Genomic DNA, 72,089 nt, shown 5'->3' on the forward strand with positions numbered 1-72,089 from the left:
GTCTGGCTCCAAATCACTCATTTGGATTTATTTCACTTTATTTCCCCTTTTGGCCTTCTTGCTAATCCTAGAACTCAGTATTGTATCTTTTGCCTAGACTGCCCCCCAACATGACTAGCATGTATGTATATCTCCCTTGCCTCCACTCCTGAGAAGATTCATCTTCCCTTAAGGTTCAACCTGCTATCCTAAATGGGAATCCTCCCCTTATCTCCCACTAGTTTTTAGTATTTTTTTCTTCCTCAAATTATCTTGTATTTAGTTGTCATTTATATGTTACATCTCCCCATCCAGTAGATATAAGCTAAATGAAGCCAGGAACGTTTTTTATTCTTGATATCTCCCAGGCCTCACTGCTTCTTGAGTTAAAAAATTTTTTTAACTAACTTTTGTAAAATGCTCTATAAATGTTTAGGAATTACTGTTCTATGCAGGGAAAATCCTGGCCAGTCATACTATAAAATAAAGAGAAAGAACTTTGAACTGTCAAGCCTTTTAATCTAATGAGAGAATGAAAGTTGGAGCTGAGCTCTTACTTGCCAGCAGTTTGATCTGTCTGTATGGTGTAATGGAACATTTTTAGGAGGGGAAAAAAGAAGAAGACAACTCAGTTCTTTAGTTTTAAAAGTCAATTGAAAGTAATGTTTTATATTTTGACAGATTTTTGGAGCATATGCAACTCATCCGTTCAAGTTCAGTGACCATTACTACGGCACAGGAGAAACTTTCCTCTACACTTTCAGCCCAAATTTTAAGGTGACTACTTGAGAGAAAAATGTAATGTGAGGCTCCTATTTTTCCCAGGGGACACTGAAACAAACAGGTGTACTATAGATCAACTTGTGTAATCCTAGTTAACAACAGTATTAGTCAATGGGGCACAACTGCCAGACACATCAGTGGTACAACAATAACAAAGCCTGTGTTCCTGGAACCTGTAGTTGCCCATTGGTGGTCAGTGTTTCCCTGGAAGACATTCTCCATGCACATGATCTAGCCAAAGGAGTCAAGAGCATCTTCAAGCAAATGAGTTGTTTTTAACCTCCATCCTTACCTCCAAAAAACATGTTGACAACTGAGAAACAGTACTTGTTTCCCAAAAGATCCCTAAAATTACAAATATCTTCTTTTTTCTGTTCATTCTCCAAATTCTAGGTTTTCAAGTGGAGTGGAGAAAACTCTTATTTCATCAATGGAGATATAAGCTCTTTAGAACTTGGTGGTGGAGGGTAAGTTTTTTTAATATTTCATTTGTCATAAACAACCTTATTTTGATTCAAGTAACCAAAGTTTGGATGTCAAAAAGTTTTAGTCTTTATGTCAGATTAACTGAAAATTCTAGCTTTTCATATCGGCAAGAATCAAAGCTAAAATTACTTGTTGCTACAAGATTTTATTTTCATCATCCTTATAAATTAGGAACTTTGTAGGCTCCATTACAAACTTAATTAAAAAAGGGAGTTCCTTTTCCATTTGTTTTCAAACTTGATTATGGATTATTTTCCCTCCCTTTTTGAGGAGGGATCAAAGTTGTATTTTCATTAGTATATTGCCCAAACCACTAAAAGACTGTGACTTGTCTAAGGTCACACAGTCAGTATATGTAGTAGGTAGGAACCTGGATGTTTCTGACTCTACAAATGTTCTATCCCTTATGCCATCCTGCCTTTCTGTTAAATAAACAGCAGAAAAAAAATCAAGTGAGATAATTGGAGATTTATATTGTTATATAAAACTTAATGGTAAATAGAGACGTGATTTTTAAGCTATCCTTTATTGTTAATCATCAAGCTTTTTTAAAATGCCTACTATGTGCCAGCTACAATGCTAAAAAGGCAAAAATGAAACCCTCTAATTTTAGGAAGCTTGTATTCAATCAGGCAAAACAAAAATGACACATATAATTAAATGCAAAATATACGCAAAATAAGTTACTGGAAACTAGGGAGGGGGGGAGGCATTAGTTGCTAGAGGGAACTAGAAAGGTTTCAGGTAGGATGTGGCCCTTTGAACTGCCCTCTGAAGGAGGCTAAGGATTCTAAGATGCAGAGATAAGGAGTGTGTCTTAGAGATGGGAAAGATTCCATTCAAAGGCAGAGGTGGGTAATGGAATTTTTTTTTTCAGCTTGTGTTTTTTATTGTTTCAAACTTTCCTTCCAGGGGACGATTTGGTCTGTGGTTAGACGCTGACTTATATCATGGACGAAGCAACTCCTGCAGCACTTTCAATAATGATATCCTTTCGAAAAAGGAAGACTTCATAGTTCGAGATATAGAAGTGTGGACATTTGAATGAAATTCAGACTGCCTTAAAAATAAAAATTAAAAGACTGGATTCAATCAGCCTTCTTAAAACGAACTGGCTGGAAGATGAAATCCCAGCACAAGCTGCCTGGTAACATCCCATAATGCTTTCTTTTGGAAACCATCCCAGAGCATGACTCCATAATGGGAAGATTCTGAAAGCTACCTGGGAGAGGCAAAAAGTGAAGCTTGCAAAAGGAAAACTAGATTGTTGCTAGACTTTTTACTCCCACCTCCCTCAAACTCCTACTATAAAGAATCAGAGTGTTTATAGATGTATGGGTTGAAGGCTGTTTTTATTTTTGGTAACTGTGAACAAAGATACTGTGGAATTATATGTATAGTATATGCCTTGTGTATTTATATTGATTTGCATTACCCAAACCTAAAGCATCATATTGTTTGCCATGGAAAAAGTTTAACTTGTTTGGAAGAAATTCAAAATTCGCAGCACTTCAAGGGAAAGTGGGATTTTTTTTTTTAAAAAACAGTTTATTTATTGTTTTTCATACGTTGTCTGAAATTTATTTGCAATTTTTTCTTTTAATGTTTTAAATCTTGGTTTTAAAAGAATGCATAGATTTGTGTGCTATTTTGGCAACAAATTCATTTGTCTATATAGTTTTATATTGACTTTTTTCATTTTGCAGAGAAAATGTGTTTGTTTTTAATTTTGCCCTAATTATTCTAGGGATATTTTTTTCCAGCAGCATCTGACATAATACGTACATTCCTATTAGATAGAGTCATTGACTGACTAATTTTGAATTCTTTTTTAACTTCACTGTTGCCAACTTAACTATCTTAGGCCAACTTGTCATTTTTTCAGTGGAAGCAATAAATGCCTTCTAGCAAGGGACCAAGACATGTGCTCCTTCATTTGGAGAGGATGACAGAAACTGACTTGTTTATGAGACAAGGCCAGCTTTAGAAATTACAAGATAAAACAAAATTTTTGGCAGGGAAAATCCCTGCTTATCAGGAGAAGAAGAAAGTTCTTTAGCACTTAAAAACCACATATTTTTCATAGCAAAAGTTCCATTTTCTAGTCTGATCTACTGTCCCTCCCTTCCCCACCCCCATCTTTTTCATTAAGGAACAAGATTTCGCCTCTTAAAGAGAGAATTGGCTGACTTCTGGTTTCCTCTCATTTTTTCCTCCTTACATGAAAAGTTTAAAATTAGCCCAATGATCTTTGTTTTGAGACTTATTTCAGTTGCCAGAGGCAGTGCCAGGAGAAACCTCAGTGATTACATAAGAAACTAGATTTTTTTTTTAAAGGAAGAGTACGCTTTTTGGCACTGACCCCTTTTCTCATCATGAAAATACTTTCTTCATTTTGTCCTGACAAAAATCAAAGACTGTATTGTTGATCGATAAACTCTGATAAGTACCAAGGAATGAACTGACAAAAATAATTTCAAAATAACTCAAATTTAAGAATGGTTGATCATAAATTGAATATACTTAATTTTTTAAGTTAAAAAATTTTTGGTATATCTATGTGATATAAAAATACAATTTGGAATAGTAGTTTTAAGCTGGCAGCAAGTCTCCTTTAGGTGTCCTCTCATTTATAGACACTTGAAAGGGAACAAACCAAATGCCAAGTAGCCTCCTAGCAGACTGGTGAATCATTTGCTCCACATACATTCCATGCAATTTACAGCAGCTGCTATGAAATATGAAATCTGTAACTTGTGTGTACTTTTTTTTTTCTACTCAGATCCTATGCCTTCCACTTGAAAACCAGTAAAAACCAAATTCTGGCATATCTACTATAAACTAGGTCAGTAGCTACTCCTAGCATCATGTATGTTGGTGGAAGATATCAGAAATGCCTCATGATAATCACATGTGGTATTTTTGCCATTTGCAAACCACCCACTGGTAAGCAAAACATTAACATATTGCACATGTTTTACTCTTGTTACCTACAGTTTATCCCATGATACTGTATTTGCCAGTGCATACTCAAACACTGTGTTCTCTATATAAAACAGTATTGTTCAATCAAAACTTTGTGACCCTTCATCTATGAATATTGAATATATGTAATGCAGTGCTATCCCAATATTTTCAATAAAGGACTTTATGCATTCAGCGTGGCATTCACTATACTTGAAAATCTTTCCAAAGTCTATTTCCTCCAGAAGAAGTTACCATTAGTTTATTTTTTTTATTTTCATTTTTATTAGGCAAAACATACTTCCATATTGGTCAGTATTGTAATAGCACCCTCATATAAAACCAAAACCCCAAAATAAAAGCTTAAATACACTGATGTGAAAGATAGTAAGCTTTGATCTGCATCCATCCCTCTCCAATAATTCTTTCTCTGGAGGTGGATAGCATTCCCTGTCATGAGTCTTTCAGGATTGTTCCTGATCATTGCATTGCTGAGAGTAGCCAAGTTTTCACAGTTCATCATCCTACAATATTGTTGTTACTATGTACAGTATTCTCCTTGTTCTGCTTATTTTGCTCTGCCTCAGTTCATGCAGATCTTTCAAGCTTTTTTATGAAATTATCTTACTTATTATTTCTTATAGCACAAAAGTAATCCATCACCAACATATACCACAATTTCTTCAGTCATTCCCCAATTGATGAACATCCCGTCAATTTCCAATTCTTTGCCACTATAAAAAGAACCACTATAAATTTTTTGTACAAGTAGATATTCTCCCCTTTTTTGTTATCTCTTTGGGATATAAACTCAGTAGTAATCATTGATTTAAATGAAAGCCATTACATAACCTGACCTAAGCAAGATACAGTGAAGCAAAGTTAACACCCAAGTCTATGTTTTTATTCTGGAATTCCCCCATTACTTTTGATCTCTAGGATTACTACCTCCATTCTAATCAATATTTTCTAGTTTTTATTTAGGACCGTGATATTCTTCCCCCTTTCTTTTGCCCTTTTTTTTTGCTATTTCTTCTCTATCTCCTTCACAAACTTTCCATATATTATCCCATGCACTGGTGGTGAATGGTCCCTAGCACTCCATCTCTTTTTTCTTTCTTTCTTTAAATTCAGTATTGATTCATTCTAAACATTGTGTGAAGGGACACCCCCACCCCCTGCTTCCAGGATCATGTCCTGGGGTCATCCCAGTACTACTAGAGCTACATCATATCAGTGTGCTCCAGCGTGGGTCATAGGACAGTGACCTAGGCACATTGACCTGGAAAGGACCAGGTTAGGATCCTGGAGTAAAGGAGAAGATATAAAAGAGGGGGTTCCAGGAAGTGGTCTCTCTATTTACTTGGGCGCGCGTTGAAAGGGAGGTAGCTGAGAGAGCCATGTGGAAAAGCACTCAAATGGCTAATTAGAAATAGGCTTTTCTCTATATCTGTCTGCATTCTCTTATTCAAATAAAGAATAATAAACTTTATGGAAATTAAAGACTGGAGTTTAATTTAGTCTTAACATTAAGTACCTACCATATGTCAGGCACTGTGCTAAGTGCCAAGAACATAAAAAAAGACAATCTAAAGGAGACAAGCAGCAAACAGATATGTACAAGCTATAAATATTAAATAATTTAAAAGAGAAGAGGCATTTGAATTGATTTAAGAAAGCTTTCCACTATAAGATAGGATTTCAGGTAAGACTTAGAGAAATCAAAGAAATCAAAGAGCCATTAGGTGGAAATGAAGAAATAAAGAATTCCAGGTTTGAGAGGGCAGAGAGAGGGGAAAAGCCGGAAAAAAATCCCAAAGCTGAGAGAGAGTGTCTTGTTCATGAAACAGCCAGGAGGTCAGGATCAAGGTGTATATGGTGAAAAGTAAAGTATACAAAGATTGGAAAGGTAGGATGGGGCTAGGTTAGGCAGGGCTTTGAATACTAAACGAAGATTTTGTTTCTAATGCTGATACCTTTTGAATCTGCATTAAGTTTCTGGAGTTAATTGAATAAGGGAGTTGACATGGTTGGACCTGTACTTTAGGAAAATCACTTCATGGCTGAAAAGAGGATGAATTGGAGTGGGGAGAGACTTGAGGCAGGCAGATCCACTAGCAAGCTATTGAAATTAGTCTGAGCATGAGGTGATGAGGGCCTGCACCAGAGAGATAGCACTGTCAAGAGGAAAGAAAGAATTATATTTAAGAAATGTTGTGAAGGTGAAATTGAAAGACATTGGCAATAGATTGCATATGACTAGTGGAGATAGTGAGGTCAGGATGGCACCTAGGCAATAAATCTGAGGGACTAAGAGGATGGTACTGCTGTTATAGAAATAAAGGGTACAAGGGAGATATAGATGTATAATAATGGTGATGATGTGTGTCTGTCTAATCTCAGCTGCAGTTGGTGAGAGGAACACCTACTTCTATTACCCTGGCTGCTGCTGTAAGTTATCTCCTTCTCTCTAATAGGTTTGGTCAATAACCTGTTAGGGATTCTTTAACAGCTATCCAAGTAGGGGCCCCTGAGAGGTTAGATAGATGAGTAACCTCTCCAGGCCCAACCTGGGGTTAGATAAATTGGTATTGGGCTATTGATCTGCCTTGGGTAATGTTCAGGATCTGACTGCATTTGACTCTCTTCCCAAGAGCCATTACAGAAAGACCACTCAGGAAGGTACTTGTTGAACACTTTTATCTATAAGTAGGGAAAGGATAACAAGGTCAAGGATTGGGAATTAGAAACCCTATTGATCTATCATCTATTAGACTAATTAACAATCAAGACTGGAGGCTATTGATCAGGTGGAGGCTTGAGATTTCACCCTCACCCTTTATCTCAGGCTGGATCTGGCCACAGCCAAGCCAGAGAATAGGGAAGGCTATTGATGGTCTTTATTCTCTCAGCTCTCTCACTACTAATGTTGATGATTCACTAGCTCTCACAGTCTATCAGGAAATACATTCAGGCTTATTCCTACACTCTTCTTCTTAAACCACCTTTTCCACCCTTCAAAACCACCCACTCCCAGATTGAACCACAGAGGTTGGCAGAGATCTGTGATCTCCAGTTCTCAGTCTCTGAGTCCAGAGATGTCTCAGTCCAGAGACTTCCCCCCTAAAGTGGCTGTGAGGGGTATATATATATATATATATATATATATATATATATATATATATATATATATATATATGGTAAGGCCAACCAATGTTTGCCCCTGGCTCACGGCACCTGGGAACATTCTGAGTCTCTCAACTGCCATCCCTGTCAGTCAAGATGGTATCCATCTCTTCCCAAATTATTGACTATAACACTGCCCACAATAGTAACAGGGAAGTTAAGAGGCAATTGGAGGGAGGGAGGAGAAGGTTATGGGTGAAAGATAATGAGTTCAGTTTGGAACATGCTTTAAGATATCTACTGGATATCCAATTCGAGATGTCTGAAAGGCAGTTGAAGATTAGAGATTAGAGGTCAGCAGAGAGATTAGGACAAGATAAATAGATTTGAGAACCATCAGCATAAAGATGATAATTAAGGCCATGGGAGTTTGTGAGGTGAGTGCAAGAACATAAAAAGAAAAGAGAAGAGGACCCAGGACAGAACCCTCTAACCTACAGTTAGAGATGGAATCTGGACAATGATCCAACAAAGTAGACTGAGAAAGAGCAGTCTGATAGGTAAGAAGAAAACCAGGAAAAAAGTAGTGTCCTGAAAACCTAAAGAGAAAAGACTATCAAGAAGAGAATGATCAACAGTGCCAAAGGCTGCAGAGGGCTAAGGAGAAAGAGGATTGAGAAAAGGCCATTAAGAATTCAATGGTAATTTTGGAGAAAAGTTTCAGTGGAATGATGAAGTCAGAAGATTGATTGTAAGGAGTTAAGGAGAGAAAATAAAGGTATCTATCGTAGACAACTTTTTTCAAGGATTTTAGCTACAAAAAGCAAAAGAGATGTAGGAAAATTGTTAGCAAGGATGGAAGGACCAAGTGAGGGATTTTTACAGAATGGGGGATACATAGACATGTTTGTAGACAGTGGGGAATGAGTCGGTAGAGAGGGAGAGATTGCAAATAAGTGATAGAGGGGATAGCTAGGTGACTTACTGGATTGAAAGCCAGGCCTAGAGACAGGAGGTCCTGGGTTCAAGTTTGGCCTCAGACACTTCCTAACTGTGGAACCCTGGACAAATCAGTTAACTCCCATTGCCTAGCCATTACTGCTTTTCTGCCTTGGAATCAATATCGTGTATTGATTCCAAGATGGAAAGTAAGGGTTTAAGAAAAGAAGTGATAGAGAGGCGATGACAGAGGGGACAAACTATTGAAGGAAATGAGATTAAATGGAATCACTTGCATACATAATGGGGTTAGCCTTGGTAAGTAAGACCACTTTTTCACATGAAACAGGTAAGAAGGAAGAGACTGGCAGAAGGCATAGTCCTCAGCTAAGAAAGTAAGAGGACGAGAAGCAGCCATGGGAGGTTGGAGGAGGGACAAAAAGGGTTTGTAAGAGCTGCTGTGGAGAATGGGATAGTGTTGATAAAGGAAGTAGAAGTTTGCCTAGTAGCAGTGAGGACCCAGTTAAGATTGTATATTTAATATAAATTTATATTGGACCCAATCAAAATGGTCACATGATTTCCTCTACCTTCATCCCATAGCACATAGGAGCAAAGTCAGAGGATGGAGGGAGGGAATCACTCAGGGTTAAAGTTTGGCCAATTATAATTGGTGACATGATCGGGGTAGGGAAACCTTTCTTCTCCTGTTGGTATGCTATTATCTTTTATGGTATTTCATGTCCAGAATCATATTTTCTGGGACAGCAAGGTCAAGACTCTGTTTTTCTATGTGTTCCTCTGGACAGATGTAGGAAAATACAAGCTGGAACTTAGTAGGACAGTTTGGGAGGGGAAGACATCAGAATGAGCAAATATACTTTGTTTCAGAGTGAACCTTGGGGATGTTTCTATGCATTTTCCAGTTTATAGTGTATCCAACCATGTGACTTGGTCCTCTATCAGACTGACACCGAGAGCACTAAGGTTGATTGAGGGTAGCCTGTAAAATTGCTTGCCACCATTTGAAGTTTGCTTAGTAGTAACTGATTTTAATAACTGAGAGGGAAAAGCTTAGTTTGGGGAAAGGTCCTCACTACAACTGGAGAGGCTATGCAGCTAAGGTAGAGATAGGGGATACCTCACTACCTCAAGTCTACCCTAATCACAGGAAAACTTAGAAAACTGTTTTTTGGACTGCTTCCCTATGATCAAGGTCATTGATCTGATGCTATGCCAATACAGTTCACCAACACCCTCAAAATTCTCCACATAGTTTTTGTTCCTTCTCTTGTCAACCCCTACAACTCCCAACTATATTCTACTTCACCATGCAAATGCAGTCATGCTGTATGCTGAAGCAAGGAATAGAAGAGTCAGAGGGTTCAAAACGCAAATATAAATGGTCCAAAGTAACATGGGAAACATAATGGTTAAAGACCAAAAGGATAAACTAAGAGTCAGTCTTTCATTTTCAGTATTCTATTGAGCCCGAGTCTCACTGAATCTAAGGGAGGGCACATGGTGGAGGAAGAGGAGTATACAAGGTGGATGATGTCAGAGGTTCTTAACCTGAAGTCTGTCTGATTTTAAAAAAGCAAACGTTTTATAACAACGTAATTGGTTTTGTTTGTAATCCTCTGTAATTTTTTTGCACTTAAAAATATTATTCTGAGAAGGGATCCAGGCTTCATCATGGAACCCAGGATACTGATAACCTCTACCCTAGAGATCTTCCTACTGCACTTTGTGTACCTGCAGGACATCTCTTCACTTCCAGACTCAATGGTTGGAGAAAAGGCTTTGAAGACACTTTCCCTTACAAAGACCCTTATTTTGCCAGTTAAGTGGGGGTCATTTAAGTCTGGGTCAGCTTTTGCAAGCCGGTGGTATACTTGTAAGCAAATACCCCACCAGACTGTTAAAAACTAGACTTTTTCTTTATCAATATGGAACCATTCAAATGCTATGCAACTCTAAAGGAGGAAAAATATTTGGAGGATCATTTTCTTTTCTGTGATTTGCACCATATGCCTCTCATAGGTTACCTTCTGGCCCAAAAGTCTGTAGCTTCTTTTCTCCAAAGACTGCAACATCAATTTCTCTGTATATGCTATCCTCTCTAAGCTGGAGGAAGGATGTCCTTTCCCCCAATACACACATGATTTCGGGGAGAGAAACTGGAGGGAGAAAGGATCTTTTCTTCTGAGGAACCCTTTCAACTCTGAGGAATTCCTTAAACTGACTAATTCTTCTTTGTTCTGTCCTCTAGAGTAATGGTCTATATTTTGATGTCACACTCATATAAGTAATAAAATTTTGAGCACATACACACACAGCTTTATTATTTTATACTATTATACTATATAATAATTATACATTATTATTGGATATTAGATATTAGTATTATATTGATTGTATCAATACTGTATACTAGATACTAATAAATATACCTATATACTGGATTTCTCATATCAAGAAAAAATAAACACATACACACAAAAAAACATGTCCAGGATGAAGTTTGACCAGAAAAGCCATGTACGTTAGATGCCATGTATTTCCTGAGGCCAGCATGAGGGAGTAGACAGGTTAAAACAGTCTGATTTGGGTCACTAGAGCATACAGATAAACTGCTCCATTTTGTACATCCATTGAGTTATCAGCAACTTCAGCTCTACAGCCCCTCAGCAAAGTCACACTGGACAGCACAGTAGCCACCCTCCCCCCAAAAAGCTTCCACAAAGAACCAGAGTCAGAAATGATGGCTTTGAACATGCTTTATGGGTAAGTTGGCTAATGCTATAGGATGTAAGGTACCTGATGGTAGGCACCTGTTTTAATTTTGTCTTTGTATACACTGTGCCTGGCACATAGTAAATGAGCAATAAATGTTTGTTAAACTGAGTTGATATATGTGTATACATATATGTATATGTATGTCATGTCATATATATATGATATATATATAACACATTTTACACATATAAATATTTATATTCATAATATACATTTTATATGTTTACATCATCAGTATAACATATATTATGTACTCATATGTTATATGGTTTATATTATATATATATATATATTTTTTTTTTATATATATAGAAAATGTGTGTGTGTGTCCTTTTCACCACTATACATACTCCTTACCTGTATTCATCTATTGGGAAACAAGTGACTATGAATGCCAAGGAATAATGAGTGTATATCCTGTTCCTAATGGACAGCCTTATGAGAAATAACATTAGCAGGGACAAATAAAAACATACCCTTAGTCTGAATAGGCTCTATATGGTTTCTATTTTTTTTTTTTAACGTTATGCCTTTCGGCCATCTGTGTTGGTGACTATTCCACCACCATTCCCTGCCCCCTGATCACATGCTTTCAATTCCCAAGAATTATTATTTTGAAGCCACTCTGGGATTTCTGCCTTGTCATAAAAACTATTGAGTCCAACTTTCCAAGAAGGTGATTTTCATTAGAATACGAAGAATAACAGAAGGGGGGAGAAGGAACCTTTGGTGACTAAGGGGAGAGCAGGATCAGGAAAAACAAGGCTATCGCCCCAGGTCACATCTTTACCTTTCACAAGTCCTTCTTCCTTCTCACAGATGAGACATAACTAGATCTCTTCTGCTGCTGCCTATCAAGCTGGTGTCTACATTTCCTGGCCAAAAAAAGTTGGTGCATCAAAACTTAATCTTACAGAACTGCCCATGGGGTCGGTCACTTCTCATCTGCCAATGATACCCTACAAATTCAGGTGCTTTTCTGAGAAGATGAAGGGTGAAAATGAAATGTCTGCCAAAATTCCTGACATAAATCAGAAGGAACTGAGATATACATATGCCCCCCTGCCCTGAAGCCCTCTCTTACTTTTAAAAATGAGTGTAAGTATTCCCTATATCCCCACTTCTGGCACTTGAAATTCCCATAGGGAATAAATTTGGTTTAGCCAGACTAAGTTGGTTTAGCTAGACTTTCCTTCCTCTTCATGACCAACCTCATGATGATAGACTGGATAACAGATAAAAATTACATGTAATAAAGCTTTCAGATCTCCAGGTACTCACTTCTTATTCAACCTACACTCCACACTCCCATACAACATCACCCAAGAAAATACTAAGAGCTTGGGCCTTATGCCAGGTCCTATCCATCATGATTTCAGCTTGTCCTCCTACTATCCTTTCTTCTCTAAAGATGAAACACTGTTTTGGGCACTCAATTCAGAGAATTTCTGACTTGAGGGAAATAAAGATGCTGACTTTTCAAAGCTAGACTTTTTTAAGGCATTAGGCCTTATTAAAATGGACACAGATCACTCTCGTTCAGAAATGGCTAGGGCTATGGCCTCAAATGTCCACTATAATACCTTATGAACCCACTCATGACTTTTTTCCCCTTCCACCAAGGTTCCTTGAATATGGCTTACTGCTATTCCCCACTGACTTCTAATTTCCCCAGTTTATTCCATCTGAGATAGGGACCAAAACCACAAGATCAGCAGTAAGAGAGAATGCAAATTGCTCTTTTTTTTTTTTGGTCCCCCAGGTCCTTGAAAACAATATCACATAGCACCCTTCAAAGTATTTCTAAAGCTGGTGGCTGCAAAGTCCTCCAGGAAACAAAAGGGAAACAATGGCTTAGGTCAGTGATTCCCAAAGTGGGTGCCACCACCCCCTGGTGGGTGCTGCAGCCATCCAGGGGAGAGGTGATGGCCACAGGTGCATTTATCTTTCCTATTAATTGCTAATAAAATTAAAAAAAATTAATTTCCAGGAGGCTAAGTAATATTTTTCTAGAAAGGGGGTGGTAGACCAAAAAAGTTTTGGAACCACTGGCTTAGGTCTTTCTGTTTAGTACATCAATCTTCTATTTATATATACCAAAAAATATACATAACTTTTTCTTGGCTCTTTCCTTTGATGTCTAATTCAGTCTCTTCTTCCTGTCCACTTTCTCAGGTCAGATACCCCAATGTCTTATTTCAGTTATTGGTATTTAGCCAACAGTTTTGGCAAAGCTGTAGATATTTCAGTCCTGCTACAATTTATTTCCTCAACCCTTAACTCTGGATCTATAAGCTTCTGGATTCAAAGAAACATCATTTTGTGATTCTGTGACATTGCAAGTCCCAAGAAATTCCTTGGAATATCCCATTTTCCTTCCTCTAAAAGCTAGCATCAATGTTTCACATAATTTCATTATCTTCTCTGTACTGACTAGCTTCAGTTTATCCTGTACCTTGTTTGTACATAGTTGTTCACATGTTGCTTCCCTCATTAAAATGGGAGCTCTTGAGAGCAACAACTATTTTGTGTTTTTTTTTTCACTTTCTTTGTATCTTTACCACTTAGCACAGGGCCTAGCAGAATAGGAGGTGTTTAATAAATTCTTAACTAATGAGTTAATTTAAATATTAATTAATATAAACTTATACGTACTTGTTGATATGACTTGGCTTATGTTTTGATGGGTGAGCTAGGATCATCTTCCTGAGTTTAAATCTGATCTCAGATACTAACTGAGTGACCCTGGGCAAGTCACTTACCTCTATTTACTTCACTTTCCTCATCTGTAAAATGAACCAGAGAAGGAAATACCAAACTACTCAAGTATCTTTGTTAAGAAAACCCCAAGGGAGACTTCCTGGTTAAGATGGCAGCAGAGCAAAAAGCAGCTGCTTAACCTCTCCTAACTGAAACATATAGGACTCCTCAAGAACACATAAAAACAAATCCAGAGGAATGAAGGGACCCCACAACAGGGCACAGCATTGGACGTACATGGAATTGGGGCATTTCCATGCTATAAAGGGGTGAAACAGCTCTCACTAAAATGCGAGCTGGGCAACCCCCACCCCCACCCCACACCACCTACAGTGCCAAAGCCAGCGCACAAGAGTTAGAGCAAGTTTGGGGCACCCATTAAGTCCTTGGCAGCTACCTGGGGTCACCAGGGCCTGCTCCTGAGAGCAGCAAGACTTAAGACCCCAAGAGGCTAAAGAACGCACGGACTTTGAACATAGACCCTGAGTGCAGGCACAAGTGCGGGCATGGATGCAAGCACAGACACGGATCCTGAGCACAGGTGCGGACCTTGAGTAGGGACCCAGTGTAGAGGGGTTCATGACTGTTGAAGCAGCGTCCTGAGACTGTTAAAGGAGCCTCAGGCAGAGGAACAAGCAAGGGGACCACCAGGAGGCTTGACCCTGAGAACAACTAGACCTGAGACCTCAGGAGCCTAAAGAGCACAGACAGACCCTGGGTGTGAGGATAAACCTGAGAGGGTGCAGGGCTAACAATGGCAAGCCAGAGACAAGAACCCCAAAAGAGAAAGATCATCAAGAAGAAATCAGTAACACTCAACAACTTTTACACAGATAAAATACAGACAACGGAGCAAACAGCAGAGAGAACAAACAAGTAATCATATCCAAACCTTCCCAAAATAATGAAAACTGGCCACAAGCTATTGAAGAGTTCAAATCCGAGATGATGAGAAAGATGGAAGAGATTTGGCGAGAGAAGTAGGAAATAGCTCAAAAGGAAATTAACGGGCTAGAAGACAGAAACTCCCAATTGGAGAAAGATGCCCCAAAATCAAACGAAATGGTAAGCAAATTGGAAACCAAAATCTGGCAAGAAAATAACAGTTTAAAAGGCAGAATTTCACAATTGGAAAGCGAGGCAAGTCAATTGAAGACCAGAAATGACCAGATTAGAAAGGAAAACCAAAAAATTATAGCTGAAAACCAGTCCCTAAAGGCTAGATTGAACAATTAGAAGCTAATGATCTCTCAAGACACCAAGAACAAATAAAACAAAGTCAAAAGACTGATAAAATAGAAGGAAACATGAAATATCTCAATGAGAAAGTGACAGACCAAGAAAACAGGTCTAGAAGAGACAATATGAGAATCATTGGTCTTCCTGAAAAAGCAGAAATTAACAGAAATTTGGTCTCCATACTAAAAGAAATTATTCAGCAAAATTGCCCTGAAGTTCTACAATAAGAGGGCAATATAGACATTGAAAGGATCCATAGATCACCCTCTACAGTAGACCCAGAAAAGACAACCCCCAGGAATATAATAGCCAAATTCAAGAGCTTCCAAGTAAAAGAAAAAAAATTTTACAAGAAGCCAGAAAGACAATTCAGATATCAAGGTGCAACAATCAGGATCACACAGGATCTGGCAGCCTCCATACTAAAAGACCGCAAGGCTTGGAATATGATATTCAGAAAGGCAAGAGAACTGGGTCTACATCCAAGGATCACCTACCCATCAAAACTGACTACATACTGCCAGGGGAAAGTTTGGGCATTCAACAAGATAGATTTCCAAGTATTTGCACAGAAAAGACCAGGACTAAATGGAAAGTTTGATATTGAACTATAAAAAATCAAGAGAAACATGAAAAGGTAAATAAGAAACAGAGGAGAAAGAAAGAAAACTCGAATTTTTAAAATTTGCCTCTTTAAGGACTTCAATATGATCTAATTATTTGTATTCCTATGTGGAGAAATGTTATGTATAATTCTCTGTAAGGAACTCTATTCACTATTATAATATTCACTATTATAGTAATTAGAATTATTCATAGGGAGAGGTTGGAATACTAAATGGTCTAAGATGATATGGGGGTGGAAAAGAGGGGGGTGAATAGTAGAGGACACCAAGAGAAACTTGAATGAATAAGAAAAATAGGATATTCTGTTATACACAAAGAGGGCATGGGAAGGGGAAGGGATGAATACTATTATAAGAAGGAGGGGAAGCGAGCATTAAGAGGTAATATTTAAACCTTATTCTCAGTATAATTAACCCTGAGAGGGAAGAGTAGCTATATCCATTGGGATATAAAACTCTATCTAACCCAACTGAGAAAGTCAGAAGGCATAAACCAAGGGGAACAGAGGAGTGGGGAGCTCAAAAAAGGGAGGGGAATTCATTAGGCCTTAAAAATAAAAAGAGGGGAATAATAAGGGAGGGGTAGAAGGGGAAATAAATCAAGGGAGGGGACAAGGGTTACTGGCATAAAGCAAACCACTGGTTTAAAAGGAAATAGTGTAAGAAGAAGGAGTAGAACTAGGAGAGGATACCAAAATGTTGGGGAATACACAACTGATAATTATAACTCTGAATGCGAATGGGATGAACTCGCCCATAAAAAGGAAGCAAATAGCAGAGTGGATTAGAAAAAAAAATAAAACCCCAAAGGGTCATGACAGAACTGAAAACAACTGACCAACAACAAAACCAAATTTCTTTGGTAAAGATTTTATTTATACAATATATAAGGAACTTACTTAAATGTTTGAGAATGACAGGCATTCTTCAAGTGATGAATGGTCTAAGGATATGAATAGGCAGTTCTCAAGGAAAGAAAAACAGGTTATCTATAACCATATGAGAAAAAAAAAGTTTCAGGTCACTGCTAATTAGAGAAATTCAAATTAAAGCAATTTGGAGATGTAATTTCCCACCAATCAAATGGGTAAGGATGACAAAGAAAGGAAAATGATCCTTTGTATTGTGTTGGAAACTCTGAATAAGTACAATCATTCTGGTGGGGGGGATTATAATTATAAAAAAATTACTAAGCAATACATATTCTTTGACCTACCTATATTACCCTTAGGCTCATATTCTACACCACCCCCACCCCAGAAAAAGATCAGAGAAATAGGAAAAGGCCTAACTTATGCACAAGATTATTTATAGCAGTTCTTTTTTGTGGTGACAGAAAAAACTGGAAACTAAAGGATACTTATCAGTTAAAAATGGCAGAATAAGTTGATTTATATGAATGTGTTAGAATACATTTATGTTCTAAGAAATGAAGAGATGATTTCAAAAGAGACAAAGAAACATTTATATGAACTAATATTATAGCATCAATTATACAAAATCAAACAATTTTGAAGACTTTTGTGAGCTGATGAAAAATTAAATAAGCAGAAGTAGGAGAAGGGAATAAGGGAAGGAAATGAGCATTTATATAGAGTCTTCTATGTGCCAAGCACTTTGATCTCACAACCATGTGAGGTAGGGGCAATTGTTATCTCAGTTTTACAGATGAGGAAACTGAGGCAACCAGAGGTTCAGTTATTTGCCCAGAGTCACATAGCTATGAAGTGAGGTAAACTAAGTCATTGTCCAGAAAACCTGTTTTTCCCTGGGGAAAAGTAGAAATCAAAAAAGGGCCCTTCTGTGAAGGCCAGAAAACTAAAAAATAACATTTACATGAGAAAATAACTCCCTACAGCTGTCTCACAGTCCAGGATAAGAGTTACAGTGGAAAACCCCACGCTACTAACTTCCAGACGATAAAAAGTTTGCTTCAAGGCTATGTAATGAACATTATTTTCTTTGTATATTCAACCCTATAAAAACTCCTTTTTAATTTCAGTTCCGGGCAGCCTTCACTAGGAAAGTTGCCCTGGCCAGCTAGGTACGTTTATTAATCAGCAGATTAATAAATAAATATTAGTTCCACTAATTTGAACTTCTGGGTGTCTGGACTCGTTTTCTGAGGTACACCACTTTAGCTATTAGATATCTGAGGCCAGATTTAAACTCAGGTCTTTTTGGCTCCAAGGCCCAGCATTTAATTTACTGTACCACCTGACTAACCTTAAAGACTAGATTAATTAAACAACAACAACATTGTAAAGACAAACAACTTTGTAAGCTGTAAAAACTATGATCAAAACAATGATTATCCATGATTCCAAAGTGAGGCAGTGGATTATGGGATCATGGAATCCACAATTCCACACCGATGCAGCATATTTATCTCCTGACAGATGATAGATTTAGGTAGAGAATGAGACATATGTTTTCATATACAACCAATGAGGCAATTTGTTTGGCTTGCCTAGGCATATTTGTTAAAAGAAATTTGTTTTTCTCTCCTCCATTATTTTTCCAGGGGAGTAGAAGATGAGAGAGAGAGAAAATAAATGTCTGTTAATTATTTTTTTTTCAAATTGAACAGTGGAAGGGTACTCCTTTGCAGAATGCTGCCTATACTGTCGGATGAGTTTGTTATATTATTAGTTTGTTTGATTGCTTTACTTTGTTACAAAATCTCACAAGAAGTGGGTATAATCCATGAATGCCTATAATATAAAAATAAAACATAGCAACACATTTTTTAAAAAATAGCTAATATAGAGCAACAGAGGCTCTTAAATACCAAATGTGCCACTGAAGCACAGCTATTGATAAATATGTATTATAAAGTCAGGAATTAAACTGTAAATTCCTGGAGGGCAAGGATTTCTTTCTTTCTTTTTTCTTTTTGGCCATTCTTTGGATCCCCAGTACTTAACAGGGTGCCTGGCACATAGTAGGTGCTTAATAAATACTTCTGACTGGACTCAAATGTGGGCTTGGTAGGACTCAGACTTAGTCTTTCTGGATTATCTCTTATTTATCTCAAATTCATTTGTAGATAAGCCAGGGAAGTTCTTGAAGATCTAAAGGAGGCAGTAAATTTAAATAAGGGAGTTATTAGTAACTAAAGGCTTTGATCTCCAGACTAGACTAGGGATCAAAAGGCGGTAATAGTTTTTAATTGCTTCTCAAATAAAATCAGAGCTCTTAAACCAACTTTCAAGACTTCCCAGCCGTTAATCTACTCTCACCTAACTCCTGATTTCCTCTTACATGAAACTCCAGCAACCTCACCCTGTTTTCCATGTTCCTGTGTGTGACACACCCTCCTCCTTGGCATACCAAATTTCCTCTGATCTTAGCAAAGATAGATTATATCCATAGCCAATATTCGAAGTTCTGCTATATAATCACCTCCTCTTGGATGCATTCCCAAGTCAACCCAGAGAGGAGGAAGTTAATTAGAGTGGCTTCCAGGATTGAGCCATTAGAATTTGCTCCTTTGTATAAGTAATTTTGCTTCTCCCAAGGCCCATCAAAATTAAGTACTAATGACCATATGCTTTAGTTGTTTAAGAAAAATTGATTATCTAAGTCAGATAGAAATTGATTTCGCTTAAGTCTAAACCCCTCATTTCAAAGGATGAAAGAAGTAAGATTCAGAGATAGTGTGATTTATCCATCTTTATAAAGGGATTTTAGCCTCAGTTCCCCTAACATAGAATCTGCCTCTCTTTCCATTATATTGCTGGGTCCCAGTTGTTTCTTTCTTCCCATTTCAGAACAGAAAAACTCAAATCAACTATTTAACTGGAACAGGATCCAAGAACTCCACTAAAGATTCTGAAATCTACTTAACTAACTGCTTTGTTAACTTCCAGTCTTGTACTTCCAGCTGTCTACTAGATATCTAGAACTGGATGTTCTGTAGAGATCTTAAACTCAGCATGTCCAAAACTGAACTCCTTATATTTCCCTTCAACTCTCCCCTCTTCCTAACTTTCCTATACTATTAAAGGTACCATCATTCTCCCAATGCAACTTAGGTATTATCCTCGATTCCTCGTTCTCTTTCACCCCATCCCCATTTCCAATCTGTTGCCAAGAGCTGTCAATTTTACCTTTTTACAAATGCCCTCCTCCTCTCCACTGACACCTTGGTGCAGGTCCTTATCACCTTGCCTCCTTGCCTAAACTACTGTAATAGCCTATTAATTAGTCCATCTACTACAAGACTATGCATTCTCCAATCTACTCAACTGTCAAAGTGATATTCCAAAAGATAGGTCTAACCATGATACCCCTTCAACTCAATAAACCCCACTTATTCCCCATCACTATCAGAATCAAATATAAAATCTTGCGTTTGGCACCCAAATCCCTTCATAATTGGCACCCCTCCACCTCTCCAGTCTTCTTAAACCTTGAGAAGACATAAAAAGGTATATATCATATACTTTAAATCCTCCCAACCCTACATACTCCAAAATCCAATGACACTGAACTCCTTGCTGTTACTCACAGAAAACAGTCCATCTCCTGACATTTTCACTGACAATCCTCTGCCTGCAGTATGCTCTTCTTCACCTCCTCACTTCCCTGGTTTCATTTAAATCCCAGCTAAAAGCTCACCTTCCTGATATCCTTTCATTCTAATGCCTCCTCACTATTGATTATCTCCAATCCATCCTGCCTCCATGTGATTTGAACAGAGTTGTCTGCATGTTGTCTCCCCTATTAAAATAGGAGGTCCTTGAAGGCAGATACTGTCTTATATTTCTTTGTATCTCCAGTGTAGTAGTATGTGGCACAGAGCAGATATTTAATAAATGCTTATTGATTTATCTACCCTTTGTAGGTCAAAGGACAGCTGTGAATGATCTACCTGTTTGCATGTTAGACTTCTACAGCAGTAGGCTGTCCCTTCTGGTAGTAGCCAAACTATACAGAACAGAGGAAAAGAGTTCAAAGTTTGTGGCCTCAGCTCACAGGTATGATACTCTGAGATCACTGGCTTTTCCATCAAGAGACTTGGATTTGAGTTCCAGTCTTCCATAGATAATTATATCTTGACATTGATATAATTCTATAAAGTTTCCAAAGCACTTTATATCTGTCATCTCATTTGAGCCTCACGACAATCCTTGATGTAGTTGCTATAGGGATTACTATCCCCATTTTATAGAAAAAAAAAACTGAGGCTCAGAAAGGTCAAGTGATTTATTCAGGATCACACAGAGCTGGTGTCAGAGGACACCAGGGTTTAAAGCCAAGTCTTTTTTTTAATTTTAGTTTCTATTTTGAATATTTTCCCATAGTTACATGTTTCATGTTCTTTCCCTCTGCCCCAAACCTCCCCCCACTCCCCCATAGCCAATGCACAATTCCACTGGGTTTTACATGTATCATTGATTAAGACCTAATTCCATGTTATCGATAGTTGGACTAGAATTATTGTTTAGTGTCTACATCCCCAATAATATTCCCATCAGCCCATTTAATCAAGCAGTTGTTTTTCTTCTGTGTTTCTCCTCCCATAGTTCTTCCTCTGAGTGTTAACGTCAAGCTTTTTTGACTGCAAGTTCAATGCATTGTCTCCTTTCTAAAGGTATTTATTTCATAACTGTTTAACTGCTACAAATTATGGAATAGGGAAACATACATCCTTCAAAGAACCTATGTACACTAGGATCTTTGAAGAAGTCTCATACAACATCCAAATGAAAGAGGGGATTCTCTATAGATGGTGAGGGTCTTCGGGTGTACCTTTTATGTATGTGACATGCTAAGTGCATTGAACCACAGTCTTCATCTCCTGAAATCCACTCAAAACAATCCAAAAGTTTGAATACCGCTAGCCCAGAGGTATAGCATGCAGTTAAATTAAGTCTATCAGTGCTTATATCTTAGAAAGACATTGCAGCCAGAAAATGAGCTAGACCTAGACATCTAATAGGATGAATAGAGTGAGCTGGAATACATCTGGTAAGACGAACAGCATTTTAAATCATCCTGCCCTGATCCTTGCTACAAAATCCCATCTTTTTAACACTAAGATGCCACATGGTTATAAAACCATGGAACAAAAATTTCATGAGATTTCATAATTGCAATTACTTAAATGAAAACAGTATTGAAAATACTGAAAAATAACAGAATTCTAATCAATGAAGTCACCAATCTTGACATTCCTTTTATAGAATCAAGTACAAAGAATTAGCATTGCAAACTGCTTCCCTCCTCTTAACTAAGAGGTGGTAGCTATAAGGGCAGAATATGACATACATTGTTAGATGTGGTCAGTGCATTGGCCTGTTTTACTTAACTATATTAACTAGTTTCAGAGCATCTGGGTGACTCAGTGGATAGAGAGTCAAGCCTGGAGGTGGAGGGTCCTGGTTTCAAATATGGTCTTAGATACTTCCTAACTATGTGACCCTGGGCAAATCCCTTAACCTCAGTTGCCTAGTCCTTCCCTCTCTTCTGCCTTAGAATCAATATTTAGTATCAATTCTAAGGCAGAAGGTAAGAGTTTAGAAAAAACAACAACACTTTATTAACTAGTTTGGAAAAGGTATCTATCAGCATGATGGTGGGGTTTACTGGGTTGTGACGGTTATGCAAAATAAAATATCAATAAAATATGTATTATATATGCCTATATAATATATATTTATAAGTTTTACTTGACTGAGGGGTCAATAGGATACTCATGGTGTGTGTAAACAGGTTGTTGTAAAATCTCAACAATAACTTACATGAGAAAAGTGGCTAGAATGGAAGACAAGCTGGAGACTAGTTCCATAATATGGTATTCTATCAAAAGAATCAGAAAACCAAGAAATGTATAAGTATGCCTTTATTATTTTGTTGTTGTTCAGTTATTTTCATCATGTTGAACTCTCTGTTACCTTATTTGAGGTAATTTGATGCTGGAACAGTTTGCCGTTTTCTTCTCCAGTTCATTTGACAGATGAAGAAACTGAGGTCAATACAGTTAAGTGACTTGCCCAGAGTCACATAGCTAGCAAGTGTCTAAGGCCAAATTTGAATTCAGAAAGGTGAGTTCTCCTGATTCCAGGCCCAGAATTCTTTCTACCATACCACATAGCTGTCTATACCTTTATTAGACTGAGTTTTAATTCACATATAGGAAATCAAAGACCTAAAATGAAATCTCTGGGGCTAAGGGAATGACAAAACAATAAGCAAAGAAAAAAAAATTTAAGGGCTCAATTATAGGAAGAGGTAATGACAACCAGCTAGATACAACCAGACCCAATAACCAGAAGAAACTGTTACAACAAAGTATCAGTCACTGGAAAGGTCAGTTCTTGGAATATGAAGTGTGCTAGTTTTCTGGCCGCAGCAAGATTTTAAAAAAGGATAAGCCATAGTCCACTCCCTTGGACTTGACTCAACTATTTTCTGAAACTCTCTGCTATTCCTCCTAGTCAACCTGTATGCTCTTTTTTCATCTCCCAAATAGTCTAAATATCATGGGTTCTACGGAGAGAAAAATGGATTTTTTTCTCAGGTCAATCCTGTTTCCCATATCCAATGTCATATAGTTATCCTCTAAGAAATGATCTGGGAGTCAAATAGGGTGAGCAAGTATAAGTTATGGAAGTTTCCAGAAAAATCCAGGAAGAAAAAGTATATCCAAAGTGAGGGTCCTGGTCTCAAAGAAGGCCCCAAATGAGAAAAATATTAGGACTATCCCATTCCTCAATCATTAGGCTATGGCTCAAGACAACTAGCAGCAATTAGAGAATAAGCTCTTGGTCTAGATCAGCGGTTCCTAAACTTTTTTGTCCTACCGCCCCCTTTCCAGAAAAAATATTACTTAGCGCCCCCATCACATACTATCACTGCCCCCTTACAGTAATTCACCACCCCCAAATGCACCTGTGGACATTACCACCTCCCTGGATCGCTGCAGCACCCACCAGGGGGCGGTGGCGCCCACTTTGGGAATCACTGGTCTAGATTCTAGGTGGATAGCTGGTGATGGAGTGAAGTCAAGTTGATAACTAATGGTCAGCCCATATGCTGCCCTAGTGAGCACGAAACATTATAGGGTGGTACACATTTCCTGGACAAGCAATAATTTTGTTTGGTTTTATTTTATGACAATAGTAATCATGCAGATTGAGCCATTCATGACTCAGAACATCTGAACTTACTCCTATGTCCAATACTGAACCCATTATATTTCCTCCTAAAATCCCTTGCTAACTTCCCAAACCACTCCAGTATGTTTGCCAGGGAAATTCCAAATGGGGTCACGAAGAGTTAGACATGACTACAACAACTAAACAAAACCTTCCCTACTTCTGTGAAAGGGACCATCATTCTCCCAGCCACTTGGACTAGAAACCTAGATGTCACCTTCGACTCCTCACTCTCTCTCTCTCACTTTCTTCTTATCCAATCAGTTGCCAAATCCTTTCATTTCTACCTTGACATCATCTTTTATATAAACTCCTTTCTCTTTTCTGATGCTTCCATAACCTTGATGAAATTCCTCATGACTTCATGCTTAGGCTATCTTAACAATCCACCATCTTGTTTTCCTGTCACAAGTCTGTCCTCACTCCAGTACATCTTCCATTCAATTGTCAAAGCAATCTAACGAAAAAGGTCTATGTCACACCTTCCTGCCACTCCACTCAGTAAACTTCAGTGAGTCCTTACAGGCTCCAGAATCAAATATAAAAATCCCCTTTTTCATCTTTTATAGCCTTCTATGATCTTGCCCTTCCTACCTTTCCAATCTTTTTACTCTTTATACCCCTATCCCCACATATTCTTAGATCCAGTGACACTGAATAGACATTCTATTTCCAGAATCATGGCATTTTCACTTAATGTCCCTACAATCTGGACTGTCTTGTTTGGTCCCTCTTCATCTCCACATTTGAGTTTACATGGCTTTCTACAAGTCTCAGCTAAAATTGTATCTTCTACAAGAAACCTTTCTTGTTCCTCCTTAATTCTAACGCCTTTCCTCTGCTGATCACATCCAATTTATATTGCTCATATTGTATTTGTATTTAGTAGTTTGCATTTTGTCTACCTCATTAGATGATGAGCTCCTTGAGAGTCAGAGATATCTTTTCCCATTCTTTGTAGTCACAGTTTACAGCACAGTACCTGGTACATAGTGATTGTTGACTGAAATATGAACCACAATTGAGCTAGTTTCCCCACCTTAAGTTCTGCATCAGCTGAGTGGTAGATTACATGTAATATGTATTTCATTGTTCTCTTTTATTGTTGTGATAAGACTAATATCTAGTAGTGTTTCTCCACAACATGAATTAGTTACATATCTACTTTTTCCCTTCTTCAACAGGAATTAGTTTTTCTGGGACCTAATTGGCCCCTGTTTCCCTGATGCCATTTTCTGGTCACCCAAGAGAATAAAAAGTTCTACCCACATGTAATAGGGCATGAATCTCTGATTTGGTGAATTTATAACTATGGAAGTCACTGGCAGCTGGATGGTACAGTACCACTGGGCCTGGAGCCAGTAAAGTCTGAGTTCAAATTCAGCCTTAGAAACATACTCGCTGTGTGATCTTGGGCAAGTCACTGTCAAATGAGCTAGAGAAGGAATTTGGTGAACCACACCAGTATCTTTGCCAAGAAAACCCCACATGGAATGATGAAAGAGTCATGTATTACTTAAATGGCTGAACAACATATAAGCCACTGACCTGCTCTAGTACCTTGCCCTATTGACCCAATTTTCCCATGGAGAATCAAGGGGAATAACACATCCAAAGAAGAGAAATGCCCTTGCTGTGTTTGGTGAAAGTAAACCTCCTTTTGTTAACAAGACTTTCCAGTGCCTTATTTTGTCCCAACTTTGAACCTGAGCTAAAAGAGTACTGGGTCTTAGGGCTGTGTGAAGAGCACACTTTCATGACTGTTCAAGACACTGCTGTAGCTATAGCTAAGGAAGTTTAGCATATTTATTCAAAGGTACATTCAAGCCCACAATGAATAAACTTCTGTCACCCTGGAATATTCCACTGCCTTTATATACCCCTTCTTCTATTTGCAGACTCCTTTTGGAATTTCCATTTGAAGAAATACCTAGTTTTCTTCCTGATTCTTCAGACTTCTTTTCCCAACCCTTTCTCTTTTTTGGCTCCCTTTTATGTTAAGGTGTGACACATGCAACTGCTTAACTACTTGTGGTTTGAGATTTGTTCCTACAATAACACAGATTTCTCCACACCCTTTTAAAGTAAAAAAGTAAAAAGAAATAGCTTTATTATTATTATGCAAAGATCTAGCAATCTAGCTTACAATAGAAAACACAAATGGATAGATAGATAGATAGATAGATAGATAGATAGATAGATAAGATGACAGATAGATAGATAGATAGATAGATAGATAGATAGATAGATAGATAGATAGATAGATAAGAACACAGATAGATAGATAGATAGATAGATAGATAGATAGATAGATAGATAGATAGATAAGAACATTAGCAATAATTAGAGAGAGACAGAAAAGAAAATACATCATGGAATGGGGGATACTCCAACACTTGGATATTCTTAGCTGGAAAGTCCTTTTGTTCAACATTTCAGGGTCCCATTCAGGAAAGTCCCAGGCAAAGCATCCTTTCCATGGGTGACACTTCAAAGTCCACTTTCCAGAAATAGTTTTTTACTGACCTCAAAACAAAGAAGGCATTTTGCCAACTATAGTTTACAACACTGCTTCCAAGATCACAGTGACCTGGCCAAGATCCTGAACCCCAAGAAGCAGCCAGGCAAAACATGTCTCAAAATTTAATCAAGAACTATGAAGAATATACATTCTGTGAGACAAGTGTTAATCTCATAGAAGTATGTTTATTTTCCAGAAAGTTAAGAGACCTTGGGAAGCTGCTGAGAACTCTGGCCAAAGTTCTAAGCAGCCCCAATCCCTGCTGGTAAATGTGAGGCCTATGATATACAATCGGGAAGATTTACTAAAATTTTACTTTAATCCTTCAGTTGTCTTCCCTCATTAGAATGTTATCTCCTTGAAAGAAGGCATTCTTTTTCTTTTTCTTTTTCTTTTTTTGGTATTCCTAGGACTTAGCTTAGTGTCTGCAATAGCAAGCACTTAATAAACATTTAATGACATCAAAGCACATAGAAAAGCATGATTAAAAACAACACCAAGAACTGACAAATTATTGTTGCAAAATAGCCTAATTAATCATCAGAAAACAAGCAAAAAGCTTGAGGTCCCTGGCAGCTGGAAGAGTTGGTAATGATTCTCCTACAATGAAGTGAGTTTCTTGAAGTTGGAAGGACAGCAAGAAAATATGTAACAAAATAACTGCTGACTTAAAATGAAGAAAAGATGTTTATCTTAGAAAAAACAATCCAAAGATTGGGAACAGGTCATTTTTTACTGAAGAAACTTGCTCTTTCACTCAAAGATATAGCAAAACTATTGTTAGAAGTCTAGGTGAGGGAGGAAGCTAAGTAACTCAGTGGACTGAGAGCCAAGCCCAGAGATGGGATGATCTGGGTTCCAGTCTGGTTCCAATCTCAGACACTTCATACTTGTATAATCCTGGGTAAGTTATTTTATCCCCATTGCCTAGCCTTTATGGTTCTTCTACCTTAGAACCAATAGTTAGAATTTATTCTAAAGTGTTTTTTTTTAAAGTCCAGATGATACTGCAAAGATCTAGTCATCTTCCATCTTCAGATTATAATGCACATACCATACACACATATCAATTTATAGATGATTTTTAAAGCAATGTTCACATTCAAAAAATAATGAACCTATCAATATATTGATATACAGAGAAGCAAAATTGTTCTGGAATTATAGAAATTGCCAACTAGAGATGGTGAAGTGAGGTAAACTAAGTCATTGTCCAGAAAACCTGTTTTACCCTGGGGAAAAGTAGAAATCAAGAAAGAACCTTCCTCTGAAGGCCAGACAGCTCAAAAATAACATTCACATGAGAAAATAACTCCCTACAGCTGTCTCACAGTCCAGGATAAGAGATACAGTGGAAAACCCCACACTACTAACTTCTTGATGATAAAAAGTTTGTTTCAAGGCTATGTAATGAACATTATTCTCTTTGTATCTTGAACCCTGTAAAAACTGCATTTTAATTTCAGTTCCAGGTAGCCTTCACTAGGAAAGTTGCCCTGGCCAGCTAGGTATGTTTATTAATCTATAGATTAATAAATAAATATTAGTTCCACTAATTTGAACTTCTGGGTGTTTGGACTCATTTTCTGAGGTACTCCATTTCAATGGAACACTGTGATACAACTTTGTAAAATGATGCATGTCACATAAAGTTAAAAAACTTTACCCAACAGTTGGAGATAAACATGCTTTAGTAGCCTTGGAATTTGCCTGATAGTAAAATCTCATTGAAAACAAATGGGCCAGGGGTAGTTAGTTGGTTTAGTGGATAGAGAGCCAGGTCTAGAAATGGGTAGTCCTGAGTTCAAATTTGCCTTCATATACTTCCTAGCTGTGTGTCCCTGGGCAAGTCACTTTACCCCAATTGCCTAGCCCTTACCACTCTTCTGCCTTGAAATCAATACTTAGTATTGATTCTAAGATGGAATGTAAGGGTTTAAAAAAAAAAGAAAACATATTGGCCATAATCAAGGCTACACTTGGGAAAATGTACTGTTCCTCAAAAGTATGGTTACTATTTACTTCAATCTGTTTTCATGATGAAGACTTAAAGAAATTCTGTTAAAAACCTAGTGAACTTGGTGCCAAAATGTTTAAAACAAGTGATTGTGTCAGATCGTTACACATTAAAAAAAAGGTTTTTTTAAAGTGTATGAATCCCAAAATTTAGTGTATAAACCAATATCATTGTTCTACTTTGTTCCAAGTAATTCACACATCATATTAAGTCCAATCATGTCAACAAACGTTTAATAATTGCTGGCTAAGTGTGTAGTATATAGGGTCTTTGGGCCTAGAGTGAGCAAGACCTGAATTAAAATCCAGCCTTAGGACATTTACCAACTTTGTAACCCTTGTCAGGTCACTTAACCCTGTTTGACTCAGTTTCCTTATCTGTAAAGTGATCTGGAGAAAGAAATGGAAAATCTCTCCAATATCTTTGCCAAGAAAATCCCAAATGGGGTCATGAAGAATTTGATATGCCTGAAAATTTACTAAACAACAAAAATGCAGGAGGTTCTGTGCTAAGGGATGGGGTGCAAAAACAGGCAAAAAAAAAAAGTCATTGCCCTTGAGAAGTTCATGCTTTAATGAGGGAGACAAAGGACAAAGAACTACATACATACAAGATATATACAGGGTAAATGAGAAGTAATCTTTGAGGGAAGAAGCAACCCCCCTGGAATGATGAACAAGAACATCCATGTAACACACAGAGTCGGGAACTTAAGCCAGATTGCAAGGAAGTAAATAGGAAAGGAAATGAGAAAATAAAGGCATTGTGTATAATTTGTTCTTTCAAGCACTGACCTAAAGATATAAGATGATAGCTTGAGAGGATAACAGTGTCAAGATAAAATGTTTAAGCAGAGCCTTGGTAAGAAGAGACATTTAGAATTAATTTTATTGGTATAACTCTGTTAGCCAGAGTTTTGTAATATTCTCTTGTTATACTTGATAACAAGCTTACTGAATACTCTTTGTTGCAAAAAAAAAAAAAAAGACAATGAAAATGGCAAGAATTCTGGATTTTCCTCTTTTCTTTCTCCTCTGCTCTTATCCTTTCTATTCTCGCCTTTCATAGGCAAGGTACCCTCTCCCACCCTACCTAGAGATTCTGAGGAGAAAGTAGAAGAGAGTTAAAGTGACTTTATTCTCCTGTAAGTAGGTGACAAAAAGGAACATTTTAAGGATTGGCCCCAAGCCTTAGATAAAGGGTATTTATTGAATCATACTCTTTTTTTCTATGTTCCTTCTTAAAGAGAAAAAAAAACCTGCCTAGGAAATTAATTCTGCTGCTTTCTGAGCCCACCACACCTTCCATTTGGTTTCCTGGGTTGGGCACTAACAAAAAAAAGGCACTGACCTAGCTTGAGAAGTGGCATTTGGTTTCTTACCCCAGAGGGCTAGTTTCTGTTCAGGGGCATGACAAGTTTCACTTTCATTTGGCTACATTTTGAGTTCTGCTCCTAAGGGTACTGAACTATGCTTGAAAAGCCAGGGCTCCTCAGAGATAGTCTAAGACTCTGCCTCTGGGTAATTAATTCAGAATTATAGAATGTTATAGCTGGAAAAGAGCCTGGGGGTCACTGGTCCAACCCCTTCTTTTTACAGAGGAGAGAACTGGATACTCTACGTCTACAATGGGAAAATTTAGAAAATTGTCTAAGGGCTCATTAAGAGGAAAACAAACCATGTCACTCAGAGCATCAATCAAAACTAATTCAAGTGAGATCACAACTGATGATAACAGAAAAAAGGATGAATCCTTAGTTGGACTGATCTTTGGTACTTGTTCTCTCTCGTGCAGTGAGATGGGAGGAGAGGAGGAAGTATAGAGGAAAGTAAATAAATATAAATAGGCCGCAGCACTAGATTTTCATGCCCCGTTTTGCAGTTATTTGTTTATAGTCCTAGAAAAAGGACTTGTTATGAACATGTGTCAACAATGATATGAGGAATAGCATTCCTGAAATATGAGTAAAATGTAATCTTCTCTACTTTTTTTTTCTCATAAAATACTTTCCCTTTTATTCAATCAAGCACAGTGGGGGTGGGGGGTGGGGGAGGGATACTTGAATTTGGAGATAAAGTACCTAGGTTCAGATTTTGCCTGTCTTTACTTCCCAGGCAAGTCACTTAACTGTTCTGGACCCTAGTTCCTCATTTGTAAAATGAGGGAACTGGACTAAATGACCTCTTAGGTCCCTTCTGGCCAGAAGTATATAATATTACATCAACAAATGTTTGTTGAATGTCAAATCTATACAAGCACTGTGCTATATATTCTAATAGGGCAGCTAGATGGCACAGTGGATAGATTGCCAGGTCTAGAGTCAGGAAGATTCATTCTCCTGAGTTCAAACATGGCCTCAGACATTTATTGGCCATGTGACTCACTGACCTTGAGAAAGATACTCAATCCTTTTTGCCTCAGTTTCCTCATATGTTAAATGAGCTGGAGAAGGAAATGACAGAGGACTTCAGTATCTCTTCTGATAAAACCACAAATGGGGCCATGAAGAGTATGACACAACTGAAAACAACTGAACAACAAAAGTATGTTCTAGGAAATATAGTCTGAGTGTTTTTTATGGGTAAATAATTAAAACCCTGGGTTTAGAGAAAGGAGAAAAAAAGGACTGATTGGACAAGAGATAACTGACGGTAAACACAGGAAAACCAACTAAGGATGTGAGGTTTGGGAAATTACAATTAGTCAGTTAAACTGACATTCTCTCAGCCAGGGATACTTTATTTAATATGGGAAAGAAACAACATGAAGTAAAAAAACACTTTTAATTGCTAGTTTAGGGGTAAAAGATGTGGGAGAGGTCACACTACTTTAAAATACTATGGGATCAATTCAAGGTTAAAGGTTAAAGAGATTTCCCTCCACTAACACTATGCAGGCAGCCTGGACACAAAGGGCTAATGGGATCTCACATAGATGGTTTGATGGTCTTGATCAGTAGCTCAACTGTATCAGTCCAAGTATAGTCCAAGAGCACAGGTTCCAGCCAAATAACTCTTCAGAGAAGTCAGGGAGACTAATCTAGCTTGTCCACCAAACAAGCCAGTATTCTCAATCTGCTCTCCTTGATCTTGCTAGTTGAGATATTCCAGATGTTGCTCAGAGATACCCAAAATCCACAGGCTCTCATGTCAGTGGTTCCCCAACTCCTTCAAAACCCCAACTGCCCTTAGAAAGAGTCCTCTGTGTTCAGTCCCTTGCTGTGTTCCAGGTTGGAATTTTAGCTACTGCCAGCCTGCCTGGCTAAATTTCTAAATCTGCTTTTAAAGCCCATTTCCCTTTTACAGTATGATGATCAGCTATGAATGACTCAATTATTATCAACAATGCAAGGATCCAGGACAATTCCAAGGGACTCATGATGAAAAAGACTAGTCAATATCATAAGAGGAACTGATGGAATTTGAATACACACTGAAGCATACCATTCTTTATTTCTTCCATGAATTTTTCTCTAGTGTAAGTGATATATATCTTCTTTCAAAATATGACAAACATGGAAATATGTTTCATATGATAACACTTGTACAACCTATAACATATTGCTTCCCATCAGGGGAGAGAGGAGAAGTTGAAGGGAGGGAGAGAATACAGATGGCAAAATGTCAAAAAAGGATTATTAAAAATTGTATCAACATGTTATCTGGGAAAATATTTAATTTTTTTAAAAAAGTAAAAAATCTTTCAAACAGCTGTCATAAAACTATACTTTTAGCTATGACATGGTAGAGAAAGTCCAAAGGAGATGAATCAGCACTGTAGAGTGATGAAGAAAGTAAAATGATCAAGCAAGCTAAATTAACAATATAGTGACCTCATCTGGAAGTACATGGAAAGTTCCACATCCATAGTACTTCCCTTGCTCCCTGTTCTACTTTTTAATTTTTTTTCAGTGAATGGAAATCTATTTTCTCTCTTTTCTATCTTCCTACCCCTATTGCAGAAAAAAAGAGAAAATAAAAACAAATTCTTGGTTTAAAAAATATATCCAGAGTTAAGCAAAACAAATTCTAACACTGTTATTGTTTGGTCATTTTAGTTGTGTCTGACTCTTTGTAACCCCATTTAGGGTTTTCTTGCCAAAGATACTGGTGTGGTTTGCCATTTCCTTCTCCAGCTCATTTTACAGATGAGGAAACTGAGGCAAACATGGTTAAGTGACTTGCCCATCATCACACTGCTAGTGTTTGAGGTCAAATTTGAACACAGATTTTTCTGATTCCAGGACTGGCACCTTAGCTGCCTCAATTCCATCATTGGCTATATACAAAAGTGTTTCCTTCTGCACCCTAAGTCTGGTATCTTTCTGAGAGGTGGATTGCACATTTCACCATTAGTCCTCTGGAATCATAGAATGTGATTGTATTGATCATGGCTTTCACTTTCAAAATTGTTTGTCCTTACAGTGCTGTTACAGTGTAAAAAAGAAAGAATATTCATGTTTTAAAAACAAATTCTTAGTCCTTCAATTGGGGAATGGCTGAACAAATTGTGGTTTCTGTTGGTGATGGAATACTATTGTGCTCAAAGGAATAAAGAACTTGTAGGAATTCCATGTGAATTGGAATGACCTCCAGGAATTGATGCAGAGTGAAAGGAGCAGAACCAGGAGAACATTGTACAAAGAAACTGATATACTGTGGCCCAATCGAACATTACCGACTTCTCTACTAGCAGCAATACAAGGATCCAGGACAATTCTGAGGGACTTACGAGAAAGAAAACTAGCCACTTTCAGAGGAAGAACTGTGGGAGAAGAAACACAGAAGAAAAACAACTACTTGAACACATGGGCTGATGGGGATATTATTGGGATGTAGACACTAAATGATAACTCTAGTGCAACTATCAATCATATGGAATTAGGTCTTAATCAATGATACATGAAAAACCAGTGGAATTGTATGTCAGCTAAGGGGGCTAGGGCTGTTTGGGGGAGAGGGAAGGAACACAAAACATGTAACTATAGGAAAATATTCAAAATAAAAATAAAAAAACAAAGTCTTAATGATGGGGGCTGGCAATGGGCAGTGAGGGGTAGTAATAGGAATAGGACCCTCATACTCTGAAATCTTGTAGCTCTCACTAGTTAGCACTAGTTAAACATCAACTGAAAATCTGTAGTTTCTGCATTAGTCAGGCATGAATTACAGAATCTGTATTGCTGATCAGTTCATTAGTCTTCTGTACCAGACCTATAATGTTCTATACTGTTTATCAGTTTTGGGCCTAATCTGTTTTATTAATTATTCATATTGTTCTTTATTTACTTTAGTTTTGAACTGTTAGACATAATTAATTACCTATAGTGATCATCTACTAGGCTTCATCCGCATCCCCTTCCCTGTATTCACATTCCAAAACAGTAGCAAGACCTCTCCCACAATGACAAATGATGACAAGGTAAACAATGGGGGTACAGGGGACATGTGCACCAAGGACTCTGGGATTCCAGAAGGATCCCCCAAATATGTATATGCTCCTTATTCCCTATGACCTACATGTCAAACCCCCAAAACACACCTCCACTTGAATTTGGCCATGCCCATTTTCTAGGGTTTTGGGGAAAGGTGAAGATTTCTCTGGAAGCTCCCAGACCCTCAATAAATATGCAAACGCTGATCCATACCTGGGGTTGTACTCTATACCTGGGGTTGCTATTCCACAAATGGGGTTGCAACTCTCCACCTGGGGCTACTATTCCATTACTTATTGAGTTACCCCAAGAGCTACTCCATTATCCTGAGAGCTGTTACTCTATCAGTCCAGGGCTATTCCATCAGCACAGATTCTATTCCACACTTGGAGAGATGCTACTCTATCAGCTCTAGAGAGGCTTCTCTACCAGCCCCTATACCCATAGTGGTGAACATATGTGCCAAAAGGGCATGCAGAGTCCTCTTTGTGGGTATGTGAGCCATAGCTCACCAGCATTCATTATTAGAAAGGCAGAGGGTCTTGAGGGAGCTGCTTTCCTCCCTCTCTCCACCTTGCCTGAGGACATTTTTTTCACTTCCTCCACCCCTCTGCTCAGCAGCCCAATGGGAGTGCTTCCTCCCTTGTCTGGGATAAGATAGTGAGGTGGAAGTGGGGTGTTGCCATGGCACACAGTCTGTGGGAGGCATTGCACTTGGTCTCTAAAAAATCTGCTGTCACTGCCCTGGCTAATCATAAGCCCCAAGGCTATCCAATTAGTCCCCAAACCATTCTAGGAGCTATTAGGCTATTTTACCACCTTAAACCTCTTCTTCTTTAAATAAAATTCTTTTCTTCTGATTTGAAGAGAGTTTGAGTTTCCCATTTGTTAAGTGAGATCCTGCTACAAACTTGGGTGTGTTTTTACCACAACAGAAATAGTTATGATTTACTTGTAGTTTTATTCTTACTCAGGAATGCAATGTTTCTGTAGGAAAATGAGTTCGACTTTACAATGAGCTACTTTATGATATCATTTCCAGGATCAATTAATCAATCAATCAATATCTATTAATCACGTAGGCACAGAGAGCAAAGCGAAATATTTCTTAGTCTCTGGGAGCTTTCACTCTACCAGCTCAAGTTATGATGTTGTTCATCCTTCATTTCAAAAAGGACCAATGACATTTTAGGATGATACCTGGACTTGCCAGTGAATTAGATAATGAAATTAGTCTTTGTAATTCAACATGTATTGTTGGTAGACTTTTGTTGGAAATTTTTTATATTGGTTGGAGCTGGTTTATAATATCTGAGGGAAAAAATGTTCTCACACTTACATCTTCTCTTATCCCTAGAGTAGCCTGATAATGCCTTTTTATATGCTTCATCAAAAGGATTCTAGGCAATTTTACTGAGATGTGGCCACTATACATACTATGGCTTCTTAAAGTTACAGGTGAGAGTTGGGAAAAGTGGACATCAAAAGAGACTGAGCATTCCTGAAAAGGACTCAGCAGCCTCATGCTAGAGGTGCTGGTCCTCTCTATAAAGCAACCAATATCCAGAAATAGAATCAAAAGGTCCTTCATGGGAGATATCAGCATGAACTCATATGACAAATGATGACAAAGAAACTTCAAATACTGTCATAATTGTTTGTGGAAATTGAAGAGTTTATAATGGAAGTTTAAGACCAATTCATTGCCACCAAAAACTTTAGGCAGATTATCTAATAGAGGCCTTAAAATAGAGTAATGGGGTAGCCTGTTGTTAAGGCAGAACTGATTGACTGATTGATTGGAGACCATCTCAACCACCTTGCAAAGTCAGAGGGAAAAAGGCTTCAAGATGTTGACAAAGAGAACTTTGTCCTATGTCTAGTGTAAAAGAAGCCTGCTTCAACCTCTAAGGGTCAGATTGATGGTTTATTCTTAGAGGGCATTGCTTGTGTGTTTTGACTTATAAAGTCTGATTTCATACCTAGAGGAATATGTCTAATTAGTGTTTTTTGTCACAGTTGCTCTCATTGAAAACTGTAAACTGATCTTAACAGAAAAATTTAGCAAAACTGATCAATGCATCAAAAAAACACCCTGCCATATACAAAATTTCACATCTTAAAGGAGTAGAGTTTTCGAATTTAGTTTTTAACAAAAATCTATAAAATAAATTTTATTTAATAATTGTTAATTTTTAAATAATTTTCATTACTTTTTTACTAATAAAGATATAAGCCTAAAAATGCATCCCTGCTGAAACCGAAACTGGGTTCTTGTATTTAGATCTTCCTGATTCCAGTTACATAAATCAACAAGCAGGTTAAGAATTTGCTCATACCTTCTCCTTGACCCCCAGTTTTTTGGAATTTGAAATTGCTAGAACTGGGAAGTTTATGGTTCCAGATGCTTTTGATTTCTTTAAATTAAAAAACAATCAATAAATTTAATACACTATCGGTAGAACTGTGTTGATCCAACTATTTTGGATAGCAATTTGGAATTATGCTCAGAATTACAAATTTGTATATGCCTTTTGTCTCAGCAATACCACTATTCTGTTTATTTCCTGTGGTGATCAGGAAAAGAACTCATATGTTCTAAAATATTCAAAGCAGTATTTTTTGTAGTGGCAAAGAACTGGAAACTTGAGGGAAGCCCATCAATTGGAGATTGGCTAAACAAGTTGTGGCATGTAATTGTGATGGAATACTACTGGGCCTTAAGATATGATGGGCAGACTAATTTTGGAAAAACATGGTAAGACCAGCATGAAGTTATGAAGAATGAAATGAGCAGAACCAAGAGAACATTATGCATACGACAGAAATTTTGTTTGAAGAACGTTGTGTGTATGTCTATCTCCAGGGAAAAATCTGATAGACATAGTTTTAAATACACATCTTTTTTGTTAAACAATGCCTTCTCTAATGGAGAGAGAAAGCTAACTAGGTATTTTGATGTAGCAAAATAAAAATTTTTAATTGATAGGACAAGGATACAACCTCCATTTGGTTCATTACTGCCAGGACAAGCCAAAATGGCAGCACTAAGTTTCCCTGAGATTCCAACCTGAAACTGATAGGTAACATAACTGAGAAGTCTGTTGTCCTACAAGCCTGTGACGTTAAAAAAACAAACGATGGTACTGAGACGAAGCACCACTCCCATCTGGTGATTATGGCCAGGAAGAGGGAAAATGGCAGGACTGTTTCCTTGGGGCTCCATTCTCTATGGTGACCTCATTTCTAGGCTTTTCAACGTTCTCAAGCTAAAAGAACTGTGGGTAACAAGCTCTGGAAGTTCCGAGAACCCAGTCCTCTTCTCCCTTTCCCACCTTCCCACCTCCCTACCCCTACCCCACCCTACCCTACCCCACCCCCACCCCCACCCCCTGCAGAGAGCACTAGCTCAGCTCCCCACAAAACAATCAGAACTCGGTGTGCTCAGCATGGAGGGGATGGCTCAGGCTAAACCAGGGGGCGGAGCCCAGGAGGCGGAGTGGATCCTCAAGGGCGGAGCCGTGCAGGGGCGGGGCCCCGTTTGCGCCTCTTTCTTCCAGTTGGATGATCTCGACAGGCCGTCTTGGGCCGCAGACATGGCTGGAGAGCAGAATTCCCTCAGCAGCGACCCGCCACCTTCTTCTACCGCGGAAGGCGCCGTTGCAGGACCATCTGGCGAGGGCTACGACCCCAAATGCGTGTTCTGTCGGATCGCTCGACAAGAGGAGCCTGGCACCCAACTGCTGCCCTGCGAGGTCAGCGGGAGGCGCGGAGGCAGAGGTGGGGGTGGGCGGGGAGCACCTGCACCTGCTGGATCTGGGCCGGATCTCCGAGCGTTTACTTTTTCGCTTTTGCGTGTGTGCGCTGGTGGGGGTGGTGAGGGTGGTGGTGGTGCGGTTTAAGCTCTGGCCTTGAGCGCTTTGCGGGAGGGCCTGACACAAACTTGGACCCCGCCTCATTTCCGGCTTGGGCATGCTGATAACTCCCGCTTCTGCGTTAGACCACCTCTTCCCCCCATTCCCCCGTTAAGACGTGGGCTCTGGTGGTCCAGCTGTGGGAAGGTAACTCTAACCGCAGCCCAACTGTGATCTGGCTTTGCCCGTCGTCAAGGCTTTGACTGTGTTCTATCTAAAAAAGCCGTTTTTCAAAAAGGTTAGCGTTGTATGTATTAAAGGACTATCATTTCTGTTTATAAAGTGACAACCTAAACATCCACCAGCCTTATGGATTGCTGACTCTGAGCCATAGCAATGTAAATGACATAATTAAAATGATCCATAAACATTTGTTCTAGGCCTTTAAGGGCCAGGCCGTGTGCTAAATTCTGGGATACAAAAAGTCAAGAATTAGAAAGGAACTTACTTTTAAAAATAAATTATAAACAGCGATCATCAGACCATTCCAATAAAATAAAAATAAAATCAAACACAATCACAAATGCCAAACTTTTCAGTTTATTTCAAAAATACATATGAACTTAACAAAAATGTCTCCTTTACTTAAGTGTTCTTTTCTGATATCCAATAGGTATTGAAATTTTTTTTGGTTTTATTGATACAGAGTAATAGTGATAGTTCTGATTCTGCTTTAACTTTTCCTTATTATATTTCATTTCAAAGGATGTTGATCTGTTTTATTGAAATAGGATGAATTTATTCTGTTTCCATAGCTGTACCTATGGACTTTTTGCTGTTTTCTGTTATTGCAAAAAGAAGCTTTTTTTCTTTTTGCACGGTAAAGGCTTTTTTTCTTCTTTTAAAAACATCATTCCGATAGAGTCCAAATACTACTGGCTCAAAGGGTATTATTATTAGTATGGTAACCTTTACTCCAGATTGCTTTTCAGAAGGATTGCACCAAATCTCAGCAGTGTAATACTTGGCCAATTGGCCCACAATACTGACAGTATTGAATTTTTATCATTTTAAATAATCTTTACCAGTTTGTACCATTCTGATTTGCAGTTAAGTTTTTTTAAGCATAGAGATTCCCCACCCCTCCAAGATTATTAACAGTTTCATTCAAGAACTGTTAAAATTATTTACATACATATACGTGTGAATATTTAATAGAGTTTTAAATTTAGATTTTTATCAGCTCTATATTCTGGGTTGTTTGTTTAGAGTTAAGTGGCTAAATGTTTAAAGTAAATGCTTGCTTCTCTGAAAAGCTATAGAAAGAATACTAGATTTAAAGTTAGAGGACCTTGCTCAGTTTATTCCTTTTGTAACCTTAGGAAACTCATTTAATTTTCTGGTACTCAATGTGCTCATCTGAAAACTAAGGGTGTTGGACATAGTGATCTGAGGTCTCTTTCAGCTCAGTTTTTTCAGCTAACAACGATCCAGTGAAAGGTACAACTGTTTGGTACCTAAAATACTGGCTCCACAGGTTTTAATTAGGAAAGGTGTAGAAAATGTTAACTTTCTTTCAATGTTTTGGAAAAGGCCAGAACCAGTGGAATTTGTCCTCCTTGGCTTAGAATGACAAAGTTCTAGAGCTGGTTATGTGCTCTTTCGTTTGTGTGTTTATTTTAAAAAGTTTTCTAGTATCCATGCTGTATTAATCTAGCCAAAATCAGACAGCTAACTTAAAGCAAGCTTGGGACGTATTAGCCCATTCTAAGAGTTGTTTCTTTTCTATTATTCATCCCATGAGATTTTTCTGTTTCACATAGTTCTAGACTGATTCTATCAGGTGTTCATTTCACAGCTCATTATTGAATCAGTGAGATTTTTTGGTAAGAGTGAAGCAAAGATCAAAGTTTCTCTTTATGAGTACACACTGTGCTGAAGATAAGGAAAATACAGACAAACCTTTCTCTTAAATAATGTACACTAGAATTAGGGTAAACAAAATAAATTTATAAAATATATATTGAAAATCTGTAGTTATGAAGAGAGGATATGTAGCCCCTTTAAAAGACAGACGTGACATAAAAGGCTCTTATAAGGTGAGGCATTTAAAATGCTACAATCAATTCATTATGTTTTTTGTTTGTTTGCAGCCCTAGTAAATTCAGTTTGTATTTGTTATATACATAATCTGTGCATGAACTGTTCCATATACTATGCTCACTATCAGTATGAGTTCACTATTTTAAAAAATGATATACAATGGATTCTTTTGTCAAGAAAATAAATACTTTTACATAAAATAATTCTGTGAAGAAAGTAATAGAGAGGTCAGAAAGCATTGGCTCTAGAGTCAAAGAACCTGCATTCACATCCCTCCTCTAAGATTTACTGTATGTACTGACCTGGGCAAATCATCTAACTTCTTTGGGTCTCAGTTTCCTCAGCTTTAAAATGTGGGGGTTGGACTAGGCCTGTGAGGTCCCTTTCAACATCATAACTATGATCTTAATATATAATTTAACAAGCCTGAAATTTCATAAATCATTTGATTAAACTGAGGTATACTTGCAATCATTGAGGTTGAATGAAGAAGTATTTGAAATCACCAGAATCTTGAAAAATCTATGGAAGAGGTAAGTAGAGATATTATGTATTCACATTCTGGGTCTGGCTATTTTGCTTTTTGAAACCCAAAGTGCTTAATATCCTGGTCATGATCCTTTCTGCATTTAAAAAAAGGTAGTCCCTATGTATCCAACGGGTTATCACAGAATCTCAAAGAGGAAGGAAGATACCACAGAATTCATGTAATCGAGACTAAATTTAACCAGTAATCTTCCTCAACAACATGTCTAACAAATGGTCATTCTGCTTCTACTTGGAGAAAGACCTACACAAGGGAACCCATCACCTCCTAAAGCAGCTCATTCTGTCATTCTGTTTTTTTTGTTTTGTTTTGTTTTGTTTTTTTGTACAGCTGTTAGGAAGTTTTCCCTTAAATCAAAGCTAAATCTGCCTCTTTGTGACTCCTGTCCATTGAATCTAGTCCTACCTTTTAAGGCCAAGTAGTACAAATTTAATCCTTCTGCATGAAAACTTTTCAGATGCTTCTAGAAATCTAGTAAGTCTTCCTTAAGTCTTCATTTTCCAGATTAAACATCTTCCTTTTCCCTTGGTCAGCCTTCATATGTCATAGTCTCTAGCCCTCCTCCTATTTCCACTTCTGAATGTGCGCCGTCTTGTCAGTGCATTTCTTAAAGTGTTTTTGAAGATATGGGTAATGGGACTGGACCTGGGATTTCATTGGTTTAGGGAATTTATGATATGGAAGCCCCCTTTACTAATTTGAGAAGATTCAGCAGATCTGTACTTTCTTTGCAGCCTGTAGCTTAGAATTGTCTAGGCAATCTAGAGTTTAATTGACTTGCTCATGGTCACACAGGCAATTATGTGTGAGAATTAGGTCTTGAACCTAGGTTTTCTGGACTCTTAAACCAGCATTTTATATACTACACCATGCTACTTCTCAAAATGTCAATCCCTTAAGATTCATTATACCAGATGTGATTGACCAGGGCAGAGTTCAGTGAGATCAGTACCTAGAGTCCATACACTATAACTTTCAGTGTTGCCCAAGAACATATTAGCATTTTTTGTCTTTGGCTGTCAAGCTGTTGATTCATAATGAGCTTGTAGTCCAACTAAAATTTGCAGATCTATTTAATATAAACTGTTATACTCTTGCATTTTGTTTTGTTTTGTTTTTAATACCAGTGTAAGGCTTTATATTTATGCCTGTTGAATTTTATTAATTTTGAACCATTTTTTCCAGGTTAGTATCTTTTTTGGATCCTGATTCTCACCTAATATTTTCACTATCCTTTTTAGCTTTGGGTTGCGTATAAATTTAATGAGCATTTCATTGATTTAAAAAACAGTACCAGGCCCTAGAATATGCCACTATAGAGATTTCCTTCTATGTTGGCTTTGCCCTGATATGACTGCTCTTTGAGTCTGGTTTTCTACTTCTAGTCCATGTCTTCTCTCATTTTCCTACAAGGATAGTATAGGATGTTTTTTTGGTGAAATCAAGGTAAGTTGTTCATAATATTCCCTTGATTTACCAATTTAGTAATCCTGTCCAGAAAGCAAATTAGTTTAGCTTGTGCAGTTATTGCTCCCTACCCTAAATGTCTCCTAGCCTTCCCTTTATTATGATATTATAGAATTTTACCACTAAATTTAAGTAAAACTCACTTTTTTCTCCCTTAAATTGGAATAACAATTACCTATTTCCAATCCTGAGGTCCCTCTCCCATTATCCCACTCAATCTTTCAAGATTCACTGACAACCATTCAATTGACAAATGACAATTCATTTATGATCCAGCAATCATATCTAACAATTCTCTCAAGGCCATGGGATCCAGTTTATCTAGGTTGGAGATTTGAACTTTCAGAAGGCAGTTAAGCCCATTTTTTGTTATCTCCTATATTATGCAATTTCTGTTATCCTCATTTTCAAGGTAATTAAACTGAAGCTCAGTGATATTATTGACATTAGAGATTTGTCCCAGGTTCATCTAGAAATGAGTAAGTAGTAAAAGCAGGTCTAAACTCTTTATGCAGCCTTATATGACCTCCTATAATGCAGAATATTGAATGATACTCTTCTGCCACTCTTTTCTAAATGCCTCCTAATTCAGAAGGAAAAACAGATACATAACCATTAACATTTTTTAGTATCTAGAGAAATTTCAGTAGAAGGATAGGGCCCAGGAATGATGACCACAATGGAACAAGTTTTTTATATTGGTGATTTAGTATTAACAAAACAGCCTCTCAGTCAGAGGTGTTGTAAGTGAAGATGATAGTGCAGCTAATATCCTAGCACCCATTTTAGCAGTCTTTATTTGGGCTATTACAGCAATCATGAGACAGAAGAGAACATTCGATACTTGGATTTTTGCTATCTTCTCTTATTTCCATTCTTGTTGCTTACTGGAGATTGGACCAACAAGACAAAGAACCCATTCTCTGAAACACACTGAAGGGTTTTGTTTTGAGAATCTTGAAGGACAAGACAGTAACCCAGAGAGGAAAACCAGTGGAATATATGTGATGGTTTTTACTCATTCTTTTTCTGCTTTAAAAATTTAACAAGCTTTTATTTTATACTCTTTATGCTATCTATACTCTCCCCCATTTCATTGAAGGAAATAAAAAAGAAAAACAATACCTTTGTGACAAATATACACAGTCAAACAAAATCCCTCATAAGCCATTTCCAAAAATGTCTCACTTTGCATCTTGAGTCCATCAACTCTGTCAGTATATGGATAACATGTATCGTTGTAACGACTGATCATTGCATTAATCAGAAGTTCTTAATGACTTCAGAATTGTTTGTCCTTACAATGTTATAATCACTTAAATTGTTCTCCCAGCTCTCCTTGGTTCACTCTGCATCATTTAATCAGGTCTTCCCAGGTTTCTCTGAAATGGTACTTTCATCATTTTTAATAGTTCATTATATGTACATATATATATATACATAATATATATATATATATGGTACATCATATTCATGTACCATAATTTTTCAGCTGTTTCCAAATTGATAGTTGCCCCTTCTTCCTACCCCACTTTTAATGAACTATTTTGCCTTGGGTTAAAGGCCTGATAGTAATGTCACTGAATCAAAAGACATTTGTACTTCTCAAGGTCTTCTCAGTGAAGCTGAGTTTTGCCTGCAAAAAAGGACATTGCTATCCATTATTCATACTTTGTTTTAAGGTTATTGTGACTATAGGAAAAGAATCTTTTAGGAAATAGAGTGTGGGAGCTGCACAAGAAGATCAGGGGCTTCCATGCCCAATGTACCCCTGAATGCAAAACTTCTGGGTAGATAGGTAGTCAGGGGCTTTCCATTCAGCAAGGTTGTGGAAATAAGCCCAGTGCACCCCAGAATGCAAGGCCTCTGGGTAGCCATTAACTTAGAAGCAGTAAGACATATAGCTTTTCCCCTTAGCATGAACTCAATCCATTTTTCTCCCTACTTATCAGATGTTCTGCCAGGAAATCGCTGGTGCAAGAATTTCATTAAGAACCTAGCTAGGGAATCACCCACTGAATTATTGAACTCAGCTAGGTAGTCACACATTGACATATTGATCCATTATCAATAGAAAACTCCTGTCTGAAATCACTGAAATAACCTATGTTCATTATCCTTATCTTGTGAATCATTACCTATCATTGTTTCTGTATGAAGATTACCTAATCCCTTTACCTACATCATTTACCCTATACATTGTAGACCCCAACCCAATAAACTTTGTCACCACTATAAAAGACTGTCTGTGTGGTTCTTAGTTGGTACCAACCCTCCTGTAAACCTAGGACACGTCCCTCACATCGCAGTTCAAGTGACCAGCAAGCAGTTTCCAGAGCTGGCCTCTGACAGTGGAGCATTTTAGGAAAATGTTAATTCAGAAAAGCATGTGTACATCTTCATGGTCACTGAAGTACATTCAATTTTATAAGAGGGAAGAGGATATTAGAAAAGGATTCCATTTCCTAAACTCTGGACTCCTTGGAGATAGAAACCATGCATGTCTCTTCTTCTTCTTCTTCTTTTTTTTAATTTATTATTTTCAATTAAAAACTATTCCCCTCCTCCCCATTGGAAAAAGAAGAAAACCTTCATAACAAATATGCATAGTCAATTAGAACAAATTCCACAATGGTTATGCTGTCAAAACATAAAACATATCTTTTTATACTGTGCCTCCCTCAGTACCTGTACAGTGTTTGACATATTGTAGTTGAGTGTCAAACACATAACGGTTGTCTGTTGAATGAATGGGGGATAAATACTTCTTCAGTAGAGGAATAAACAAAATATTCTATTAAGAGCAAAAATACTTAGTTTGTTGGCCAAAGATAATCTTTTGCTGTTATGAGGTCTGTTATATGTGGCAGTGCCATGTATATTCTGATATACAGTGATTCTAATTATCTGTGATCTCATTGATTCAAGTATTTATAAGTTCACTGTGTATCCTTTATGACTCACATCTATGTTTTCCCATTAGATGACCACAAGGTCTCTACCGGGCTTCCTGAGTCCTCTTGATTGAGTGTACCATCAGAGTATGCAAGGTATCTGTTGATTATGGCTAGATCTCACTTAGCAGAAAATCATGGAGGTAAAGTTATTTTTGGTTGATTGGTATGTACTTTTCAGGTGGCCATAGCTTTTTGAATAGTATGTGGAAGGTAGACCAGTGAAATAAAATACTGATTGGGAATTAATCCCTAAAAAAATTTTTTTAAGCCAAACTGTAAGGTCTGGATCAATAACTGCTACATAGAATCCAAAGTTCTTGTTATAATGGAAGAAAAGATCCAATTGAGGAAATGTAAAATGCCAAAAAAAATATTTCTTTTTATGGTATGTTAACCAGAATTTTAAATTATGCTTTTGACCTAGATTTGGAGGTGAAATACATAGAGAAGAGAAAGCATTAACTCTGGAACCCTTGATCATGAAGCAGCATTGAATATCTTGGGATTCTGTTCTTTTTCATGATTCCTTTTGTGGATTGACTTTATACTCAACTCTCTTGTTCAGTAGGATAAGTAAGGGTCCCATGAAGCTAATTTTAAAATTGTCTTTGGAGATTGTTTCTATAATTATAAAATCTGCTTTGAGTGGCACTGTCATAATTAGCTTTAACCAAAGTGCCACTTCCAATAGACAGATTTATAGTTTCTGGGCAGTGCCAAAACAGCATTCAGAAATGCTTATAGAACTTCTTGTTTCTGAATTGAATTGTTAATATTTAATCATTGTTTCTTGGAGTTTGCAGCTTTGAGTTTTAAGCTGGAGACAGTCTGTGAATTCTTTCAATTGCAACTTCATTTTCCATGTGTAATAAATAAAAATTATTCTTGGAGACTTTATACTAAGTCTTAAGTATTAGTAAAGAGAAAGAGAAATTACTAGCCCAACTACTTAAAGTATCCGGCCACATTACTTCTGCTTCATCAGGTTGGGTTTGAGTTCCAAAGGGACGGGAGGGAGCCCAAGAGAGAGTGTTCCCAGATTTCCAGCCAAGCTGGCTTCCAACATCAGCACTGGGACAGCCAGCGAGAGAACTCCTTTCACTAGCTAAAAAAATGGAAGAGACTCAGTTCATACATCTCCTTGCTCTTCTTGACGTCATACCTGCCCAGCCTTCAATTCTGGAAGTCAGGAATTGCATTGGTAATGCATCCTATCTGAATGTGCTTGTGCCGATTATGAGTTTATTTTTACATTAAGTTCACACACGTGTTCAGAAGTTCTGGAAAGTTCTATGTTATTTCTTTCATTACAGTGTTATTATGGCATGTTCTTCTGGGAGACTTGTGATCTTTAGGTTGTCTCTGTACATCCTATCTTTGAGTTCAGTGTATTTTGCTTATATAATGACATTTTCTTTGAACGTTATTCATTCATTTATTTGTTTGTTTGTTTTGCTTCTTTTGAAGGCTGTCCTTACTTCCAGGTATATGCATTTCCAATCATTTGTCCTCTCTTTTGTTTATTTGGTGAGACTTGCCATTGCAGATTCAAGTTTTTCTTTTCTGTTCACTATTTTTGCTGTGCAGGACAAATTCTGGTCCCATAATTCTCATTTAAACTAACCAGAAATAGCATGTTGTGGTGTCAGGCTCTTCTCAAATTCCACAAGGTCCTCTGTCTCATCAGGTATTAGATCACTTTCTTTTATTTTGCAAAATTTATTCATAGATGACTGAAATTGTATTTCTTTCTGTGGCTTCCGTTTTTTCCCATTGATTTATCTGTTAGTGTTCAAAGACTTTGAGTTTACTTCCTTCCTAAAATCCTTGGTTCTTGTAGTCTTCCTTTCTTTTCTTATCACTTCTTGACTTCCTTCTCTCTTATTATAGCTTCCTTGTGGGCTGAGTCTCAGAGCATCTTATCCTCTTCCATGCTGGGCAATTCTTGCCTAGGTCTTTGCCCCAACTGACTTTGGAGTTATCGGAACTTGCCCCAACTGGATACTGTGCTCTTGCCTCAAGCCTGCAGTTTCCTGTCTGATGATCTGTCCCATTTCCACTATTCCTCAGTTCTCTGAGCCAGTGTTTAGCAGGTAGTGGTACAGCACTGAGTGAGCTCAGTCAATGAGCATCAGATGTTCTGGGGCTTGGCTTTTTTTTTTAAGCTTTCTTTTGGATTTTGAATGTCTTAAACTGTGGAAGTAGTAGAATTTGCGTTGTCTTTGGTGCATAATTTCTGTTTTTGAGTGATTTGAGAGGTTTTAGAGATTGGAGAAAATGTCTAGTCTGTCATCTTGTCGTTCATGTGCCTCAGAACCAGGAAATGCTTTTAAAAGAGTAATTGAATAACAAATGAAAATGTTTGTCTTATTCCATTAGTCTGAAGACCTGGTTTGCTTCCCAGATATCAGACCTGGGGCACCACACCATTATCTTGTGGTGCCAAAGAAGCACATTGGGAACTGCAAAACTCTAAAGAAAGAAGATGTATCCTTAGGTAAGACTTTTATGATATCATTTATAGTATATCTTGGATTAGAAATTTTAGAAAAGCAATGTTAATTTGACTCAAAAACTGGCCTAAATGAGATAATATTTGTAAAACACAGCACAGTGCTTGCCACAGCAGATACTTAATCATTCCTTAGTTCCTTCCTTCAATAGTAAACCTAATTTTGCTACATTTACCCTTTCAGACTCATAGTTTAAATTCATGATAATTAAAACACTAGATTCTTGTAGAATGTAGGGACTAATGATCAACTCTTGCTACTGGTGAAAGAGTAAGTCTTTGTTTATGATAGATTAGCTTCCCTCTTCCAGTTCTGCTGCCTTTTTACCCCATAACCTTTTGTACCTTAAGTTACTGGGGTTTATTCTTGTTAGCAGAGCCTTGGATTGGCTGACTATTTTGAAATAGCTTGTATGACTAACAAATTGAGCCTTCTTACTCCATAGATAAAAGACAAAGGTTTGAAGTTCTAGTGACTTGCTCCAGATCTCATAGATCAAATCCAGGGCCTTTTTTTCTAGATTAGGTGCTCATTACCACCACAATGCCTTCCTTAAAAATGTGCCAATCTGTAACAAGTAACTTGCTTCTCTACCCAGTTCTGGGACTGTTTGAAATTCATTTGGACCATATTTAATACTAGTGTTTTCTTGTTTTTATTTTGGGACTCCAGGTTCATGTTTATGGTCAATGTCACTGGGCTTAGGTTAGAGACCAGTATGTAATAAAACTTCATTTGTCCATTTGTACAATGCAGTGGAATTGCTTGTAGGCACTGGGAGTGTGGAGGGAAAGAAAATTAATCATGTAAACATGGAAAAATATTCTAAAAAATAAATAAAATAAAAACAAAACCTTTGTTCACAGAATGGGAATAGGTTGATAGGGAATAGAGGTATTTTATGTAATCAGTTTTAATAGCAATTGTAAATTTATGTTCTTTTTTTTACGTTCTGCAAGTTTGGAAAGATAATCTGATTATTTAGTTTAAATACCTTTTCATCTTTTGACTAGTTTTCAAAATAAATTCTATTTGTATGCAGTGTTTGAGAAATGTGGCTTTCTGCTTAATTTAATAATTAGTGACTGATGGGTAATTCCTGGATTGTGAATAGTTTCAAGGAATTTTCAAGAAATTAGATTTTATTTAAATTACTTTAAATAAAATCTAATCTTTGATTAAAAAATAAGGTTAGGATATTCCAGTGCATCAGGGTTATAACTCCAGGTTAAGAGTTCATAAGCTTTGGGGCAGCTGGGTAGCTCAGTGGATTGAGAGTCAGGCCTAGAGACGGGAGGTCCTAGGTTCAAATCCGGCCTCAGACACTTCCCAGCTGTGTGACCCTGGGCAAGTCACTTGACCCCCATTGCCCACCCTTACCACTCTTCCACCAAGGAGCCAATACACAGAAGTTAAGGGTTTAAAAAAAAAAGTTCATAAGCTTTTTGTGTCATGGAAGTCTCAGAATAAAGTTTTAAATATACAATAAATGAGAATAGCCAGAATTTATATAGCACTTTAAAGTTTATAAAGTGTTTTACATGGGCCATCTCATTTAATCCTCATAATAACTCAGGTTAGTGTTATTATTATTGACATTTTACAGAAGAGGAAACTGAGGCTGAGAAAAGTTAAGTGATTTTCTATAATTTCTTTTAGTATTTGATTTTTAAATTTCTTTTCAAGTTCTTCCAAGAGACCTTTTGAGGCCTGATACCCTTTTTCACTTTCCTTTGATTCTTGCCATTGTTATCCTCTTTGGAGTTTATAGTTTGATCATCCCCCTCACTAATGTAACTTTCTAAGGTTATTTTTTTCTTTGTCTTTTGTTCATTTTTCTAATTACAACCCCCCCCCCCCACACACACACACATTACCTTGTTTACCTGTTGAGGTTCTGCTCTGCTCTTGGGGTGGAGGAATTTATAGTCCAAGCTTGCAGTGTAGCCTTCTCAGGTGCTTGGGGTAAGCCTGGCTGTCTTTCTGTCTCTTCTAGGGGGTGAATCAGCTCCTTGCCAGGAGTTTTTTTCAGCTGAATTCTGCTTACCCTGTTTTTGGTTTCCCTGTTGTCTCCTGTGTTGACTTGTTCCCCTCTTTGCCAATTTCCTTAGCTCAGGCCCCTGTAGGGCTGGTCTTAGGCTGCTCTCTGTGTTCTGTTTTGGCCTTCTCCCTACCATCTATCTTGTTGCCTCAGGCTAAGTGGAAGTTCTCTGAGCTGGTGTGAGCTCTGCAAACTCCCCTAATGGCTGCAGTCACTGTACTACTATTCCCTCCATATGCTAGGGGAGCCATGTCCCTCTTGCTTTCTTTTTTCTTTGAGGCTCTTTATTTTTTATTTGTGTTTGGAATGTTTGGGCAAGCTGAGTGACCCTTATTCTACCACCTTAGCACTCAGCATACCAAGAGGTTAAATGACTTAACAGGGGTCACAGTTAGATTGGAATTCAAGACTTCTTTTTTGATACAAACAGGAGTTTGCTTTATTGTCTTATTGATATTTAAACTTGAAAAGTAATAGAGAAAATGTTAATTATGCAATTTAAACTTAAAAGTTGATGCATTTTGGGTTGTTTAGTTTTTTTCAGAAAGTCATTTTTTATGCCGTAGTATAGTAACATTTCCCCCCAACCCTTCATTTAATTTTTTTTTATTTAAATAATATTTAATTTTTCCCTATTACATGTAAAAACAAATTTTAAAAATTTTAAGTTCCAAATTCTCTCCCTTCTTCAAGCCCTCCTTTCCTTACTCCCTCACTCCCTAAGATAGTAAACACTCGGAGTTCAGGTCTTTTGGACTCTAGTTCTAGCACTCTGAGCATTTTGCAATCCATCTGCTATAAAAATACATAGGATTACAAAGGAAACCAATTATAGTAAAATATTAAAAAATTTTTTCATAGACCCTAGGTTAAAAAGCCTTCTAGATTTTCAAGTTATAGGGAAATTATCTGAATTTAAAATGATCCTAGGGCTTATCCTGAAACAACTTCTTTTTAATAAACTTCTAAAAGCAAGCTTCTTGCTTTTAATTTTTGAATCTATCAAAGTAGAGTATGGAACATGCTTCTCACTCTCCTTTCTTCCCACTAAATTCTAATTATTGGAACTTTTTTCCAGTGTATAAGAGTGAAATTTTAGTGTAAATTTTATTTTAAATTTTTATGTTTATCTTCTGTCCCTGTACTAGTATGAAAGAAATATTCTTGTCATGCTTTAAGTTTTTGATGGTATTTTCACCTAAAATAAATCCTTAGTGTTTTATGATCTTGTGGAAATAAGATAAGCAGAATATTATTTGTTAAGATGCCCACATTTTTACCTGAATTTTAAGCCCAAACTCTTTAACACTGTATTGTTAGAAATTCAATATTAATTTAATTTCTTTGCTACTTTGGGCTCAGTTAGAGATGAATTGTATATAGTATCTGATGTTCCTTTAGTGATAAAAAGTGAAGTGGCTCCATAGTGGCTCTGGGGCAAAATGAAGATCCCAAATAATTGGATTTTCCCCAGAGGTAGTGATGCTGGGGTGGTGGCCAGGAGGTGGAGGTGGGAGAGGATAGGGGTGTTGGTAGTGGGGAAGTTGTTTGTACACTAAAAACTGCTTGAGTTCACCTTTCTACATTCTAGGTTTCTCCATTATTTTTCTTTGAAAACTTTTTATATATAGCAGTGGAGTTATTAATATGTGTTTTAGTATACCAACATCTTATGGTTGCTAAGGATAGTGGTTTTTTTCCTTTTTTTTAATAGTGGAGAAAATGATCACTGCTGGAAAAACCGTTCTTCAGAAGAAAAACGTCACTAACCTGAGCGATGTGAGGTATGAGTATACTCAGCTATGTTGAAAATGAGTGGTTTTTTTGGCAAGATTATTGTTTATCAGGTCTATTGCTTCTCAAATGAAAATCTGTTTGTCTGTTGAGAGTTGAAATTGATATTAAGAATTCATTACTAGTGTGTATTCTTACTATTATAATTATATTATAGTTATATTATAGTTCTGGACCAAAAAAATTTTTTTGAGGTCATTATAAGTGTTGTCCTCTGAATCTAATACATAGATCAAGTCTTACCAAGTTATTTTACATTCCTCATATTCATTATTTCTTATGGTATAATTGTATTTCATTACTTTCATGTCTCAAAATTAAACCAACTTCAGGGGCAGCTGGGTAGCTCAGTGGATTAAGAGCCAGGCCTAGAGATGGGAGGGTCCTAGATTCAAATGTGCCCTTAGACACTTCCAAGCTGTGTGTCCCTGGGCAAGTCACTTGACTCCCATTGCCTACCTTTACCACTCTTCTGCCTTGGAACCAATACATACTGTATTGACTCCAAGATGGAAGGTAAGGGTTTAAAAAAAAAAAATCGAACCAACTTCCTAGCTGTACCTACTTTGTTTCTAATTTTTGCTACAATAAAAAGTGCTACTGTGACTTTTTTAGTAGATTTGAGACCTTTCTATTTCTGACCTTGGGAAAAATCCCTTAGTAGTGGAATTTCTTGGACATAAAGGAAAGAATAATTTTGTCATTCATGTTGGATAATTTCAAGCTGCCAGCCAGAACTGTTTGACCAATTTACAGATAATTATGTATTAGTTTGCATATTTTTCCCATATCCTCTCTAGTAGTGACTGTGTATAAAGAAACATTGTTGTGAAAACACAGTACCAGTACTTTTGTCTTTTGTTGTTTGGATTGTTAGGTAGTGGGCACTTCATAAATATTTGTTATTGGGTGATTGAATGGATGAACATTTATTATGAATAGGTATTCCTTTTATATGTTCCTTTTGCTTGATCTAAATGGATTTTTGTAAATGAAATATTTTAAACAGATTGGAAAACTTACTATTTAAAGGAATTTTATTGTAAACTCATCTACAAAGGAATAAACCCTAAATCTAAACAGCCTGTTATTTTCAGAGTAAAGTCAGATGCTCTATAGCGTTTCCTTTAAATGAAGTGTACCTGTATATGACCTTAATATCTGCTGAAATTGTTCTCTAGAAGGCTTGGATGCTTTGCTTGGGCTCAGCTTTTGACAAAGTCAAGAGTGCCCTCTGCTGATTGAATGATGGATTAATTCTGGCTTTTTTCCTTGGAGTTTTTCATAGCCCTTATTGTTTTTTAAACTGGTTTGCAAGGAACCCTGAAATACTTCAGGTTTTTTTTTAAACAAACCTTATGTTGTTTGTTAGTAGGCATTTAATATAACAATTTTACAGAATTTGACTATGAGAATTCTGTCATTTTTTTAACCAAATTTTTTTTTAACCACTGTGGAAAAGCTCAAGAATCACTGCTTTGGAAGGCATCTCAGTGTGATAGATCAAGGAAATGTGAGAGGAGAACAAATGGAATCTTCTTTTATTTTTTTTTTAACCCTTACCTTCTGTGTATTGGTTCCAAGGCAGAAATGCTATAAGGATTAGGAATGAAAAATTTAAAGAGCTTCTCCCAAACAATGCTGCCTCCTTCTGGGAGAATTAATTAATAATCAAATATTCCCCTTAGGACATCTCCCCTAGAGAATGGAGAATGTTTTGACTTTTTTTCATTAATTAGTTTAGAATATTTTTCCATGGTTTCATGATTCATGTTCTTTCCCTCCCGGAGCCAACGAGCAATTCCACTGGGTTTTACATGTATTATTGTTCAAAACCTATTTCCATATTATTAATATTTGCAATAGAGTGATCGTTTAGAATCTACATCCCCAATCATACCCTCATTGACCCATGTGATCAAGCAATTGTTTTTCTTCTGTGTTTCTACTGGAGAATGTTTTCAAAGTTAAAAGATGATCCCAAATTCATTTGATGGCTCCTGATTCTCTGCTCCTGTTTCAGAATGGGTTTCCACTGGCCTCCATTCTGCTCTATAGGCCACTTGCACCTTCATGTCCTGGCACCAGCCAGTCAACTGGGCTTCTTATCCAGACTGATTTATAGACGCAATTCATACTGGTTCATCACAGTAAGTATTGTTGACTCCCCTCCAGTCACAAGATCAAGGCTTGAATAGATCCTTCCTGTACTTCTCCCTCCTCTGACAGTTTCCTTGCAGCCCATCCCAGGGGTGCTGGGGGGAAAGAGGGAAGGAGCTAAGATAGTGTCAGAGGTCAGAGGGTGCTTCTCATAGTAGGGTATGGGTTTGTGTTTGTGATCTGAGCCAGGGCCCTTGTAACCTAAACTAGAGAGTTTTGCTGAGGCTTGAGAATGGGGCCTAGCTGTTTTGGCCATGGGATCTGACCTTTGGTTTCTCAATTAAATAGAACAGGGGACTCTGGAATGATTAGGGTCAAATACATTCATTGTTGACCAGATTTAGCTTTTAGGTACCCCTTTTATTATCTTATTAATTTAGGTACCCCCTTATATTATCTTTTATTATCTTATTAAAAAAAGTCGTTTTCTTCTGTCTTAGAACAAGTACAAAGAAAGTATTAGTTCGAAGGCAGAAGAATGGTAAGAGCTAGGCAATGGGGGTTAAGTGACTTGTCCAGAGTCAAATAGCTAGGAAGTGTCTTGAGGTCAGATTTGAAACCAGTACTTCCTATCTCTGGGCCTGGCTCTCTATCCACTGAGCCACCTAGCTTTTATCTTCTAAATTGTATTCTCTAAATGAGTTTATTAAATTTTTAATAATTGTAGGATTCTAAACAATATTTTATTTAATTTTAAAAGTAAAGCTATTTTTATGTTCTTTGGAGAAAATGAGTAGAAATAAATGGACATTTTTTTAATGTGCAATAGAATTGTTCTGAGGGAAAATAATGACAGCAGTTGAATGCTCCTAAGTCTCTATCAGGAAGTACCTCAAGGTCCACATTTTACAAGATATTTGAGAAAAACTCAAAAATGAAAAGAAATTTAAAAAAATATTTTAGTTTGCTTTTTAAAAGTTTATACTTGTGGGGACAGCTGGGTAGCTCAGTGGAGTGAGAGTCAGGCCTAGAGACAGGAGGTCCTAGGTTCAAACCCGGCCTCAGCCACTTCCCAGCTGTGTGACCCTGGGCAAGTCACTTGACCCCCATTGCCCACCCTTACCAATCTTCCACCTATGGGACAATACACCAAAGTACAAGGGTTAAAAAAAAAAAGTTTATACTTGCATTTTTACTTACACATTAACTTCATTGTGGGGACATTTGAAAAATTGAAGAAAAAAACCTGATACTTCTGAAATGGTTTAAAGTTTATAAAATGCTCTAATAGCTTAATAAGTAGCTTAAGCCTGCACCAAGACCTTTGAGACAACCTGTATTATCTCATTTGAGCTTCAGAATAATCCTATGAGTTAGACATTACAGATAATATTTTCCATATATTATAGTTGAAGAAATTTAGGCTCCAAAGTCCAGCACTCTATCCAATAGAAACCTGCCTTGTCAATATAAAACAATTTGTTATGTTTGGAAACTTTGACCAAATTTTCTAATAAGCAGGATCCAGTTCAGTTGCATAGGGTTTGCATAGGAGTGAGTGAAGGAATGAATTAAAAAGCATTTACTAAATGCTTACTCTTCTGAGCACTTGTGGAAAAAACAGGATGATCACTCATCTCACAGGCCTCATATGAGTTTTAGAGGGGACGACAACACAGATGCTTATATATGATTGGCCTCCACTACAGATAATTTGGCAGAGCAGATAACAGTTTTCTTTCTTGATGTTTACAGGCTGATCAGATGATTGAACGACTACAGGCTTGAAGTGCTACCAGCTGAAGAGTGGTCTTGATCTTGGCTCACAGTAAACTAAAAACTTGGGTGCTTAGAAATCTCTTATAGTTTGAAGTGTTTAGTGACAGGCCATCTGATGCAGTCTAGAATGTTCTTACTGAAAAGATGAAAACCAAGGTTTGAATCTTAGTTAATGTGTCATGTGATTATAATTCACATAAGTAATTTCTTAATAACCTTGGGAGTGCTTTAATGGAGAATGTCAGCTCTGTAAGATATTACAGGTAAAATCACATTAAAACTTATAAAGAAGGGTTCTATATGTTATATAGATATGTATGCATGTGTATACACACAAAGTTATTTTCATATCAAGGTCTCACCACCCAAAGTTCTGCTCAAGTCCTTTTTAAAATTTACTTTTATTATTTATTAAGTATTTATAAAAATTCTTTTCTTTAACAATAGTACTTGGTTATGTGCTGCTGTATAACAGGAAAGGACAGAAGACTTAAACCAGGTTATTTATTCCCAAATCTTCTTCTAATTCAGCAGTAATTATTTCTCATTTCCTCTCACCCTTTCTCACTTAAAATGTTATCCTAATACATTGAGAAAACATCACCGAAGGATTCCAGTAACTTGGAAGAGGAGGAGTGGCTTGTGTATGTGACACCACTTACCTTTTTGCTGGATCAGAAGAATACTTCCCATTGTTTAAAGTTCAGCTTTTCTCCAGGCAGTTCACCCTGAGCTTCCTAAAGGCTGTGAGCATGATTTCTAGAAATGTACTCAATTTTAAAAAAATTAGCTATCAGAGTTCATTATAATGGATAAGATTTTGCCTGTTAGTGAAGAAATCTTTATAATATGTAAACTGATGATATAAGCGTATTAAAATTGGCAGCAACTTTTTAAATGACATATTCATTTCTTCTCCCTGAAGGAAACTGAATCAAAAATAATAAAAGATCTGTTCTTCCTTTACAGCTTCTTCCTACCATCCTATCAATACCCAAAAAATTTGCTTAGGTTTTATAGAAATAGGGGGTCTGTTTGATATCTAAAAAGCGAATGAGAGGCAATGTGTTGTAATAGATGGAGGCCTGGCCTTAGAAGGAGTGAGACCTGCCTCTTAACACATACTAACTGTGGGATCCTGGGAAAGTCGCTTAAATTCTCCCTAGTGCATCTCTTTAGGATGAGAACTTGGTGATGTGTTTCTAATTGCATTTGTAGAGAGATTTCCACCCCAGGAGTTGCTGACCAGGTTTAGCTTTTAGGCACCCCTGTTAAAGACTAATGGCCATGCCTGCTTAATTTATCATTAAGGTTTTCATTTTTTGAGTTCTGTTTTCCATTATTATTAGTTCAAATGCGAAATGAGCTTTAAGATTTAATTTGAGTTACTGGATTCAGGAAACTTAGGAGTAGATTCATGGATTGTATACACCATAGACTTGGAGAGTTGAAGAAACCTTAGATATTAAAGATGTCATCTGGCCCACCACCCTCATTATTTGGAAAATGAGGCCCAGAATGGTTTAACGACTTGCCCACAGTCATGTATGTAGCAAGATACGTAGTGGCAAAAGAAGAACAAGAACCTCGGGCTTCCGAGTTCTCCATCCATTGCTGAGTTGGGGGTCCTGGTGCTAAAAATGGCAAACGTGGTTGAATATGAAGTATGTTTTAGCTTGGCTTTCTAGAGAGAGCTCACAGTGTGTGTGTGTGTGTATACACATCCATTCATCCATATACACCTGCCTTGCCGATGAAAACACCATCAGTATCTCTGTCTTCATAAGTCACTTGACAGGAAGGGAGCTTTTGTTCTTGTTTCTTACCTTATTAGCACTTTGTCATGTAACTAACCATTGAAGTTAAAATAATTAAATGAATTCCAATGGCCTTAGCTAAATATGCATATTCAACAGACAGTATACAAGGTGCTGTGAACGAACTTTATATTTCTGTTTCCAAGCAGTGTAATCTCTTCTGGACAGTCCATGGATGCATGTATAAATAGATACAATAAACTCTCAAATAACAAGTTTTTTCTTCCTCTCCCAATTGGAAACCCCAAGGACGATGAGGAAGCATATTTTTATTAGGGCCCATCATGTTTGCTGCCAGAAATGAATGTTTTTCCGTTTACTAAACTTTTCACTTGGCCTTTATAGTAGAATAGATTGAAGGGGCTCACTAGCCCCCTTTCAAGATTTAGTCAGCAAAAACAATAATTTGTAAGCTTTTACAAAAATGTTACAGTAGTTTGGAAGATATTACTTATGAATATTGTGATACTTTGTAACTACTGACTTGTGAGACATGCTAGAGTGTTAGTAGTGAGCCACATAAAGTAATGTGAAAGTGGAAAAGTAAAAATTAAAAGTACTTTGTGTCAAGTCATGCTTCTCTGGAATTTTATTTAATTGTACAGAGACCAAAAAAAGAAACAGATCAAGTTTGGTTAAATTCAATAAGCATTTTTTCACCTTATAGATTATTTTTACAGAAGGTTTTTCATTTTGAATCTAGTGCATTTGTTGGAGGAGATGGCCCTGCTGCTATTGCCTCTACCTCCCGCATTCAGGAGAGTGAGATAGCCACGTCCTACAGGCCAGGATTCGTCCATGTGCTTCTAGCTATTTTGTTTTCATCAAGCCTGTAGTTGAGAGCAAAGAAGGGAGCAGGAGAAGGTGGAGTTCCTCAGGCCTCTGCCCAGAAGTGACTTTTAATTATTAAACATCCCACATTCGCTGTGATTATAGACCCAACATATCCTGGGTCAAAACAAGATTTCAAAGAGCTGCGCTTATCACAACTATGAACGTGGAAGGGAGCTTCCAGCTACCTGGATGACTATAACGAGTGTTCCTAAGTTCAAGAGTGACAGAGGACTTACCTGTGAAGTCTATTGCTGTCCGTGCAAAAGGCCCATAAGTTCATCAGGGATAGGGAGCTTTCCTTATTTTTAGGGTCAGGTCAATGCATTTATTAAACTCTTGCTATATGCTGGACACTATACCAAATTCTAGAGACACAAAGAATGTCTGTGCTGAAGGAACTTACACTCTAAGGGTAATTCTAAAGCCCTTTTCTAGTCATGTCTCTCATAATACAGTTATTTAATGAAAGAATACCAAGACCTTTTCCTCAGTAGTGACTGGATTTACTAATTCTCCAATTTTATCTCTGTATTGTTAAACTCAATTCAGCCCTCTTGGGAATAAAGATTTAATGATATATAAAATGAAATGGCAATGAAGCAAAATATCCAGTTCAATACTAATATCAAGGGAAGATCTGAAATAGTCATTTGATATTAGAGTAGTAAGGTTGAGGATCTAGATTTCCTTTCTATGTTTTTCCTCATCTGGGTCCCAGTATAATGAATATACTAGTAATATGGTTTCCATGGCCAATGGAACACTTCTACTCATTTTCTAGAGCTGCCTAGATTATATTTGGGGAATAAATATGCTACTACATTGTGAAGATGAGACTAATTTACAGATTAAAATAAGATAAATGAACTAGATTTAGTAATAACTTTATACCAATCTAACAAAAAATTCAGAGAACATCAAAAGTCAAATTTGATTTATGAAATCATACAGTCCTTGCAGAACAAAATGAAAAATCTTATTTAATTTCCATCCTCCATGGTGTCTTTACTTGAATCACCCTGAGGTAATTAGATAATCTTTGAAACCTTTGGAAAAATCATCCTGGAGACCAGAGCCTGAATTAAAGATCCCCCAAATCCAGATTATCCAACATCTTGGTATGATTTATGACATTTAATATTTATTGTTTTGTGCTATGTATGTCACTTATGGTGGGATGCACCAGAATTCCATATTTACAAGGGATTATTAGCTCAGACCTTCCTTCCAGAAGTGCACAGACCCTAACATTACAAGTCTGAGGTCAAAATGTGGGCTGAAAGAACGAATGAACAAAAAGGGAATCCCAGTATAAAAGGCTATTTTGATGATACCATGTGACAAAAAGAAATATTAAAATTCCATCAAAAGATGGAACAAATAGACGAAAATAAAAGGTCTCATAGCAGAAACAATTGTCCTAGAAAATAGCTGCTCAAGAAGAAAAAAATTAAGAATCACTGGACTACCTGAACGTCATGAATGGAAAAAAAAAAAAGAGCCTAGATTTCATCTTGTAAGAAATCTTAAAACTTCCCAGATCTCTTAGAATTAGAGGGCAAAGTATAAATAGAAAGAATCCACTGGTCATCTACTGAAGGAGATGCCCAAGATGCCTAGGAACATAAAATCCAGAGCTTTTGAGTTCAAAGGGAAAATACTGCAAACATTTATAAAGAAAGAATTCAAGTAGGTAGAAGCCACAGTCAGGGTCACACATAATTTAGCAATTACCCTACTAGAGAACCATGAAATACTATATTCCAAAAGACAAAAGATATAGGATGTAAGCCAAGGATAACTTACTCAGCAAAACAATATAATTGTACTGGGGTAAAAGGTTCTATTTAATGAAATAAAGGATCCCTGAGAATTTTTGATGAAGAGACCAAAGCTGTGTAGAAACTTGGAATTTCAAACATTCAAAGTTAGGATAAATGTAAAAAAAGACCAATGAACAATCATAGGGAACTAAACAAGAATAAACTACTTAATTCAGATAGGGGTAAAGATATTTGTCTCCTCTGAACTGTGTCATTATCAGGAGTCATAGAACTGAGTTAGACAAGATATGAGTGTTTCTATTACGTCCTTATCTTAGAAGTCTAGAAAGAGAGGGGAAGAGAAATTGAAGATCCCCCAATTAAGAATGTCTAAGATCTTGTGATATATGGCAGTAAGTTAATTAATATTCATTGTACTGTGTATGTTACATTCTTATGATTGGGTCTTAGCAAATTAACAGGATTCCATATTTACAAAGCAATAGCACGATGATTTTTTTAGAATGATATATTATGAACACTATATTAATTGTGAAGAACTAGAAGAAAATTGGGTGCACCCAAGGTAAGAAGGTGGATAGAGAGGGAAAATTGTCTCATGTAATCAGGCTGTGCAGGTAGACATCTATACAAATAAAAATGAGAAGGTAAAGGAGAGTGACCTGAACCTCTCATTGGGACTGGTCAAAGTAGAGAAGAATACACACATAAACACAGAAATATATTTCACCAAACAAGAAAATAGGGGAAGAGAAGAGAAATAGAATTAGAGTATAGATTATGGGAAGGATTAGCCTTAAGCAAAACAAATTAAGGATGTACAAAAATATAGCCCTTTTTGAGGTAGCAAGAATGTAAATCTGAGGGGGATATCCATTAATTAAGGACAGACTGAATAAGTAATAGGTTATAAATGTGGAATATTATCATTCTGTAAGAAATGATAAAGGAGTTGGTTTTAGAAAATGCTGGGAAGAATTTGTAAAATGATGATAAGTGAACAAAGCCAGGAGAACAATTTATACAAGGACAATATGATGAAGACAACTTTAAAATGATTAGGAATTTTGGGCAATGTAGTATAGCTACCTTTCCAGAGAACTAATGGTGAAACATGATACCCACCCCCTGATAGAGAAGAATGAGACTTTTTGGGACACCGCCAGCACAGAAATGTGTTTTGCTTGACTATGTGTGATTGTAACAGGTTTTATTTTCTTATGATCTTGATTGGGGATAGGGTTGGAGTGGGAGAGAAAAGGTGAGTTTTTGCTGATTGAAATAATATGTAATTTAAAAGAAGAGAACAATACTGATAGACTTGAATATCTGTAAGTGCAGGACTTCCAAAGACTGGTGGCAAAATATGCTTCCAGTCTCTCAGTAGAGAAGACAAAATTTACGGCCAATGTGTTTGTTTATTTTGTTTGCACTTATTTGATACAAGAGATGGTAGAATTTGGGAAAAAGGAGAAGGAAGTCATTGGGAAATAACAGCAATGTAAGAAAAAGAACGTCAATAAAACATTTAAAAAGAAATAAAATTCATTACTGTGAAAGAGAAACAACTTAAGATACTTGTTTTATGCATCTTTGAATATGGGTTGAGTGTTAAAATTTGTTTAAAAAGTAATAAATCAATAATAAATTTTTCATGATAGAATAGTCTTACTGATGCCTTTTGTTTTTACATCAGCTACATTTTCCAATGTGTCTTTCCTTCTGAGCCACCTTAAAAGAAGAGAGGGGAGGAAAAAAAATAAGCAGTTGAGCTAAACTAGCTAACACGTTAAAAAAAAATCTGACAGATGCCTTAATTTTTGTGTAGAAGCTATTCAGTTTCATACCCTCCAAATACAACAACCCTCTGAGGTAGGTGCTTATACCTTGTTTGGTTAAGAATCTATACATAACTGAAAGGAACATGATCTACTTCTAATTTTTCTTTTAACAATATGTTTAACATTGAGATCATGTATTGATTTGAATCTATTCTGGATATAGAATAAGATGTTGATCTAAGCCTAATTTCTGCCACATATCCTTCCAGTTTTCCTAACAGTTCTTATCAAATGAGGAGATTTTTCTAGGTGAGTTTAGGTTTATTCACTACCAGGTTTTAAAATTTCAATTATTTCTAACTCTTTCTTGTCTAGGCTGTTCCATATTCTCTTCATTTCTATGGAAAATGTGTGGTTTTTCCTGTTTGCCCTGGAAGAGTGGGGTACACAGTTTCAAGGCTGAAGAGACCAGGGATTGGAAATAATGGAAGAGTCAGGAAAAAGTAGGCTACTTTTCACCCCCTGGAGTAGAATCCTTTACCTACATCGTGTTGTAAAAAATCCAAGCTAAAAGAGATTTTTTTTTAGTTAAATTTTCTTTTTTTCAATTAATAAATTTCCTCCCCATTAAAAACAAAAGAGGGGGCAGGTGGGTAGCTCAGTGGATTGAGAGTCAGGCCTAGAGACGGAAGGTCCTAGGTTCAAATCCAGCCTCAGACACTTCCCAGCTGTGTGACCCTGGGCAAGTCACTTGACCCCCATTGCCCACCTTTACCACTCTTCCACCTATGAGCCAATACACAGAAATTAAGGGTTTAAAAAAAAAAAGAGGGGGCAGCTCGGTAGCTCAGTGGATTGAGAGATCTAGAGACGGGAGGTCCTAGGTTCAAATCTAGCCTCAGACACCAGCTGTGTGACCCTGGGCAAGTCACTTAACCCCCATTGCCTCACCCTTACCACTTTCTGCCTTGGAGCCAATACATAATATTGACTCCAAGATGGAAGGTAAGGGTTTAAAAAAAAAACAAAAAATCTTGCAACAAATATGTTTAGTTGAATGAAATAAAGTCCTGCATTGGCTGTGTCCAAAAATAATCTCAATTTGCACATCCTTTAGAGAATTGTATTTTAATATCAACTCTGCCATTGGCTTTCTGTGTGAATATTATGCAAGTTACTTAACCTCATTTATTAATCTCTAAAATGAGTGGGTTAGATTAAATGATCTCTGGATTTCTGTCCCTAAATCCATATGCTATGATCTCTTAACTTTATGTCAAAGCAGGTTATGGAATACGTACATTATAAGAGAGCCAAGGACTAAACATGTTAACATATTGTTCAATGAATGACTTTATGACTAAAATGAGAAAAATGAATTATGGAATCTCAGAGCTAAAAAGACCTCAGAGGTCATCTCATCTAACCTGTGCCTGAGAAATTATCTTTTCTACAACATCTGTGGAAAAGGTGTTATGTTTATTCCAAAATTTTGGAAATTTTAATTCTAAGCCATTTTTCCCCCTGTGGAGCCAAAATTGACCTCTCCAGTTTCTGTGTATTGCTACTTCAGGCCTAATGACTGGGGGGAGATCATAAGGTGATGAATATTATCAAAAATTTGTTTATCTCAGCTACAGAAGGAAGACTTATCTATTATAAAGGAGAAATTAATTATTAGGAGATAGATAAATGTTGTGTACATAAAACAAAATTGCACGACAAAAATAAAATCAACAAAAGGAGAATAATAGAATTGAACAAAATATATGAATAATTGAAAAGGCATTTATTAAGTGCCTGCTAAATGTCAGGCACTGTGTTAAGCACTAAGGATATAAATACAAAAGAAAATTAATATAGTTAATATTTGCCCTCATTCTGATGTGGGGTAACAACACACATAGGAGAGTGGTGGCTATTGAAGGAAATTTTTGTATAGGGAGCCACCAATTGCAATGACCTTTCCAGGTAAAATAATGGAAGGAACTTATGAAAAAATAAATGAAGTTGACTCCTATTCAAATAGGAATCAAATGATCAAAGAATAAGACTGATTTTAAAAAGAAGCACAAATTGTTAATCCTTGAAAATACTTCACCTAAACTGATGCAAATTAAAACAATTTTGACATATCACTATGTACTCATCAAATTGACTGAAGTAATAAAAACTAAGGAAATTCAATTCTGATGAGATTATGGGTAAATAGGTTCATTTATTGTTTGCTAGTAGAATTGGAAATTAGTGGAATCTTTTTGGAAAGTGACCTAGCAGCATACAGCAAAACTTAGGAAGAGAATGATCCTGAAAAACTTTCATATAAAAGAACATGGTGCAAGAGCATCTTAGCCAAGAATAAGGATGTTTTATTCCCTTCTTCCCCCTCAGCATTCTCTTCTTTGTAACTATGAAACCAGATTTTTTTTCCATTCTGTGAGGAAAGGACATATAAAATTTATTCAGATCTTGATATGACCCTATGTCTTACTAAGCCATTGCTCTACCTTTTGTGTTACCAGAATTCTGTGACAGCTCAGTGTTTTAGTAATGAAGAAGCTTATGACAATTTGCAAAGGCACTTTTCCCCATGGTTAACAAAGTAGTAGAGGATGACTAGCAAAAATTATATTTGCATAAAGTTATGTAAATTTCAAATACATTAGGTTATTTGGTCTTTACAATAACCCTGTGTGGTAGGTGCAGCAGGTAGGTAGGATGGGTAATTCCCCTCAGCATGTTCTGCAAACACTAAGGCTAATTCTCAGATGCTCAACTGGATTTCATTGATACGGATAATCACTCTAGAGATGCAGACAGAAACCCATCCATGCATGTGCTACTCAGGAATCAGAGGACCTGGACTTAAGTCTTACTTCTGACCCTTACTTGTGTCATCTTAGACAAACCACTTACCTTTCCTAGATTTCGATTTTCTCATCTGTAATATGAGAGACTAAATGGTCTCTGAAGTCCCTTCCATTTCTGTTTCTAAGATGTCATGATGAGTTGGCCACAGGAAATTCAGTCAAAATGCTGACAGCTTTCTTCAGTTTCTTCTGACATAAAATAAGTATCAATGGAGCCCTCATGCTTTCCACTTGTCATTCTTCAACTTCTACAAAAGTGACCAGTACATCTCAGTCTGTCTGTGAGATTTCACTGCTACAGTGCTTTCATTGTTATAGGGAACTTCTAGTGATTAAACTTTCTTCATCAATACAGATGAAGATCTGCTCTGTGACTTATCTCTACATTTCTGGAGATACTCAGAGGCTAAGTGACTTGCCCTGGGTCACAAAAATAGATGTGAGAATTGAACTCAGGTCTTCTTGACTCTGAGACTGACCTTATCTTCTTCAGAGGTGCAAACTTAAAGCCCACTGGCCCCACATGCCAGCAAAACTCAAAGCCAGAACCAGATTAAAATGTTATTGGGAAATGTTTAATAAATGAAAATAAAATAAAACAAATAATTTTAATTTGTGGTTTTCTAAGTCATTATGCAACCTGTATGGATCTATTTCTATTTGAGTTCAACACCATTGTACTACACTAAACTACTTCTCATTATGAATTTTAGCTAAGTAAAATTTATCACTTTTAGTATTTTCATTAAAAATTAGACCTTGGGGATCTCTTTGTGCCTCCCAAAATGTGTCCAAAAATGTTTAACAGATTTAAGAGAAATGTATAATTTTCAATTACTATACATCATCATAGAAGTTCCAAACTTTGCAAGCTGAACATTTCATTTTCTAAATGAGAACAAAATATTGTGAGGTAAATATTTACAAAAAACAAAAAATTCAACTCAGACCTAAGAACTCCCATTTTTTTGGTTTCATTTGACAGTTTAGTGTCTATATTTTTTTATTTTTGTTTTGTTGTTTTTTTTAAACCCTTAACTTCTGTGCATTGGCTCATAGGTGGAAGAGTGGTAAGGGTAGTCAATGGGGGTCAAGTGACTTGCCCAGGGTCACACAGCTGGGAAGTGTCTGAGGCCGGATTTGATCCTAGTACCTCCCATTTCTAGGCCTGACTCTCAATCCACTGAGCTACCCAGCTGCCCTTCTATATTTCTTTAAAATGTGTGTGCTTGGTACTTCCAATTTCTCAAAAGTGAATAAAACATAGAAACATATACTGATTTACATGTAAAGATAGTCAATCTGGATATCTGTCTTGTTGCCATATTGCTCTGAGATGAAGAAGCCTCCATGGGCATGCAGCCAAGGTAGGAGTTTTGGAAAGGAGTTGAAGAAAATTAGTGAAGGATATGGTGGTAGGAAAAGGTTTCTCTTCCTCATCCAGTTACAGTCTGTAGACACTGAGGTTTCTCCTCCCCATCCTGTAATGTTGGACTTTAGTGAGACATGACCCCTTATTGCTTACCCAGGACAGACATTGTACTTTCAGTACTGGCTACAGTGGCTGCAGGTTTTTAATTACTATGATAATGAGATTAAATCTATCTTGCCCATCTTTAGATTTAATCACCAAAGGTGAAAACATCTCTACTTAACTCACAAGTTGGGTGGTCTGTGACCCACATGTGTTAGAGTGAGTGACAAATCAAAATTTACTGACTGCCTCCTGGGCAGTCCTAAGAAAAGCACCTGTTGTGATTGGACATGTAAACTAAGAGGAAGACACAGGAAGTGACACAAAAAAAGCTCCTTTAAAAGAGAGCTCAGTGAGCTCAGCTTGCACTTCTGGTTCGTGACCAGGAATTGAAGGAGCTCTGGATCTTGGTGAGATTGTTCTTAAATCTTTCCTTTGGAATTCCATGTGATAAGTGTAAAGACTGAATCTTCCTGAACTTCTCTTAAGGAACTTCCTTTTTATTTTATTCTCATTTATTTATTTTTTTGTTTTTAGAGATTTCTCTATTGTTGGACTTTTCTTTTTCTTTGAATATTTTCCCATAGTTACATGTTTTGTGTTCCTTCCCTCTCCCCCAAACAGCCCTAGCCCCCTTAGCTGACACACAATTCCACTGGGTTTAAATGTATCATTGATTAAGACCTAATTCCATATTATTGATAGTTGGACTAGAGTTATTGTTTAGTGTCTACATCCCCAATAATATCCCCATCAGCCCATGTGTTCAAGTAGTTTTTCTTCTGTGTTTCTCCTCCCACAGTTCTTCCTCTGAATGTGAATGGTGTTCTTTCTCATAAGTCCCTCAGAATTGTCCTGGATCCTTGCATTGCTGCTAGTAGAGAAGTCAGTAATGTTCGATTGTACCAGTGTATCAGTTTCTGTGTACAATGTTCTCCTGGTTCTGCTCCTTTCACTCTGCATCAATTCCTGGAGGTCATTCCAGTTCACATATAATTACTCCAGTTCTTGATTCCTTTGAGCACAATACTATTCCATCACCAACAGATACCACAATTTGTTCAGCCATTCCCCAAATGAAGGACATTCTCTCATTTTCCAATTTTTTGCCACCACAAAGAGAGCAGCTATAAATATTTTTGTACAAGTCTTTTCCCTTATTATCTCTTTGCGGTATAATCCAAGCAGTGCTATGACTGGATCAAAAGGCAGATAGTCTTTTAAAGCCCTTTGAGCATAGTTCTAAATTGCTAGCCAGAATGGTTGGATCAGTTCACAACTCCACCAGCAATGCATTAATGTCCCAATTTTGCCACATCCCCTCCAACATTCATTACTCTCCCCTGTTGTCATTTTAACCAATATGCTAGGTGTAAGGTGATACCTCAGAGTTGTTTTGATTTGCTTTTCTCTAATTATTAGAGATTTAGAACACTTTCTCATGTGCTTATTGATAGTTTTGATTTCTTTATCTGAAAATTGCTGATTCATGTCCCTTGCCCACTTATTGATTGGGGGATAGCTTGATTTTTTGGGTACAATTGACTTAGCTCCTTGTATATTTGAGTAATTAGACCTTTGAGTTTTTTGTTGTAAAGATTTTTTCCCAATTTGTTGCTTCCCTTCTCATTTTGGTAGCATTGGTTTTGTCTGTACAAAACCTTTTTAGTTTAATATAGTCAAAATTATTTTACATTTTATGATTTTTTTCTAACTCTTGCTTGGTTTTAAAATCTTTTCTTTCCTATAGAACTGACAAGTATACTATTCTATGCTCACCTAATTTACTTATAGTTTCCTTCTTTATATTCAAGTCATTCACCAATTCTGAGTTTATCTTGGCATAGGGTATGAGATGTTGATCCAGGTCCAATCTCTCCCATATTGTTTTCTATTGTTTTCCAATTTTCCTAGCAGTTTTTGTCAAATAGTGGGTTTTTATCCCAAAAGCTTTGTTCTTTGGGTTTATTGAAGACTGTCTTGCTGAGGTTGCTTACCCCTAGTCTATTCCACTGATCCTCCCTTCTGTCTCTTTGCCAGTACCATATTGTTTTGATGACTACTGCTTTATAGTACAGTTTAAGATCTGGTACTGCTAGGCAACCTTCCTTCATATTTTTTTTCATTATTTCCCTTGATATTCTTGGTCTTTTGTTCTTCCAAATGAACTTTGTTATAGTTTTTTTCTAATTCAGTAAAGTTTTTTGGTAGTTTGATAGATATAGCATTAAATAGGTAAATTAATTTGGGTAGGATGGTCATTTTTATTATGTTAGCTTGTCCTACCCATGAGCACTCAGTGTTTTTTCCAATTGTTTAGATCTAGTTTTAATTGTGTGGAAAGGGTTTTGTAGTTGTGTTTATATAATTCCTGTGTTTGTCTTGGCAGATAGATTCCTAAGTATTTTATATTGTCCAGGGTGATTTTAAATGGAATTTCTCTTTCTAACTCTTCCTCCTGTGATGTGGGAACTTCCTTTTTTTTTTTTTTTTTTTTTTTTTTTTTTTTTTTTTTTTTTAAAAACCCTTGTACTTCGGTGTATTGTCTCATAGGTGGAAGATTGGTAAGGGTAGGCAATGGGGGTCAAGTGACTTGCCCAGGATCACACAGCTGGGAAGTGGCTGAGGCCAGGTTTGAACCTAGGACCTCCTGTCTCTAGGCCTGACTCTCACTCCACTGAGCCACCCAGCTGCCCCCTGGGAACTTCCTTTTTAATAGAGACTCTGTGGCTGAAGATTTTGCTTCACTTTCCAGCCTTGGGATCAAGGCCGGATTTCTCTCAGCTGAGGGTTAATTAGATCTACCTGGATTGAACTAGGGGATCAAAGCAAATTACCTAGTGTCTTAGATTACTTATCCTATCTTATCTTCTCTCTCATTTCCTTATTTCTTCTTCCTTTCCTCATCTGTAAATAAACTTCCATAAAAGTAATTTTGACTTGAGGTTATTCTTTAATTGGGGATTGATAATTATGTAATTCCCTGGTGACCAGTCTTTTAATATTAACCCAATCAAACCCCTTTTTACCCTCACAATACTTGTTGTTCTGTGGTTATTTGTAGCAGCAAACCAACATCAAGATGCAACATCTTCAAAAGTCACTCAAAGGGCAAAGCATTAACTTACTGAGTCCTATTCCCCTAGAGCTGTGTTGTAAACTGTGAAGATAGGATTAACACTCCCCTTGCCTATTTTTATATTAATCAACAAAAACTGAAAACACTCCTACTTGACACTAAGTAGGGGAGGTCCACAAGTCACTTGCTAAAAGTGAGTGACAACTCCAGAAGTGACTGACCATCCCCTGGGCAGTGCTAAGCAAATTTAAAGACTGCAATTGGCTCCTGTAAAGTGGCGGAAAGGACAGGAAGTGACGGGGGAAAAAGGACTATAAAAATCCTGAACTTCCTATCTAAGGGGCTCTTTGGCCTGAATTTTCAGCTTGGAGGATCTTGGACTGGAACTGCAGCTTGGCGCTATGACTTGGGACTTTGACCTGGAACTCTGGCTCTTGGACTGCTTCTGGTAAGACTGCTCTTGGATCTTCTCCTTTGGAGCTTCAGCTTGGGTGAGCAAGAAGCTGACCCTCTTTTCCTGGCTTCTGGAGAGATTAGTTCCAGAGTGGCCTCCCTTTTTTGGAGGAAGCTGTGTGGGTTGAACCCTTGTTTAATTCACCACTGAGTCCTCTGGCTGAGGGGGGACTGGAGCAACATTTAGGGTGATAGGCTAGACAGTTTCTCTTCTCTCTTTTACATTTCTCTACTTTTACTCTTTCTACCTTTTTGTGAATAAAACTATTAAAATTCCATTTGACTTGAGCTACAATATTTTTAAATTGGCGACCATAGTATTATCTTAGAATTCTCATATATTTAGTCAAACCCTTAAATTAAATTCCTTACAGAACCTATGGCACATGTACCAAAGGGTTGCTCCCTTCCCCCTCTCCATGTGTGCCTGAGGGCATTTATTACATGACCCACCCCTCTGCCCAGCAGCCCAAGGGCAGCTCTTCCTCCCTCCCCTGTCTGGATAAGAGGGTGGCTCACATGTGGCATGGAGGTGCAGTTTGAGCACTTAGTCTCTAAAAGTTTCACCATCACTGCTCTATAGGAAGTACTAGATTGAGCAGCAGCAACAAGGAGCTGAGTCAAATGCATTTTTTCTGATTTTATCCTATATTTTAAAATAAACTCTCTTTTCATCATGCAATATGATATCATGTGATTAATGTAGTAGCTGAAAAAGTTCAAAGAGAATGGGAGCTTGAAGAATTAATTGAGTGGATCTCAACATCAAAGGAGGTTCTAGATATCTGAGTGAAACAGAGGAATATTATACCCAAAACCATGTTATTTGAGTAATGTTATAACTACACCATCATCTCGTCCTTGCCAAAGCATTTCTCCTTCAAAATGAACCATTCCATGCTTTCTGGCCCTTAGAAGAAGTCCCACAAGTTTATTGGAAATGGTTGCATACCTTTCAAAGAGTTGTTTGAATGTCATTTTCCTGCTTCCATCATCTCCTTTTTCTCCATTGTTCTTTATGAACCAACAGAGTTCTTCTAGCTCTTTCTCTACATGGTCATGAGCATCTTTTCCTCTTTGCTCTGTTTTAGAACCTTCAGGAGGTCTCCCATAAGTGGGGTCTCCTTTCTGGACAGCAATGGTCCTGGCCTCATTACTGAATGGATTACATTTTTGATAATCAATATGGCTTTCAATCCAACCCTGCCAGTTTTTCCTGAGATCATCCACAGTATTCATTGAAGTTGTGGCTGAATAGACCACATGTTCATTATTTTTCTCCATCTCTTGAAAGCTTCCAGATGAACATTTGGCAACTCTTTGATGTGTGACTTAACCAAAACAAAAATCTGTAAGAAAGCCCAAATAGTTGTATGAAACAAACACTCCAAACTAATAAAGTCTACTTTGCTTGACATATATTTGACATGCTTTTGGGGAGTGACAGTCAGGCCAAAGGGAGGAACTCCCTATTACCAAGGTAACAAACAAGAGTCCTGTGGCATTGGCATAAGATTGGCATGAAGCTAAATGGGAGAGACTTTTAAGAAGGGGTAGTACCATAAACGACAAGGAAAGAACTTATTTCAGCTGTCATGTAGGAGCTTCATATTTTGTTATAAGTAGGGGCCAATTTCTACCATGCCTCCATGTGAATGATTATGAGTTGTGTCAGTGCCCTGTGATTTCTAAGGCCTGGGGCAATGCACTCATTGCCTTGATATAGCTCCTAGGAAGAGTCACCTTTGATGAAGCAGATGAAATAAAATTGTCAACAAAAGGGAAATGTGCCCTCTGTTTTGATTAGGCTAATTTCCTCACTGCCTCAGGATTCTGATGTGCCCATTCCTTCCATGCTTTTGTTGATGTTGCTCTGTCATTCCTTCTTCCTCCCACCTATCCATATTTTGCCCATCCTTCAAAGTCTTACTGTAGTCCCATGTTTTTCATGAAGCCTTCTCTAATCATTAATGCTCTCATCGGTCACTGATGTCTCCTACTTGGAACACTATTTGTTTCCTTCATGGCATCTTGCCTGCTCAATTACAGCATAAACTTCACAAGGACAGATATTATGTCTTGTAATTCTAGAACACTATTCAATACATAGGAGGTGCTCAATAGATACTTGTTGACTGATTGGTTGTGAAGACAGAAGAACTCAAAACCCGACATTGTGAAGTGATAGCATGCTAAAGTTGTGAGCAGAACCAAAGGCCAGTTTCAGAAAGTTGACTCCAAAATTTGATGAAGAGCCCTCCCTCTGCCACATTGCCAGAATGGAAACAAGTACAACATGTTTCCATTCCTTCATTGTAGCTGTTCTTTCTGTAGTCACCCCATTTTCAGAAAATTCAGTCTTCACCTTTCTGAGGTAGAAGGGATGGAAAATGTCTTAATTGATGGGATCTTACTGGAAACAATAATTTTCTGTTTCATGTTACATCTACGGCTAAGACATTTGTTGGTTCCTAATAGTCTTGGCTCTCCTTGACTGTCAGATTTGTTTGAAAGCCTTTGGACTCAAAAGTTAGTTACACTATCATTTATATAAGTCTTTCTCTGGGAAATTAGGCAAAACATAGATACAAGCATGACTAGATCACCATATAAAATGTTTCCAGATTTTTTTCCTTTTTAAAAATATTTTGTTTGTACTGTACATAATTTCCTTTGCCCATACCACAAGCCTGCCTTGACCTTTTTAAATGAACATTAAGAAGGAAAAATATCCTTTAGAGTTTCTTTTTCTCCTGATAAGTATTCTAGTCATAGTTAACATTAGTTAACAGAAGAAAACCATAAACAGTGTGATAAAGGTTGTATCTGTTACCAAGAAAGTTTCTTTTTGTTTACATTCCTGATTCCTCAACTTCTAAATAAGGTAATCATAATAAATTACACATGAACCTATTGCATTGGATATGTTTTTAGAAAATCACTTACTTTTTGAATGTCTTCAGTTAAGCCATATTCTTTTATTTGTTCACGTCAGCAGAAGAGA

The 72,089-nt window shown here is 37.2% G+C and overlaps 2 protein-coding genes across 3 annotated transcripts in view; both read left to right on the forward strand.

Moving 5' to 3' along the window:
- The window catches only part of NCOA7 (nuclear receptor coactivator 7), a 239,440-nt gene extending 235,032 nt beyond the window's left edge, over positions 1-4,408 (forward strand). For both annotated transcript variants that reach the window (XM_044676919.1, XM_044676920.1), the window contains 3 exons: positions 661-756; positions 1,156-1,229; positions 2,161-4,408. In XM_044676919.1, the coding sequence (XP_044532854.1) occupies positions 661-756; positions 1,156-1,229; positions 2,161-2,296 (306 nt within the window). In that variant the 3' untranslated portion in view covers positions 2,297-4,408. The remainder of the gene's footprint in view (positions 1-660; positions 757-1,155; positions 1,230-2,160) is intronic.
- A 33,026-nt stretch (positions 4,409-37,434) lies between these two features.
- Positions 37,435-57,380, forward strand: HINT3 (histidine triad nucleotide binding protein 3). Its single transcript, XM_044674476.1, has 5 exons — positions 37,435-37,593; positions 47,146-47,263; positions 51,035-51,104; positions 53,138-53,264; positions 54,970-57,380. Exons 1-5 carry the CDS (start codon positions 37,435-37,437, stop codon positions 55,000-55,002), a joined length of 507 nt encoding a protein of 168 aa, XP_044530411.1. The 3' UTR covers positions 55,003-57,380.
- Positions 57,381-72,089: the final 14,709 nt, after the last annotated feature.

This window comes from Gracilinanus agilis, chromosome 4 (genome assembly GCF_016433145.1).
Source record: "Gracilinanus agilis isolate LMUSP501 chromosome 4, AgileGrace, whole genome shotgun sequence".
In the NCBI taxonomy this organism is placed as follows: domain Eukaryota; kingdom Metazoa; phylum Chordata; class Mammalia; order Didelphimorphia; family Didelphidae; genus Gracilinanus; species Gracilinanus agilis.

Excerpts from the sequence above, each read along its gene's own strand:
- HINT3 (XM_044674476.1), top strand. The coding sequence starts at position 37,435 with ATGGCTGGAGAGCAGAATTCCCTCAGCAGCGACCCGCCACCTTCTTCT. Across the intron at positions 37,594-47,145 it reads CCCAACTGCTGCCCTGCGAG|TCTGAAGACCTGGTTTGCTT; the intron begins GTCAGCGGGAGG and ends TTATTCCATTAG. Across the intron at positions 51,105-53,137 it reads ACTAACCTGAGCGATGTGAG|AATGGGTTTCCACTGGCCTC; the intron begins GTATGAGTATAC and ends CTCCTGTTTCAG.